This window comes from Haliotis rufescens, unplaced genomic scaffold (genome assembly GCF_023055435.1).
Source record: "Haliotis rufescens isolate VD_foot unplaced genomic scaffold, xgHalRufe1.0.p SCAF_38, whole genome shotgun sequence".
NCBI lineage: Eukaryota > Metazoa > Mollusca > Gastropoda > Lepetellida > Haliotidae > Haliotis > Haliotis rufescens.
Window position 1 is genome coordinate 1,974,291 of NW_025964090.1, and position 70,711 is coordinate 2,045,001.

The window sequence follows — 70,711 nt, forward strand, 5'->3', positions numbered from 1 at the left end:
TTCAATCGCAACATAATGCAGAGTATGTAAAATAATCAAACTATTTGCAATTTTATGACTCCTTGCTGAAATCGGATGCACATACAGCATCGTACATATCGAAATCTAAGTTTTGAAGCCGAAATCGGATATAGTCATGGATTCTACGCTCGATGATTTTCGAATTATTTTCTAAAATTGGGAGGCGGGGAGAGATATATAGCATATTGATGTGACATAATTGTAGCCAAATAATGGTGTTATTGGTCTATCATTGCAATAAGGACAATTAAGAATGTCTTTACAAACTTTTTCTAAAAATCTCCCGTTCTCAGAATGCATGGGTGGGTGGGTGAGTATGGTTCTTCGCCGGTTTATTCAATATTATTGCAATATCACGGTGGAGAACACCCGAAATTTGCTTCACATATTGTACCCATGTCGGGAATCTTCCCCGGGTCTTCGGCGTGACGAGCGAACGCTTTAACCACTATGCTATCCGATAGCCCCTCTCAGAACGGATGAAACAAGATACACGTGATGTTTGTGATGTACCGTAAAAATATTTTCTACCCCAAATGCTACGTGATTTTGTACCCATGAATATATAACAATCGATCTATATAAAAAAAATAATTTCTACATGTATATTGCAAACAATAGTAAATGAGCAGAACATGTAAAAAAACATATTATCAATTTCATGATATGACTCTATGATTATGACTGACTGTGATCCTTGAGTGAGGGCAATCAAATTGGCAAAACTCAAACTGAGTGTTTGGTTCTGATAGGACAGTGAAATTGATTATACCTTAGTTGATTGTAATGTTTTGATAGGAAAATGATTGTAAATTAACAAGTATAATGCTAATATTAACGTATATCTTTAAAACTAATGCAAACTTATTCTGGGTATACAATCAACAGAAATTATGGGTACAAAATCATTACATTTCAACTGGATTTCGTGGAGCAATGGGATAGTAAAAAGGAGATATATCGCCTGTAGGTTTCCTTTTCACATTTCAAAACGAGAATGTTTTTTTATTCCATGTTTCTGCTACCTTTTAACTGAGAGCGGCAACATGGATTCTTTCCAAATGTAAGAAACACATTCTATTCTAATAAAAAAGGTGCAGTCCAAATGTTGATTTTGATATGTGTATTTTATGAAACAATATTATTTTTTACAAGTTTTGAATGTTGTTTTTTTAATTCAACATTGTGCGACCTTTAACGTGTGAACTGCTACATGGGTTCTCTTCAAATTTAAGGAACACTTTTTTTATATTAATTGGAGAGATGCAGTGCAAAGGTTGATAGATATATGTATTTTATGAAACAATATGAAATTTTCCATGTTTTGAACTAATAATGTTTTAATTTTATGTTTGTGCTACCTTCTACTTGAGAATTGCTGCATGGATTCTTTCCAAATGGGAGAAACACTTTCTATACAAATAGAAGAGGTGCAGTGCAAATGTTGCTTTTGATATGTGTATTTTATGAAACAAAATGATTTTTTACATGTTTTGAAGTGAAAATGTTTTTGTTTTTTTAATTCAACATTGTGCGACCTTTAACTTAAGAACTACTTCGTTGATTCTTTCCAAATTTGAGGAACACTTTCTATATAAATAGAGTGGTGCAGTGCAAAGATTGTTTTGGATATGTGTATTTTATGAAACAATATGATTTTGTACATGTTTTGAACAAAGAATGTTTTGAACTTTGAAAAATGAATGGGTCGAGGTTACCCTTGTTCATTTTAGTGTTAAAAGCTTTTCTGCCTATGTATGATCCAAGAGCGTCATGATATTACCGTCCATGCCTCCTTCAAGACCATTTATGTCAAAAATATATCCCTTACCTTGGAATTTTATAATATTTGTGTCATTGTTTTACTCAGTTACCAAGGCAAAAGCAGTGACCATGGATAAGGTTGAAGATCATCCATGTGATAAGTTCGTCTGATTCCTCATTTGAGGACTGAAAGGGCTCCTCAACCACTCAGCCCAAGTTCTGACTTGTCCTTTAACAAATAAATAGAGGTTACCTAAACTAGAATTCGATTGTCATTTTGTTGCTGTTATCATATTTTTTAATGGATCAAGGCAATGAATCATAGGACATCCGATGCATGGACTATTTTGCCTGTCTCAGTGTTGCTCTCAATGCTGAATGTATAGGGTAAGGCCAAGGAAAATTAAATGTTTCAATTTGTGCCGGGCTTATTGTCGGATGGTTTTTAATTTGCAAACTCGTAGGAAATTCATATATCTTTTAATAGTGTTGAAACACTTGTGAACAATTTGCACATAGTCTTGAAAGTTGTTTTGGAAAGTAAATATTATATCACGAAATTGTGCATGTAATTAAAAACATTTTGAATTTTGTCTTGGCCGTATTTGAAACTATGTATGCCGAGGTACCCTGCCAGACACTGCCATGCTCTTTCATGGATAGAGTACAGAGTGAATTCAGCTTGCAGAATTTACTGCTTGTTACCTGATATTTTAACCAGATTGGTACAAACATTTCAAGCTGCCTGGGATGTATTGAGGAATAAAAAGGGCGTAATCTAACGTTGGGCCAAACGCTGTCTATCAACGTTGGGTCAACGTCTGACTTCTTTTTGGGATGTGTTATGTACCCTGTGATCTGCGTCGTGTAATATTTTTAGTAATATATGATGTGATTAATTGCACATTTGTGATGTGTGATGTGCCATGTACCATATGTGTCATGGAAGTTTTTGGTATCTTTTATTTTTTATATGCAATGTGATTTGTTTTTAATGTGTGATGTGTTATGTACAATATGTGTCATGTATCCAGTGATCTGTGTCATGTAATGTTTTTGTTTGTGATATGTGATGTGATTATTTGCATATGCGTGATTTGCCATGTGACATATGTGTCATGTATGCTGTGATATGTGTCATGGAATGTTTTTGGTATCTTTTACTTTTTATATGCAATGTGATTTTTTTTTTTAATGTGTGATGTGTTATGTACCAGATGTGTCATGTATCCAGTGATCTGTGTCATGTAATGTTTTTGTTTGTGATATGTGATGTGATTATTTGTATATGCGTGATTTGCAATGTGGCATATTTGTCATGTATCCTGTGATATGTGTCATGGAAATTTTCTTGTTGTTTTTTATATGCAATGTGATTAATTTTATTATGTGTGGTGTGCCATGAACCATGTGTGTCATGTATCCAGTGATCTGTGTCATGTAATGTTTTTGTTTGTGATATGTGATGTGATTATTTGTATATGCGTGATTTGCAATGTGACATATGTGTCATGTATCGTGAGATATGTGTCATGGAATATTTTTTTTTTTTTTTTTATATGCAATGTGATTAATTTTATATGCGTGATGTGTGATGTGTGGTGTGCCATGTACCATGTGTCATGTATCCAGTGATCTGTGTCATGTAATGTTTTTGTTTGTGATGTGCGATGTGATTGATTTTAAATGTGTGATGTGCAATGTACCATATGTGTCAAGTATCCAGTGATCTGTGTCATGTTACGTATTTTCGTGTTATGGGTTTAATTGTACATTTATGATGTGCCATGTGTCGTGTGTGTCGTGGATCCTGTGATCTGTGTCTCTATTTTTTGTGATATGTGATTAATTGTATATTTGTGATTGGCAATGTGCCATAAGTGTCATGTACCCTTTGGTCTGTGTCATGTAATGTGTTTTATGCGATATGTGATGTGATTAAGTGTTAATGTGTGATGTGCCCTGCAATAATATATACAAACATCTTCAATAATAAAAATTTAGATGTTTCTTTTTTAATGATATCCCAAATCTAAAAGGGCGGGTTGATAAAGCTATACCAAGGATATCCGTCTGTCCGTCCTTCCAAAGACATTTGTTTTGTGAATGCAGTGGAAATGTTGATTTTGATCTGCATATTTTATGAAACAATATGATTTTTTATTTGTTTTGAACTTAGAATGTGTTTTTCAATTCAACATTGTGCGACCTTAAACCGGAGAACTGCTCCATGGATTCTTTGTGTATTTTCGAAACAAATATTATCTGTTTCATGTTTTGAACTTGGAAAAATGAATGAGTCGAGGTTACCCTTGTTCATTTTAGTGTTAAAAACTTTTCTGCCATTGTATGATCCAAGAGCATCATGATATTTCTGTCCGTGCCACCTTCCCAGTTTTAGCCGTTTTGAACAGTTTATTGACTTGTACGGGTGAAGGTAGCACTGATGAGACTTTTTCAGACATCAAATTATTATTTGGGGGAAGGCAACTTTTTAATGTCAAAAATATGTCCCTTACCTTGGAATTTAATTATGTTTGTGTCATTGTTTTATTCAGTTACCAAGGCAAAAGCAGTGACCATGGATAAGGTTGAAGATAATCCATGTGATAAGTTCGTCTGAATCCTCATTTGAGGACTGAAAAGGCTCCTCAACCACTCAGCCCAAGTTCTGACTTGTCCTTTAACAAATAAATGGAGGTTACCTAAACTAGAATTCGATTGTCATTTTGTTGCTGTCATCATATTTTTAATGGATCAAGGCAATGAATCATAGGACATCCGATGCATGGACTATTTTGCCTGTCTCAGTGTTGCTCTCAATGCTGAATGTATAGGGTAAGGCCAAGGAAAATTGAATGTTTCAATTTGTGCCGGGCTTATTGTCGGATGGTTTTTAATTTGCAAACTCGTAGGAAATTCATATATCTTTTAATAGTGTTGAAACATTTGTGAACAATTTGCACATAGTCTTGAAAGTTGTTTTGGAAAGTAAATATTATATCACGAAATTGTGCATGTAATTAGAAACATTTTGAATTTTGTCTTGGCCGTATTTGAAACTATGAATGCCGAGGTACCCTGCCAGAAGACAGCGCATTTCATTGATATGCTCTTTTATGGATAGAGTACAGAGTGAATTCAGCTTGCGGAATGTAGTGCTTGTTACCTGATATTTAACCAGATTGGTACAAACATTTCAGGCTGCCTGGGATGTATTGAGGAATAAAACCGGCGTAATCTAACGTTGGGCCAACGTTGGCTATCAAGATGTCAGATTTTGATATGTACATTTTCTGAAAAAGATATGATTCTTTACATGTTTTTAACTTCGAATATTTCTTTTTGACCGACGGCCCAACGTCTGAGTTCTATGTGTCATGTATCTTGTGATGTGTGTCTTGGAATCATTTTTTGTATATGTGTGATATCATATGTGTCATGTACCCTTTGATCTGTGCCGTGTAATGTTTTTGTGGTGATACGTGATGTGATATTTGTATATGCGTGATGTGCCATGTGATATATGTGTCATGTATCCTGTGATATGTGTCATGGAATGTTGTTGTGTTTTTTTATGCGATGTGATTAATTTTACATGTGTGATGTGTCATGTGCCATGTACCATATGTATCATGTATCCAGTGATCTGTGTCCTGTAAGGTTTTTGTTGGGTGATATATGATGTGATTATTTGTACATGCGTGATGTGCCATGTGACATATGTGATTAATGTGTTATGTGCCCTGCAGTAATATGTACAAACATCTTCAATAGTAGAAAATGAGATGTCCTTCCTTCCAAAGTCATTTTTTTCTGTGAGTGCAGTGCAAAGTTTGATTATTGGTGTGTATATTTTCAGAAAAATATTATTCTTTAAGTGTTTTTAACTTCGAATAGTTCTTTTTATTTCAACTCTTTCATGGTCAGAGTTCAAAGTGAATTCATCTTGCAGAATGAAGTGCTTGTTACCTGATGTGTTAACTAGATTGGTACAAACATTTCAGGCTGCCTAGGGGGGTATTGAGGAATATAACAGGCGTCATCTTACGGTGAGCAAACGTTGGCTATCAACATTGGGCCAACGTTATTTTGATCGACGATACTACGTTGGGCCAACGTTGGTGCAAAGTTTGATTTTGATATGTACATTTTCTGAAAAACATATGATTCTTTACATGTTTTTAATTTCGAATATTTCTTTTTATTTCAACTCTTTCATGGTCAGAGTTCAAAGTGAATTCATCTTGCGGAATGAAGTGCTTGTTACCTGATGTCTTAATTAGATTGGTACAAACATTTCAGGGTGTCAGGAAGGTATTGAGGAATAAAACAGGCTTAATCTAACGTTGGACCAACGTTGGCTATCAACATTGGGCCAACGTTATTTTGATCGGCGGTCCTACGTTGGGCCAACGTTGGTGCAAAGTTTGATTTGATGTGTATATTTTCGGAAAAAATATGATTCTTTACATGTTTTTAACCTCGAATATTTCTTTTTATTTCAACTCTTTCATGGTCAGAGTTCAAAGTGAATTCATCTTGCAGAATGAAGTGCTTGTTACCTGATGTGTTAACTAGATTGGTACAAACATTTCAGGCTGCCTAGGGGGGTATTGAGGAATATAACAGGCGTCATCTTACGGTGAGCAAACGTTGGCTATCAACATTGGGCCAACGTTATTTTGATCGACGATACTACGTTGGGCCAACGTTGGTGCAAAGTTTGATTTTGATATGTACATTTTCTGAAAAACATATGATTCTTTACATGTTTTTAATTTCGAATATTTCTTTTTATTTCAACTCTTTCATGGTCAGAGTTCAAAGTGAATTCATCTTGCGGAATGAAGTGCTTGTTACCTGATGTCTTAATTAGATTGGTACAAACATTTCAGGGTGTCAGGAAGGTATAGAGGAATAAAACAGGCTTAATCTAACGTTGGACCAACGTTGGCTATCAACATTGGGCCAACGTTATTTTGATCGGCGGTCCTACGTTGGGCCAACTTTGGTGCAAAATTTGATTTTGATGTGTATATTTTCGGAAAAAATATGATTCTTTACATGTTTTTAACTTCGAATATTTCTTTTTATTTCAACTCTTTCATGGTCAGAGTTCAAAGTTAATTCATCTTGCGGAATGTAGTGCTTGTTACCTGATATTTAACCAGATTGGTACAAACATTTCAGGCGGGCCTGGGATGTATTGAGGAATAAAACCGGCGTAATCTAACGTTGGGCCAACGTTGGCTATCAAGATGTCAGATTTTGATATGTACATTTTCTGAAAAAGATATGATTCTTTACATGTTTTTAATTTCGAATATTTCTTTTTGACCGACGGCCCAACGTCTGAGTTCTATGTGTCATGTATCTTGTGATGTGTGTCATGGAATTATTTTTTTTATATGTGTGATATCATATGTGTCATGTACCCTTTGATCTGTGCCGTGTAATGTTTTTGTGGTGATACGTGATGTGATATTTGTATATGCGTGATGTGCCATGTGATATATGTGTCATGTATCCTGTGATATGTGTCATGGAATGTTGTTGTGTTTTTTAATGCGATGTGATTAATTTTACATATGTGATGTGTTATGTGCCATGTACCATATGTATCATGTATCCAGTGATCTGTGTCCTGTAAGGTTTTTGTTGGGTGATATATGATGTGATTATTTGTACATGCGTGATGTGCTATGTGACATATGTGATTAATGTGTTATGTGCCCTGCAGTAATATGTACAAACATCTTCAATAGTAGAAAATGAGATGTCCTTCCTTCCAAAGTCATTTTTTTCTGTGAGTGCAGTGCAAAGTTTGATTATTGGTGTGTATATTTTCAGAAAAATATTATTCTTTAAGTGTTTTTAACTTCGAATAGTTCTTTTTATTTCAACTCTTTCATGGTCAGAGTTCAAAGTGAATTCATCTTGCAGAATGAAGTGCTTGTTACCTGATGTGTTAACTAGATTGGTACAAACATTTCAGGCTGCCTAGGGGGGTATTGAGGAATATAACAGGCGTCATCTTACGGTGAGCCAACGTTGGCTATCAACATTGGGCCAACGTTATTTTGATCGACGATACTACTTTGGGCCAACGTTGGTGCAAAGTTTGATTTTGATATGTACATTTTCTGAAAAACATATGATTCTTTACATGTTTTTAATTTCGAATATTTCTTTTTATTTCAACTCTTTCATGGTCAGAGTTCAAAGTGAATTCATCTTGCGGAATGAAGTGCTTGTTACCTGATGTCTTAATTAGATTGGTACAAACATTTCAGGGTGTCAGGAAGGTATTGAGGAATAAAACAGGCTTAATCTAACGTTGGACCAACGTTGGCTATCAACATTGGGCCAACGTGATTTTGATCGGCGGTCCTACGTTGGGCCAACTTTGGTGCAAAGTTTGATTTTGATGTGTATATTTTCGGAAAAAATATGATTCTTTACATGTTTTTAATTTCGAATATTTCTTTTTATTTCAACTCTTTCATGGTCAGAGTTCAAAGTGAATTCATCTTGCGGAATGAAGTGCTTGTTACCTGATGTGTTAACTAGATTGGTACAAACATTTCAGGGTGTCAGGAAGGTATTGAGGAATAAAACAGGCGTAATCTAACGTTGGACCAACGTTGGCTATCAACATTGGGCCAACGTTATTTTGATCGGCGGTCCTACGTTGGGCCAACTTTGGTGCAAAGTTTGATTTTGATGTGTATATTTTCGGAAAAAATATGATTCTTAACATGTTTTTAATTTCGAATATTTCTTTTTATTTCAACTCTTTCATGGTCAGAGTTCAAAGTGAATTCATCTTGCGGAATGAAGTGCTTGTTACCTGATGTGTTAACTAGATTGGTACAAACATTTCAGGGTGTCAGGAAGGTATTGAGGAATAAAACAGGCTTAATCTAACGTTGGACCAACGTTGGCTATCAACATTGGGCCAACGTTATTTTGATCGGCGGTCCTACGTTGGGCCAACTTTGGTGCAAAGTTTGATTTTGATGTGTATATTTTCGGAAAAAATATGATTCTTTACATGTTTTTAACTTCGAATATTTCTTTTTATTTCAACTCTTTCATGGTCAGAGTTCAAAGTTAATTCATCTTGCGGAATGTAGTGCTTGTTACCTGATATTTAACCAGATTGGTACAAACATTTCAGGCGGGCCTGGGATGTATTGAGGAATAAAACCGGCGTAATCTAACGTTGGGCCAACGTTGGCTATCAAGATGTCAGATTTTGATATGTACATTTTCTGAAAAAGATATGATTCTTTACATGTTTTTAACTTCGAATATTTCTTTTTGACCGACGGCCCAACGTCTGAGTTCTATGTGTCATGTATCTTGTGATGTGTGTCTTGGAATTATTTTTTTTATATGTGTGATATCATATGTGTCATGTACCCTTTGATCTGTGCCGTGTAATGTTTTTGTGGTGATACGTGATGTGATTATTTGTATATGCGTGATGTGCCATGTGATATATGTGTCATGTATCCTGTGATATGTGTCATGGAATGTTGTTGTGTTCTTTTATGCGATGTGATTAATTTTACATGTGTGATGTGTCATGTGCCATGTACCATATGTATCATGTATCCAGTGATCTGTGTCCTGTAAGGTTTTTGTTGGGTGATATGTGATGTGATTATTTGTACATGCGTGATGTGCCATGTGACATATGTGATTAATGTGTTATGTGCCCTGCAGTAATATGTATAAACATCTTCAATAGTAGAAAATGAGATGTCTTTCCTTCCAAAGTCATTTTTTTCTGTGAGTGCAGTGCAAAGTTTGATTATTGGTGTGTATATTTTCAGAAAAATATTATTCTTTAAGTGTTTTTAACTTCGAATAGTTCTTTTTATTTCAACTCTTTCATGGTCAGAGTTCAAAGTGAATTCATCTTGCAGAATGAAGTGCTTGTTACCTGATGTCTTAATTAGATTGGTACAAACATTTCAGGGTGTCAGGAAGGTATTGAGGAATAAAACAGGCTTAATCTAACGTTGGACCAACGTTGGCTATCAACATTGGGCCAACGTGATTTTGATCGACGATCCTACGTTGGGCCAACGTTGGTGCAAAGTTTGATTTTGATATGTACATTTTCAGAAAATCATATGATTCTTTACATGTTTTTAATTTCGAATATTTCTTTTTATTTCAACTCTTTCATGGTCAGAGTTCAAAGTGAATTCATCTTGCAGAATGAAGTGCTTGTTACCTGATGTCTTAATTAGATTGGTACAAACATTTCAGGGTGTCAGGAAGGTATTGAAGAATAAAACAGGCTTAATCTAACGTTGGACCAACGTTGGCTATCAACATTGGGCCAACGTTATTTTGATCGACGATCCTACGTTGGGCCAACGTTGGTGCAAAGTTTGATTTTGATGTGTACATTTTCAGAAAATCATATGATTCTTTACATGTTTTTAATTTCGAATATTTCTTTTTATTTCAACTCTTTCATGGTCAGAGTTCAAAGTGAATTCTTCTTGCAGAATGAAGTGCTTGTTACCTGATGTCTTAATTAGATTGGTACAAACATTTCAGGGTGTCAGGAAGGTATTGAGGAATAAAACAGGCTTAATCTAACGTTGGACCAACGTTGGCTATCAACATTGGGCCAACGTTATTTTGATCGGCGGTCCTACGTTGGGCCAACGTTGGTGCAAAGTTTGATTTGATGTGTATATTTTCGGAAAAAATTTGATTCTTTACATGTTTTTAACCTCGAATATTTCTTTTTATTTCACCTCTTTCATGGTCAGAGTTCAAAGTGAATTCATCTTGCAGAATGAAGTGCTTGTTACCTGATGTGTTAACTAGATTGGTACAAACATTTCAGGCTGCCTAGGGGGGTATTGAGGAATATAACAGGCGTCATCTTACGGTGAGCAAACGTTGGTTATCAACATTGGGCCAACGTTATTTTGAATGACGATACTACTTTGGGCCAACGTTGGTGCAAAGTTTGATTTTGATATGTACATTTTCTGAAAATCATATGATTCTTTACATGTTTTTAATTTCGAATATTTCTTTTTATTTCAACTCTTTCATGGTCAGAGTTCAAAGTGAATTCATCTTGCAGAATGAAGTGCTTGTTACCTGATGTCTTAATTAGATTGGTACAAACATTTCAGGGTGTCAGGAAGGTATTGAGGAATAAAACAGGCTTAATCTAACGTTGGACCAACGTTGGCTATCAACATTGGGCCAACGTGATTTTGATCGGCGGTCCTACGTTGGGCCAACTTTGGTGCAAAGTTTGATTTTGATATGTACATTTTCTGAAAATCATATGATTCTTTACATGTTTTTAATTTCGAATATTTCTTTTTATTTCAACTCTTTCATGGTCAGAGTTCAAAGTGAATTCATCTTGCGGAATGAAGTGCATGTTAACTGATGTCTTAATTAGATTGGTACAAACATTTCAGGGTGTCAGGAAGGTATAGAGGAATAAAACAGGCTTAATCTAACGTTGGACCAACGTTGGCTATCAACATTGGGCCAACGTTATTTTGATCGGCGGTCCTACGTTGGGCCAACTTTGGTGCAAAGTTTGATTTTGATATGTACATTTTCTGAAAAACATGATTCTTTACATGTTTTTAATTTCGAATAGGTTTTTTTATTTCAACTCTTTCATGGTCAGAGTTCAAAGTGAATTCATCTTGCAGAATGAAGTGTTTGTTACCTGATGTGTTAACTAGATTGGTACAAACATTTCAGGGTGTCAGGAAGGTATTGAGGAATAAAACAGGCTTAATCTAACGTTGGACCAACGTTGGCTATCAACATTGGGCCAACGTTATTTTGATCGACGATACTACTTTGGGCCAACGTTGGTGCAAAGTTTGATTTTGATATGTACATTTTCTGAAAATCATATGATTCTTTACATGTTTTTAATTTCGAATATTTCTTTTTATTTCAACTCTTTCATGGTCAGAGTTCAAAGTGAATTCATCTTGCGGAATGAAGTGCTTGTTACCTGATGTCTTAATTAGATTGGTACAAACATTTCAGGGTGTCAGGAAGGTATTGAGGAATAAAACAGGCTTAATCTAACGTTGGACCAACGTTGGCTATCAACATTGGGCCAACGTGATTTTGATCGGCGGTCCTACGTTGGGCCAACTTTGGTGCAAAGTTTGATTTTGATGTATATATTTTCGGAAAAAATATGATTCTTTACATGTTTTTAATTTCGAATATTTCTTTTTATTTCAACTCTTTCATGGTCAGAGTTCAAAGTGAATTCATCTTGCAGAATGAAGTGCTTGTTACCTGATGTGTTAACTAGATTGGTACAAACATTTCAGGGTGTCAGGAAGGTATTGAGGAATAAAACAGGCTTAATCTAACGTTGGACCAACGTTGGCTATCAACATTGGGCCAACGTGATTTTGATCGGCGGTCCTACGTTGGGCCAACTTTGGTGCAAAGTTTGATTTTGATGTGTATATTTTCTGAAAATCATATGATTCTTTACATGTTTTTAATTTCGAATATTTCTTTTTATTTCAACTCTTTCATGGTCAGAGTTCAAAGTGAATTCATCTTGCGGAATGAAGTGCATGTTAACTGATGTCTTAATTAGATTGGTACAAACATTTCAGGGTGTCAGGAAGGTATAGAGGAATAAAACAGGCTTAATCTAACGTTGGACCAACGTTGGCTATCAACATTGGGCCAACGTTATTTTGATCGGCGGTCCTACGTTGGGCCAACGTTGGTGCAAAGTTTGATTTTGATATGTACATTTTCTGAAAAACATGATTCTTTACATGTTTTTAATTTCGAATAGTTTTTTTTATTTCAACTCTTTCATGGTCAGAGTTCAAAGTGAATTCATCTTGCAGAATGAAGTGTTTGTTACCTGATGTGTTAACTAGATTGGTACAAACATTTCAGGGTGTCAGGAAGGTATTGAGGAATAAAACAGGCTTAATCTAACGTTGGACCAACGTTGGCTATCAACATTGGGCCAACGTTATTTTGATCGACGATACTACTTTGGGCCAACGTTGGTGCAAAGTTTGATTTTGATATGTACATTTTCTGAAAATCATATGATTCTTTACATGTTTTTAATTTCGAATATTTCTTTTTATTTCAACTCTTTCATGGTCAGAGTTCAAAGTGAATTCATCTTGCGGAATGAAGTGCTTGTTACCTGATGTCTTAATTAGATTGGTACAAACATTTCAGGGTGTCAGGAAGGTATTGAGGAATAAAACAGGCTTAATCTAACGTTGGACCAACGTTGGCTATCAACATTGGGCCAACGTGATTTTGATCGGCGGTCCTACGTTGGGCCAACTTTGGTGCAAAGTTTGATTTTGATGTATATATTTTCGGAAAAAATATGATTCTTTACATGTTTTTAATTTCGAATATTTCTTTTTATTTCAACTCTTTCATGGTCAGAGTTCAAAGTGAATTCATCTTGCAGAATGAAGTGTTTGTTACCTGATGTGTTAACTAGATTGGTACAAACATTTCAGGGTGTCAGGAAGGTATTGAGGAATAAAACAGGCTTAATCTAACGTTGGACCAACGTTGGCTATCAACATTGGGCCAACGTGATTTTGATCGGCGGTCCTACGTTGGGCCAACTTTGGTGCAAAGTTTGATTTTGATGTGTATATTTTCTGAAAATCATATGATTCTTTACATGTTTTTAATTTCGAATATTTCTTTTTATTTCAACTCTTTCATGGTCAGAGTTCAAAGTGAATTCATCTTGCAGAATGAAGTGCTTGTTACCTGATGTCTTAATTAGATTGGTACAAACATTTCAGGGTGTAAGGAAGGTATTGAGGAATAAAACAGGCGTAATATAACGTTGGACCAACGTTGGCTATCAACATTGGGCCAACGTGATTTTGATCGGCGGTCCTACGTTGGGCCAACGTTGGTGCAAAGTTTGATTTGACGTGTATATTTTCGGAAAAAATATAATTCTTTACATGTTTTTAACCTCGAATATTTCTTTTTATTTCACCTCTTTCATGGTCAGAGTTCAAAGTGAATTCATCTTGCAGCATGAAGTGCTTGTTACCTGATGTGTTAACTAGATTGGTACAAACATTTCAGGCTGCCTAGGGGGGTATTGAGGAATATAACAGGCGTCATCTTACGGTGAGCCAACGTTGGCTATCAACATTGGGCCAACGTTATTTTGATGACGATACTACTTTGGGCCAACGTTGGTGCAAAGTTTGATTATGATGTGTATATTTTCTGAAAAAGATATGATTCTTTACATGTTTTTAACTTCGAATGTTTCTTTTTATTTCAATTCTTTCACGGCAAGAGTTTAAAGTGAATTCATCTTGCAGAAAGTTGGGCTTGTTACCTGATATTTTAACCACATTGGTACAAACATTTCTGGCTGCCAGGGAGGTATTGAGGAATAAAACAGGCGTAATCTAACGTTGGGCCCGGTGATCTGTGTCATGGAATGTTGTTTGTGTAAATGATAGGAGTAATTGTATATGTGTGATATGCCATATGCGTCATGTATCCTGTGATATATGTCATGTAATTTGTTGTTTCTTGTGACATGTAATATGTGTAACTGTATATATGTGATGTGTTATATATATCATGCATCATGTGATCTGTCATGCAATGTTGTTTGTGATATATCATGTGAGTCATTGTATATGTGTGATGTGGCATGTGCAATATCTGTCATGTATCCTGTGATCTGTAGCATGCAATGTTTTTTGTTGTAATATGTGATGTGATCAATTAATATTTGTGATGTGCCATATATGCCATGTATGCGTGCCATATGCGTCATATCATATGTGCTATATTTCATTTCATATATCATTTTTGTCATTTTATATGTGAGATGAGATATGTGTAATGCGATGTTATATGCAATGTGTCCTGTGTCTTGCGATAGATATCAGGAGATATGTTTCATGTGACGTTTGTCATGAGTTCGTTTATACGTGACCTGTGTCGTGCGTCATGTATTAAGTAATGTGCTATATATATCATGTATCCTGTGATATGTGTTCTGTAATGTGTTATGTGATATGAGATTAATTTTATATGCGTGATGTGTCTTGTGTCATGTGATATGCGATATGTTTATGATATGTATCATTTTACCTGTGATTTGTGTCATGTATTCTGTGTTATGAGCCACGAAAAGTATTTTCGTAATATGTGGCGTCCGGTATTTGTCATAAGGCATATGATGTGTGTAGTGTCATTCCTGTTTTGGCATGTGTCATATCATAGGTGATATATACGTCTCATGTGTCGTGTGTCGTATCATGTGAAATGTGATTTGTGTGATGTATCATGTGTTGCGTCACGCGAAATATATCATGGTATACATTGAATGTTATGTAGTGAGTGAGTGAGTGAATATAGTTTTACGCGGGTTTTAGCATTATTCCAGCAATATCACGGCGGTAGACACCAGAAATGGGCTTCACACATTGTGTCCATGTGGGGAATCGAACCTGGGTCTGAAGCGTGTCGAGCGAACGCTTTAACCACAAGGCTACTCCGTCGCCCCTTATGTTATATGTGTCATGTGATATTTGATATTTGATATTTGTCTTTTCTCGTGGATACATGTGACATGCGTTATGTGTCATGTCATGTGTGTCATGCGATAGATTACGGGTAGTATGTATGAAATGTAATATGTAATATGTGATGTGTGATGTGTGACGTGTAATTTCATATTTGATATTAAATATTTTTCATACCCCATTTCATCATGCATAATGTGATATTATGTCATGTATCACGTCATGTGTGATAGATGATGGGTAATTGGCGATATAGATGTGCCAGGTGTTAAGTGATATATGACATGTGTCATGTGATATGTGTCATGAAGAGTGTGATGTGTCAAGTTGAATGTGGTATGTGCCATGTGTCATGTGATATATCATATATGTGATATGTCATACGATATGTGTCGTGCGTCATATGGCATATGGCATTTGATATGTGTCATGCGCCATGTGATATGCGTTATATTTGACATGTTATATGTTGTATATGTCATGTGACATGTGATATGTCATAAATGTGATATGTGTCATATGTTATGTGTAGTGCGTCACGTGTCATGTGATATGGGAAATGTGTCATGCACCCTGTGATATGTGTCATCTAAAATCTAATAGGTGTGAAGTGATATGTGATATGCGTTGCGTGATGTGTCTTTGATAGTGTCATTTGATATGTGATATGTGTCATCTTATATGTATGTATGATATATGATATGTGTTGTGTTGTGTGATGTGTCATTTGATGGTATGTGGCAAGTGGTATATGATGTGAGATGTGTTATTTTGCCATATATCATGCGATATTTGATATTTTGAATTCATCAAGTGCAATGTGATATGTGTCATGTGTCATGCTATTTGTATAATGTGATAAACGGCTGGTAATAGGTGATATATATGTGTCATGTGTTATGTGTCATGTGGTATGTGACATGTGTCATGTGATATGTGTCATGATACGTTTAATGCGTCAAGTTAAATGTGGTATATGTCGTGCATGATGTGATATGTCATACATGTGATATGTGTCGTGCATCATGTGATATGTCATAAATGTGATATGTGTCATGTGTTATGTGTAGTGCGTCACGTGTCATGTGATATGGGAAATGTGTCATGCACCCTGTGATATGTGTCATCTAAAATCTAATAGGTGTGAAGTGATATGTGATATGCGTTGCGTGATGTGTCTTTGATAGTGTCATTTGATATGTGATATGTGTCATCTTATATGTATGTATGATATATGATATGTGTTGTGTTGTGTGATGTGTCATTTGATGGTATGTGGCAAGTGGTATACGATGTGAGATGTGTTATTTTGCCATATATCATGCGATATTTGATATTTTGAATTCATCACGTGCAATGTGATATGTGTCATGTGTCATGCTATTTGTATAATGTGATAAACGGCTGGTAATAGGTGATATATATGTGTCATGTGTTATGTGTTATGTGGTATGTGACATGTGTCATGTGATATGTGTCATGATACGTTTAATGCGTCAAGTTAAATGTGGTATATGTCGTGCATGATGTGATATGTCATACATGTGATATGTGTCGTGCATCATGTGATATGTCATACATGTGATATGTGTTATGAGATATGTTTCGTGCATCATGTGATGTCATATATGCGATATGTGTTATGAGATATGTTCCGTGTGTCATGTGCTATGTCATACATGGGATATGTGTTATGAGATATGTGTCGTGCATCATGTGCTATGTCATACATGTGATATGTGTTATGAGATATATTTCGTGCATCATGTGATATGTCATAAATGTGATATGTTATGAGATATGTGTCGTCCATCATGTGATATGTGTCTTACATAGTGTGTCAGTTGATATGTTATATGTGATGTGTGATGTGTGATGTGATATGTGTGATGTGTGTCATGTGTCATGTGTCATGTGTCATGAGATGTGTGATATGCGGCATGTGGCAAGAGAGTAGAGTAAAGTAACATGTTTTTTAAAGTATCATCTTAACATCTAATAAAAAAGTATACAAGATGAAATGCATTAAACAATTTAGCCGTTCCATACGGAACTACGAAATAGTATTTTGTATAAAATATAATCAAAGTAAAATTACGCTTAAGTAAAAATACAGAAACAATGTTACTGAATGGGCTTACTCAGTATTCGCATGATAGAGTAACCCTGAAACATCGCTACAAACATTAAAGTTGCTTTCCATAACCGTTTTATGTCCCCATGTTCCTACAACTTCTGAATGGCTAACAAAGAGTACTTTACAATTAAATGAGCATTAGACCGGTGTATACAAAGTAGTAATTTGATGTTAAAAAGAGGAATACTGGCTTGACAGTCAACTCATCTCAGTCCAATGTTATGCAACAAACGGACACCGAGTTATGTTCCGGTTAGTGAGTTTAATGTGTCGACCATATCCGACACTTCTCGCGAAAACACCACAGATTATGTCATAGAGTTCACAGAGTAATAGTTCATTACTTCCTGTTCACGAGGTCACGGCAAGACCTTTTTGTCTCCAGCATTAAGACTTTAAATTACGTATAAATTACTCTGGCGTTATATGACAGCTTCTTTATCAGTAAACATTCAATATTTGTAGAGACATCGTATTTAGAAACTGCAGACATATTGCATTGCGGCGCATGCGCATGTTGTAAAGTGCATCTGGTTTTGCGGTAATGTCCGAACTCCCTACCCTTATTCTGGTAAAGTGACACACCAATCAATCACTAACAGGTGAGGTGACCCTCCTAACACAAGTATCCCACCCCTACCCTCATTGTTTTTACCAACGGCACATCTGACTGATCATAAATATCCAACGGTAGTGCGCAGGTTTTATCACACGGTTGTTTTACAACATGTATTTTTTGTGAAATCACAGTGTCTATTATATTATATTTAATAAAAGCATAACTTACGTTTGGTGATATTTGTATTTACACGGTTGTGTTTCTTCAAAACAAAGAAATGATTTTTGAGTGAAGGAACACGCGCTGGTTCAAGGGACAAATGTTTTCATGACGCTAAACATTGAATTATATTAGACATCGGTTGAGTTATATGTCTTGACTGCAAAAATATCAGTCTTGTGCAAAGGAAAATTGGTCACCACGTGGTTTTTCGACAGCATATTGCTGCGCTTTTCATACCTTAGGATGTCTCCGTCGAAACAACACGATCAACTGTGTAAAACCGGCCACAATGCTTAGAGTTTCTGAACAACAGATTTTTAAAGAATGAAAATTGGACGTGGTATAGATAAGGGTAGAAAAATCTTTACCTCGTTGTTTGTCCATTGAACTGTCTCCACGTGTGTCGGGCTGGGGTCGGGCTTGCAATTGCTGAGTGCTTGTTTTTTTCCAGTATGTGGGAGGCGGTTGTGTTTGTAAAAAAGTCATATAAGGCAATATACACCAGACGCACATTTCTCAATCACCGACTTCCTGGAATGCTCTCTTTGAACACGTTTTGGTGGACGTCCATTTTGGGGATCACGTCGACTATTCTTGTCTACTCTTCCTCTCTTCGTCCCGTTTTCATTATCATCAGTGTATGTTGCAAAAAGTTCATTTTCAAAATAAATTCCATCACGTTGTCCAAGCCGTCTGTGTATTGCTTTGAAAATGTCAATGCGTGTATCCTCCACACTTTGGATATCGTAGGCCATCTTCCTTGCTGTGAGAACTGGTCAGTGCATCAATGACCCTGCTGGGGCTGCCCATTGTTTGTTGATTGCCTGGACGCTGGGTCAGTCAGCCGTGACAGTACTTGTGTAAATTCGCCTTCACATTTGTATATATTTAGGACACTTGATTTAATAATGTTCATGATTCACTCACATATACCCATTCCGGGATGCTTCAAAGTCACATCACATTATTTTTGCACAACATCATCTCATAATTAACGCGATTGTGACGGAGCATTCTTTTCAGCGACATACTATTCAGGCGCATGCGCATCCTGCTATGATCTACACTAACACCCAATGTGAATACGTACCAATATACGTGTTGCACTAATTGTGTTAAATCTGATTCATTTAGGCAATTTCTAAAATGTCTAAACATTTTAGTCATTTTACAAATTAAGTGACAAATCTGTTCATTGTCCATTGACACGCTGACTGATTTTACACATTGTCTGAAACATAATATTCTGTGTTGACAACCGGGCTGTGCACATGTAGCACTTTATATAGCTACGATGTTTACTGGCATCCTGGTTGTACATGAACCACCGTATAAAGCTCCGTTGTATACTGATATCCTGGATGTACATGTAACACTTTAAATAGCTATGATGTATACTGACATCCAGGGTGTACATGTGTCTTAATATATAGCTACGTTGTATCGTTGTACATGTGTCACTATAAACAGCTACATTATATACTCTAACATCATGGGTGTGCATGCGTCACTATATATAGCTACCTTATATACTAACATCCTGGTGTTGCAGGTGTCACCAGGTAAACCTATTTCATATACTGACATACTTGGCGTGCACGTGTCACTACATATAGCTACGTTGTACACTGACATCCTCTGTGTACATGTGTCACTTTATATACCTACGTTGTATACCAACATCCCGTGTATACATGTGTCGTTAATATATAGCTACGTTGTATAATGACATCCTGGGTGTACATGTGTCACCATAAACAGCTACATTATATACTCTAACATCATGGGTGTGCATGCGTCACTATATATAGCTACATTATATACTCACCTCCTGGTGTTGCAGGTGTCACCAGGTAAACCTATTTCATATACTGACATACTTGGCGTGCACGTGTCACTACATATAGCTACGTTGTACACTGACATCCTCAGTGTACATGTGTCACTTTATATACCTACGTTGTATACCAACATCCCGTGTATACATGTGTCACTATATATACCTACGTTGTATACTAACATCCTGGGTGTGCATGCGTCACTATATATACCTACGTTGTAAACTGAAATCCTGTGTATACATGCGTCACTATATATACCTACGTTGTATACTAACATCCCGTGTATAATGTGTCACTATATATACCTACGTTGTATACTAACATCCTGGGTGTGCATGTGTCACTATATATACCTACGTTGTATACTAACATCCCGTGTATACATGTGTCACTATATATACCTACGTTGTATACTAACATCCTGGGTGTGCATGTGTCACTATATATACCTACGTTGTATACTAACATCCCGTGTATACATGTGTCACTATATATACCTACGTTGTATACTAACGCTGTATACATGTGTCACTATATATAGCTACGTTGCATAATGACATCCTGTGTGTACATGTGTCACTTTATATACCTACGTTGTAAACTGACATCCTAGGTGTACATGTGTCACTATATATAGCTACGTTGTATACTGACATCCTGGGTGTAAATGTGTCACTATGTATCGCTACGTTGTATACTGACATCCTGGATGTACATGTATCACTATGTATAGCTACGTTGTATACTGACATATTGGGTGTACATGTGTCACTATGTATCGCTACGTTGTATACTGACATCCTGGGTGTACATGTGTCACTCTATATAACTACGTTGTATACTGACATCCTGGATGTACATGTATCACTATGTATAGCTACGTTGTATACTGACATATTGGGTGTACATGTGTCACTATGTATAACTACGTTGTATACTGACATCCTGGATGTACATGTGTCACTATGTATAGCTACGTTGTATACTGACATATTGGGTATACATGTGTCACTATGTATCGCTACGTTGTATACTGACATCCTGGGTGTACATGTGTCACTATGTATCGCTACGTTGTATACTGACATCCTGGGTGTACATGTGTCACTCTATATAACTACGTTGTATACTGACATCCTGGGTGTACATGTGTCACTATATATAGGTACGTTGTATACTAACATCCTGGGTGTACATGTGTCACTCTATATAACTACGTTGTAAACTGACATCCTGGGTGTACATGTGTCACTATGTATCGCTACGTTGTATACTGACATATTGGGTGTACATGTGTCACTATATATAGCTACGTTGTAAACTGACATCCTGAGTGTACATGTGTCACTATATATAGCTACGTTGTAAACTGACATCCTGGGTGTACATGTGTCACTATGTATCGCTACGTTGTATACTGACATCCTGGGTGTACATGTGTCACTATATATAGCTACGTTGTAAACTGACATCCTGGGTGTACATGTGTCACTATGTATCGCTACGTTGTATACTGACATCCTGGGTGTACATGTGTCACTATATATAGCTACGTTGTAAACTGACATCCAGGGTGTACATGTGTCACTATATATAGCTGCGTTGCATACTTACATATTGGATGTACATGTACAATTATATATAGCTACCTTTTATAGTAACATCCTTGGCTTGCATGTGTCATTGTATATAGCTACGTTGTATACTGACATCCAGGGTGTACATGTGTCACTATATATAGCTACGTGGTCTACTGACATCCTGGGTGTACATGTGTCACTATATATAGCTACGTTCTATACTAACTCCTTCGGTGTGCATGTATCACTACATATAGCTACGTTGTATACTGACATCTTCGGTGTGCATATGTCATTATTTATAGCTACGTTGTGTACTGACATTTTGGGTGTGCATGTATTACTATATATAACTACGTTGTATACTAACATCTGGTTGTGCATGTATCACTATGTATAGCTACATGTAGGTTAAGAAGAGATGTTTCCAATGTGTACCACTTAATGTCAAAACTAACAATCAGTCAAGTGTTACCACAGAGTGTCTTTATTCTTATCACGATATGTTGCACATGATTTCCAAACTTTACACAAATGATGCAGCTCGAGTCATGGATCTATGACATCACTTGTGATGCGTTCTTGCGTCAGTTCACACAACATACCAGTATGCTCGTTTGTGCATCCACCCAAACTAATCTCTTTTGAATATGAGTAATTCTTCATATATTAACTAACATGTATGGTATTCGCGTTTCTTTTGTCTGTGAGTATATATACTAACAACAGATTACTTTGGGATTCAGGTAGAATAGGTCTTAAGCAACCCAAGCTTGCTGTGGAAGGCAACTAACGGACCGAGTGGGTCTGGCTCGCTGACTTGGTTGATGCATGTCATCGTATCCTAATTGTGTGGATCGATGCTCATGTCAATCACTGGATTGTCTGATCCAGACTCGATTATTTACAGACCGCTCATATAGCTGGAATATTGCTGAGTGTGGCGTTAAACAACAAACAAACAAACTTCGGGTTTTTTTCCTGTTTTTTGTTATCAAGGCGTGTCAGCCTGATGTGGGAAGATAACTGGAAATGATGCAGGTCTCAGACATTTACCACTTTGTTGGAACCCAAGGGGGCATGGGTATGCGGCTGCCATCCAAGGATCTTCATTGGACGAATCTGGGATTCGAACCCAATGCAGCTATAGCGGGACAAGGACATGACTTAGCTCCGTGGATGCAAAACACTACATGCCAGTAAGTTGGATTTGGCTCTGCTTGAACTGGTTCTGTTTCAGTTATCATAAGGTATCAGCTTAATTTTGAAGGAAGGAAAGCGATGCAGACTTTTATCATTTTTTGATTTCACAAACACGGGTTTGGTACTGACAAAACAAGGATCAAAGTCCGATCTTATATCGAACCCACGACATGCGAATCCTGTCACGGCTAGAGGAGGCAACTCTGCACAATGAATTGCAGAATTGAGACGAGTTGGGTTTAATGCTGCTTTGAACAGTATTCCAGTTATATTACGTACGTCAGCCATACACTGGGAGGAAAGCCCGAAGTGATGTTGGACGTCTTAAGGGCTGTGTTACAAACAATTGAATCATACATCTACAGGTAATAGGATAGTTTAGATGATTTCCATTAATTAATTTTGACCAGAGTGGCGAGGGTAAGATTCCAGCCCCCATTGAATCAGGTTTGTTTTATAACCATCAACCAACAGCTAACATGATTGGAGGGCATTTTTAACAAGCTTTCATTTGATACCCATCAAGCAAGGGTTCAAATTCTTTGTATTGACAATCTGACCTTGACCTTTAAAAGTCTTTGATCAAGAATCATGCTATCCAATAATACCAGCCAAAGACTTGGTCAATTCCAGCACTTAAATGGAAGGTATCGCTTGGGATTATTGGAACTATCATGGGTCTATTCCATGGATCTCATTATTGCTCTGTGTTAAATGACAGCACCTATCAACATATAGGCATACAGTCAAGTCCCGTTAATCCGACATTGTTGGTTGCATATGATTATGTCGGATTAACGAGTATGTCGCATAAACGAAATTAGGTAGTATAAACGTTCGTGATCGAAAATTGGACAACTACACGATAGATAACGATACGAACACGTAGGAAAAGGAAAAATTAATTATTTATGTTGTTGCGTTACATTGTCAGCCGAATATGTTTTCTAATCATGCAAGCACTAAAGTTTAAAGTGTATATAGGTAGGTGCTGTCAATACCATAGTGACATTAGACCATGGCTATATATGGGCAGCTGATGTCATTGCCACAGAACATTGGGATTGCTGAAGGTCATTGTTACCACAACAAATATGCAGGTATATTATCACCATGTCACCATGTTTTGTAAAGTAGTTACAAAAGGATGCAAGATATAATATATTGTTAAATATTTACTGTGGGGAGTTGATAGTATCAAATGTTTATTTACACCTGCTGCCAATGTAATAGCAATGTGATGGCGGCTTTGGGTCTGGGAATTTTTTCACAAAAATAATTTGTCCCAGGATATCATTGGATATATACTGGAAAGATAATTTTACCTTCTGGCTCTTAAATTTTTTTTTATTTTGACTGGTTAGACTTAACAAAACATACTGTTCAACACAGAAAAATAATTCAGTGACCAAACAAATCTGTATGAAACAAGACCTCTCTCCTTCCAGGAACATAAGTTGGTCATGTTTTCATAATAACATTTGGAGAGAAGAAGCCAATCCACAAAAAGGTACAGAAGCTCACCTTTGTTAGGTGATATACATCTCCCCTCCCCCCACCCCCCCCCAGAATTTTTTTATAGAAAACAGTTTTATTTGAATGAAGTTAGGGACAAGTGATACTTGTACAAATATTTGCCCCCCCTGTCAAAAAAAGTTTACGGCCTTGACCATGTGTAAATTACTACCACTCATGATCAAAAGAAAAACAAATTGAACAGCATTGCATGTATTTTATTGATATGGGAAATACAATCGAAACTATCGATATTCATTACTGAAATTGATACTATTGATCAGAAACTGATTTAACAATCGATATATTGACTTTAAGTGCTAACCAATAGCAATATATCGATATTTCAATTTATCGTGACACCCCTACCTAAATGTACACTTCACCTTTATGATCTTCTTTCAAGAACTGCCTCTGTGGTCTAGTGGTAGAGCGTCCGCCCGGAGAGCAGAAGGTTCGGGTTTCGATCCCCGGCCGCGTCATACCAAAAGACGTTAAAAGATGGTACTTGTTGTTACCCTGTCTGGCGCTCGGCATTAAGTGGCTAAAGCAAGGACTGGTCGGCACGGAGTCACTTTGCTGTGTCTGAGTGGGGTATTCATGTTAAACTGCGGCATGGTATCTCAGTGAGCTAGCACTATAAATTGGCATCAGTCCGGACTAGTACAAGCAGCCACACAAACACACACACGTACATGCACGTCGCTATATAAGTGCAATAATCTTGGACGCGACGTTAAACCCCATTTCACCTCACCTTTCCAGAGCAAACTATTTAACCTGACAATTCTAAATAATAATACTAGAGATTCATGAGACATATTGAGTTGTTTCAGGGTCATGATTGAGAAGCAGGGTCATGATTGAGAAGCAGGGTCATGATTGAGAAGCAGGGTCTGGCACTGACAGCCCTCATGTTCATAAAGTTTGTTTTTACGCTGCTTTTAGCAATATTCCAGCATTATCATGGCGGGGGACACCAGAAATGGGCTTCACACATTGTAACCCTGTTGGAAATCAAACCCAGGTCTTCAGCTTGACGAGCGAACACTTTAAGCACTATGCCACCCAACCGGCCCTATTAACAAGGTAAATGAATGAATGTTATTTAAAACTGTTTCACAGTGTTCCTAGTGTATCAATGCCTCAAGTACATTATCCAGGCTGGATCAGACAAAAACAGAGGTTGATATTATGAGCACCATCCCATACCATCAAGTACGATGACACACAATCAACAATGTCACCAAGCCTGACCAACCAATTCACATGAGTAGATTGTTACGAGCGATAGTGTGCTGAGGCCCAATGGGACAAAACTGGCCTGTTGGCAGACTTGGGGGTGAGGTGAAATTGGGTTTAACGTCGCGTCCAAGATTATTGCACTTATATAGCGACGTGCATGCACGTGTATGTGTGTGTGTGGCTGCTTGTACTAGTCCGGACTGATGCCGATTTATAGTGCTAGCTCACTGAGATACCATGCCGCAGTTTAACATGAATACCCCACTCAGACACAGTATACTGACTCCGAGCCGACCAGTCCTTGTTTTAGCCCCTTAATGCCGAGCGCCAGACAGGGTAACAACAAGTACAATCTTTTAACGTCTTTTTGTATGACGCAGCCCGGGATCGAACCCTGGACCTTCCGCTCTCCGGGCGGACGCTCTACCACTAGACCACGTAGGCGGTCTTTTGGCAGACTTGAGGTGGCAAACTCAACTCAGATTCAAAACAGATTAATGTATCTAGGTTTGGATCAAGCTTATGTCCAGATTACCATAATCTCAGGATGTGGGAGATCCATAGTTATTTTTATATACATTTAAGCATAGACTGAAGGATATATTTCTCAACAGTAGCACCAAAGTATTTCTGAATCACTTTATCTGAGCAATTACAGCCAAGTAAAATCATTGTTACAAACTGAAAGATATTTAACTTGTTTAAATGATAAAAGTTTAATCAGAGCTAATTGTAAACTTAGAATTTCATTGCATAATTTTAATGTAAATATATGTCGCAGGTCCAAAGACGGTGATATTGTGAACCCTATTTGTAAAAACTGTTCATCCGGAGAAGTAGAGGATGAATACCATGTTTTACTTATATGTGAAACGTATTCCCATTTAAGGTATAAATTTCTCCCCATGTTGCAAGGTATTTTTAAAGACCGTCAGTTAATGATAAATCTGCTAAACTCTGAAAATCCTGATATAATCCATGCTGTTTCTGTATTCTTAAAACATGTCTGTATAATGAGGAATGTGTAACTAGATTTAAAATCTAACCATGTACGGTACGTGACAAATGTTAATATCCAATCTGCATTGTACTATGGGCCTTGATGCCTAAATTACTGAATAAACTGTCGGTCACAATTGATGCGGGTATTTGACATTTATTTTACAGGCAGCCACATTCCATTGATGCTATTATAATCTGTAAGAACAGCACCAGTACTAGTGTATAGCAGTGATGTCATAATTAAGACAGTAGTTACACAATACACATTAATTAGTCAACAGAATAATACAATCTCATTAAAATCAGATCTTTGTACTCGCTACCGCTAAACAAAGATCTGAGGACATCCCATTAGGGGTCACGTCAGAACGACCTTTCATCCGACCAATCAGAGCGTCGCTTACCAGATCATGAAAGTGACAGTCTGAATCTGTTTTCTAATCATGCAACCACGAAATATTTAACACGGGGTATTCCGAATGACAGTTACAGGTTTTATGATTATATCCATACAATCAATGCTATCTATAAGCCATTCCAGAGTGTTCTTCTTATCAGTTTTAATTTTTTTAATCGAGAATACGTCAAAATATGTTTCGAAGAGTAGTCGCCATTTTGAAACTAGTGTCGTAAAGCTCGAGAAAGCTGCCTTCTGATTGGCTAATGTAGATTTCTTGCCAGTCATTTCATTGTTTGGTCAAAATTTGTGAAAGGTCGTTCTGACGTGACCGTAATGGGATGTCCTCAGATCTTTGTTTAGCGGTAGAGAGAAATAAGATCTGATGTTAATGAGATTGCAGAATAATATATATAATATGCTGTTAGAGCGCATCCATACCCTACCATGCCAACAGCTCAAGTTGTGAAGGATAATCATGACTTAAACACTTTAACATTGGAAGCAATTGAAAAAGAACTACAAACTCTTTAACAGTTATAAAATATTTATGAATTAAAATTTAACAATTTGGTCAAGTCAGTCTACTCTTACCTTGTTCTTGTTTTCATATAGCCGTTTTCATCAATAAAAATATTTTTAAAAATCGATAATACTCATGTATAATCAATACAATACTAGGGCTGGGATGAGTCCAAATTTACTACCCTGGTACCAACCCCCCTATTACCCACCCCTACCGGGGTACCCAATGTTGGTCTCCGGAGATGTCTCAAAATGTCCGAATGGGATCATTTTTAGCATAGCCCTGGCAAAACGTATTAAGATACATGTATTAAACAATCTGGCCATTCATACACTGAAGTTGAATTAAGTTATATCTTTATTCAACCATATGAAAAATCAGAAGGAATGGGTGCATAGTCAGAAAGAAATGCGAACATTAGTGACTTGTAGTGTAACCATAGAGATTCTAAATAATTTTGGTCATTAAACAATATATCACGTGGCTAACCACGGGTCCGGGTAGTCCTGTGGGTACCTGGGTCCTACTCAGTACCCACCTGACCTGGGTACCTGAGTTACCCGTCCCAGTCCTATACAATACAGTCAAATACAGTTACAAACAATACAGTAAGTGATACAATGCAGTAAAAATTTCTTTTTTAGAAATCTGTCTTTTTTTTTTTATGTTTTCCCTCCCGCCTTCTGGTAGACTGGGAATAAAAGTCTGTGAAAGAAGTCGTCCAATTGGTCAGGCCAATCAGTTGGTTGGTTGGGTGGTTGGTTTGTTGTTTAACGCCGCACTCAGCAATATTCCAGCTATATGGCGGCGGTCTGTAAATAATCGAGTCTGGACCAGACAATCCAGTAATTAATATCATGAGCATCGATCCACGCAATTGGGATCGATGACATGCATCAACCAAGTCAGTGAGCCTGACCACCTGATCCCTTTAGTGAGTTTAGTCGCCTTTTACGACAAGCAGAGTCACCTTTTAGGGCAAGCATGGGTTGCTGAGGACCTATCCTACCCCGGAATCTTCACGGGTCTAGGCCAATCAGTAACATCACATGATCACATTCCTTGTACCGGGTAAGTGAATCTCTATGAAGCTGTGCACACATCAACCACAGGCTCCTCTCTGGTAAAACCATCCCCAAAGCCCACAGCCTCCACCAAATCTGGTTCATCATCACACATTGGACATCTCTGGTTCCGAACCCGCGAGGACCGCATCCAAATGATCAAGTTATACCTTTCCCCATCCTCGATAGGCATTGCTCCATGAAGATGCTGCCCCCTATGAAGAAGTCCAAACAGAGGCTCATGGTCGTACCGACTGTATGTCTCTGTACGTCTCTCCGTTCTCATATCACCAAAATACAGAGTCCCTCCATCAAACACTTTCCCGAGAGCTACATTCAATGTAATTTCTGCGTTGTCATAGTGATAGCTGAGGTCAAGGTCATCCCCTAGTTTGTAGGTCACAATGAAGGCCTTGTGGGAGTCAAGGTCGTTACCGCCCCAGTCTGGGAATAGGATGGATGTGATTGGGGTCAGATAGTTTTCTCTCAAGGGATTGATGAAGTCCTCGTCAAAACCCAACTCATTCAGTAAAATCTGAAAGTGACAAGCATGGTCTTCATCTTATCCAGTGGAATACAAGTTCATCATGTTCATCATGTTCATTCGGTTATGTTGAATATCCTGGACCCATTAATCATCATTTTAGACCCTGATTAGAATGGAAAGGAGCTAAAAATAGCCGTCCAATCAATTACTCTGTGCTAAGTTAGTGATATGGGAGATTGAGAAGGTCACTTCTGCAAACAAAGCTGTGGAGTTGAATGGGCCAAGGGTACTTGTCATAAAAGAGTGAGTGAGTGAGCGAGTTCGGTTTAAAGCCGCTTTTAACAGTATTCCAGTTATATTGCGGCGTGTCAGCTTAATGTGGGAGGAAAGCCCCAAGTGATGCAGGTCTCAGACGTTTACCACTTCGGTGAAACCCACTAGCACGGGTATGGTGCTGACAAACCTAGAAACATAATCGGGGCAAACCAGGATTCGAACCCACAATCATAGGTTTCTGGCGTGCCCGAGGGACGCAACTCTGCACAGCGAATCGCGGAGCCTTAGACAACTGGGCCACCCGTGCCCCTTGTCATAAAAGAATTAAGAGATATAATACCCTGTATAATCGCAGATGAATGGTTGAAGATGGGAAAAAATATTTTTGTCGAACAATTAAAATGGGAAACTGAGATTCTTAGATTGTCATAAGTACTCAATAAACTTTCTGACAAGTCCATGTTTTATGCATAAATTTGTACATGTCAGTTCACAAATATTTGTTATTCAAATAAATGTATCAGAGTAATATGCCATTTACCCCGTATTTGTTCATGGTGTTTGGCCGACCTTTAGGACAGTCACTGTTCTCAAAGTGTTCCAGTTCCTCCAAGAACAGATCACAGAAGCCCTGTTGGAACACTTGGAACATGTACATCCGATTCCCTGGAACATACAGACAATACCAGAACATGTACCTCAGTGTTCCTGGAACATTCAGACAATAACAGAAAATATGCTACAGTGTTTCCGGAATATACAGTCAATAACATAACATTTACCTTTATGTTCCTGGAACATACAGACAATAACAGAACATGTACCACAGTGTTCCTGGAAGATACAGACAATAACAGGACATGTACCGAAGTGTTCCTGGAACATTCAGACAATAACAGACCATGTATCCCAATGTTCCTGGAACATACAGACAATAACAGAACATGTACCACAGTGTTCCTGGAACATACAGACAATAACAGAACATGTACCACAGTGTTCCTGGAAGATACAGACAATAACAGGACATGTACCACAGTGTTCCTGGAACATTCAGACAATAACAGACCATGTATCCCAATGTTCCTGGAAGATGCAGACAATAACAGGACATGTACCCCAATATTCCTGGAACATTCAGACAATAACAGAACATATGCCACAGTGTTCCTGGACGATACAGACAATCACAGAACATGTACCACAGTGTTCCTGGAACATTCATTCAATAACAGAACAGATGCCACAGTGTTCCTGGAAGATACAGACAATCACAGAACATGTACCACAGTGTTCCTGGAACATTCATTCAATAACAGAACAGATGCCACAGTGTTCCTGGACGATACAGACAATCACAAAACATGTACCACAGTGTTCCTGGAACATTCATTCAATAACAGAACATATGCCACAGTGTTCCTGGACGATACAGACAATCACAGAACATGTACCACAGTGTTCCTGGAACATTCATTCAATAACAGAACAGATGCCACAGTGTTCCTGGAAGATACAGACAATAACAGAACATATGCCACAGTGATCCAGGAAGATACAGACAATAACAGAACAAGTACCACAGTGTTCCTGGAAGATGCAGACAATAACAGGACATGTACCACAGTATTCCTGGACGATACAGACAATAACAGAACAAGTACCACAGTGTTCCTGGAAGATGCAGACAATAACAGGACATGTACCGAAGTGTTCCTGGAAGATACAGACAATAACAGAACATATGCCACAGTGATCCAGGAAGATACAGACAATAACAGAACATGTACCACAGTGATCCAGGAAGATACAGACAATACCAGAACATATACCTCAGTGTCCCTGGAACATACAGACAATACCAGAATATGAACTTCAGTGTTCCTGGAACATACAGACAATACAAGAATATGTACAATGATGTTCCAGTCTCACCGGGGACCTGTTCAACTATGTGATCTTAGTGGTAACAGACCTTTTGGAGGAACGGGACCCAGGTCCTTGGGAACTGAAATAAGAAGGGCAACTCACCATCCTGAGTGTGCAGCCTCTTCCTAACAACATCTGCTGTGACACCCTTAGTCTTGCACAGCGCCACAAGATCCAGGAACTCTGGTGCCAGGTACTCCTCCTGTGGTAACCAAGGCAACTCCTTGTTAAATACCCAACATTTGGATGCAAAGTCAGGGTGAGTGAGTTAGTATGGCAGTGCAAACCTGTGGCAGAGGGGCGTTATGTTGCAATTGGCAATATTCCAGCCAAGAATGGACTTCACACATTGTACCCATGAAGGATACTAGCTCTCTTCACTGGAGCCATGATACAGCTTGAAAAAATACTGCAATATTCCAGCCATAGCACTGCAGAGGACACCAAAAATGAGCTTCACACATTGTCCTCATGTGGGAAATTGAATGCATGTCTTTGGTGCTATGATTCTCTAACATACACTGGCACATCGCTCAACAACCAGCAAGCAAACCTTCAGTTTGTATATATCTGCATGAAGAGGTCGGTATGTTGCAGATATCACTGTCCGTCTTGCCAGCGAGGCTCTTCCCAGGCCTCTCCTCCTGTCAATCTCCTCTTGGATCTAAAACATGGAGGAAGGTTTATATTTCTGAAACTTGCATTAATAACCTAAACTACACTAAGTAAATTTCTCTTTATTGTGTGATGCTAGATACAACCTCATTAAAATCAGATCAGAGTGCAAACGCTATACAAAGACCTGAGGACATTCCATTACAGGTCATGTCAGAACAACCTCTAGCGAACTTTGACCGACCAATGAAATGGCTAACAAGAAATTGACATTAGCCAATCAGAAAGCAGTTTTCCCAAACATTATGTCACTATGTAACAAATGTTATATTTGGGATAACACTTTCTTAGTAAAGTACAGAGTCCTGTCGGGGGTTCGAACCCACACATGCCCTCCAGCCACCATCAGGATTTTGGTAATAATGGTAGGCTTATACCATCCAGTGACTGACTGGTCATCTGACAGGAATCGGCCGATAATCTCCCAATACCCGGACAGTGCCCGTCCGATGTAAGCCAAATCGTGTGGTGCCCGGATGAATACCTCCGTTTTCTGCTCGCTATAAAAGGAGCCCGCATTTCAGTTGATTTTGTAAATTCGGGGAGTCTGATCCATTACCACTTGGCTTGTGGCCCACCAGTCGCCGCAAGAAAATAACTCTGAAGTTATTTTCTTCCGACATGTCCACCGGGGTCTTCCCGATGTCAAAAAGATGGCCAATGCTCACAGATGATCGTCCAGCGCCCCCTCGGGTATCTCTCAATTTTGCCGATTTTCAGCCTTTTTAGGCATCGTAAACTAATCCTTCCCGGCATCGATGGTATGTGACTGAGGTATAAGTTTAGTAACTCTGGATTAGAATGAGTGCCAAGCAGCCTGTGTTTGTTGCATGAGGTGACCTACTTAATCAGCCACTAATTGGGGGTGCCTTCTCACAGACACATTACCTCCTCTGTTTATGAATCGGACTGACAGGCCCAGTGATTTGGTTAATTGTGTGTAATGGACTATTGCTCATAATATCAATCACTGGATTGCCTTGATTATTTATACACCATCATATAGCTAGAATATAAATGGGTGAAGCATTGAACAACAACAAAAAAACATTATACAAATCTGGTACTTATTTTAATGGGGGGCGGTCGGGTAGCCTCGTGGTTAAAGCGTTCACGCCAAAGAACCGGGTTCGATTCCCCACATAGGTACAATGTGTGAAGCCCATTTCTGGTGTCCCCCGCTGTAATATTGCTGGAATATTACTAAATGTGGCGTAAAACCAACTCACTCACCCATTTTAATGCAAATAGGAGTATGCACATACTGTAAGCCATGCAGGCAGTGTACAAACAAACTTGACAATCTAGTCGCTCAGACTGACACACCACATCAGTTTGTTAAACTTTCTACATCAATACCTGTGTGACGACATCCTCAAGCTGCTGCTCAGTGTCGCAACCTTTATCTCTAAGAACCTGAAAAAAACACCCAATTTATTTATTATTAATTATTCATTTTAAGTGGCGTTTAGAAGTTGGCATGATGAACGAGGGAGATAGTTCTAGTGACACTTGTAACTTCGTTATTATAGTAAATGTGACGTATCAGTGTAGATACCATCTTCCCCAGGCAAGAGAGTTAACTGACTTTAAAAGTCCAGTTTCCACCCTTGCCGAACTTGGCTGGAATTACTGGGCTCAATCGTAGCGCAACCAGTGGCTATTACCAGTTATGTCCCTTCTAAGCCTCTCCTATGGACCATATCACTTGCGTTTGCTTCACACAAAATGGTGGGACCCAGTCAGGATGATCTTATCGATAATCGAGATCTATATGGTGATAAAACGGGTCTTACATCACGAAATGCATCAAATCACATGCGCACCTTGACTAAAAACATGAAAAAATTTGGAAAATATCTGCTGACAACGAGTTGGCAGTGCACATGTTTTGCAAATCCTGCAATCGACCGAAATCTGCATGACAGTTTACGAACCGGATTTCGATTTTGGTGCACGATTTTGATTGGACTATGCATAGACTCGTTAGTCCAGCCAAAATGCAACTCAATAATACCAGCCTAGTTCGGCAAGGGTGGAAACTGGACTTTTATAGTCAGTTAACTCTCTTGCCTCGGGAAGATGTGTAGATACTGACACCATTATCAAGAAAGCAATGGACAGAAATGTGAAGTAGGAAGGTTATATATATATGGATAAGAGATGTTAATACAAGGCTGAATGATGATAGATTGCACCAATGGACAACATAGACCTCTCAATACCAATCCCAGGACACATCAACTCTTTACCTGTTTAAGGTAAGATTCTGACCCTGGCATACCCATTGCGCAGCGTGTGTAGACCCATATACAACAGAACTTCATTGAGTTGTGTGAGAAAGGTACGATTTAAGGAGATTTGTCTTAAAAATGAATTAGGAGATAAACATACTGTGTTTTCAATGTAGAGCTAGGTTACCTGTTGATTTAACCGCGCTAAATTGAATTTTGAACCGAACGCGCAGCGTGAGGTTTCAAATGTTAAATTTGTTCCAGTTCAGCAAAAACTCCCTGATCCACCAACCCATCAAACTCAGCCAGTAGTTCATTCATGGCTGCACAACTGTAATACATGAGGTGTCTCTTTTGTTGTGGAGGTAGTGTAGTGCAATCAACTTTTGGTGCATTTCCGATCCAAGGATGCTGTTAGGATCCAGTGATATATCCTGAGAGAATGGTTTGACAAGGTTGGCTAAATCTTTGGCGCACTTGTAACACTTCCATGACTGACATAGGAATTTTTTAGTGCAATACCCGAGATACTAAAACATGAAATGTGTAAAACTAAAGTGATGCATATGATCATGTGGAATGTGCTTTTAAGACGGGTGCAGGCTAAAATGGCACCTCAGCAAAACGTCACCGATTTCTCTGGCGAAAACGGCACCGCATTTGGCGAAAACAGCTACTATGTGTCGGGCGAAAACGGCACCTCTATTTTTAATAACGATTAGTTCCGTTTTTATTAAGAATACGCCTAAGGCCTTGAAGTTTCCTAGTTTATTTTGTGGGTTTAGTATTGCTTCTAGAGTTAGAGCCTTGTTTAGATTGAGGGTGGTTTGTAATGCGGTTCGATGTGTTAGGTAGTGTGTGCAGTGGATGAGTGCCTGTTCTGGGGTTTCTGGTTGTTTGCAGTGTGGGCAGTTACCTGTAGTGTGTTTTTTTAAAAACATTAGGTGGTTATTTAGGTTGGTGTGTCCTGTTTGGAGTTTAGTGATTACTCTGTCGATTTTTTGGTATGGATGGAGAATTTTTGGTTTGGTTAGTGGTTTGCTGAGCACTTTTTTGATTTGGCTATTTGAGTTTAGATATAGGTTATGCCATTTTTTTGTGATTTTTTTGCTTGTTTACACTTTTAATTTCTGATTTTGAGATGGGTAAGTTTAAGCTTATTTCTGGGATTTTGAGGGATAGTTTAGCTGCTTTATCGGCGTTTTCATTACCGTATATTCCTACGTGGGCGGGTATCCACAAGAAGGTTATTTGTTTGCCTGCCTTAGTTAGGTCGTTGGCGCTTGCAAGTTACAATGTAAGTTTAATATCATTTATTTGACCAAGGTAAAACAAAAAATAAGGTGCCGTTTTCGCTCGAGTCAAGGTGCCGTTTTCGCCAATCAGTGCCGTTTTCGCCCGGTGACGTTTTGCTGAGGTGCGGTTTTCGCTATAACCCTTTTAAGACAATGGCGATGACCGGTACCGTAAGTCAAGGGAAAAGTTCTATTTCCACTGTTTTGATTCCCTATCGTAGCGTTATGACAGAAATCAAATGAATCTTATTCCATGGACAGAAATAAGCGCATTTGCTCATAGTTTCACAAAAAAAGGGTTATTCTAACAGTCAACTCTGTACACGGAATATGTCAGGGTCAAGAGCTAGATCGAGTTTGAATCGATAATTACTGAATCTGGTACGCATGACATTACTTAAAACAGACCTTTTCAAACTGAGAAATGAACTGTTTCTTGTTTTCATATTGAATGTGGATACCAAACTGTTTCAGAAAAATATTCTTCGTGTAGAAACACCGACAAGAGTAAAACGTCTTCATGAAGTCGCTCTCAAAAACAAATGAGAGTTACCTCCTCTTTCAAGTTGATCAAAAGTAATAATTTGTAAACGAAACTGACTTTGTGTGTGTAAATTGCGTTCCAAAGTAATATTTCAAAATATGTTGTCTAAGATAAAAAATGTACTTATATGGTTAGGTAAATAAAATATTTGACAACAAATTTGTATTTTATTACGTTATTTCACATATCCGTGAGAAAGAGTAAAACAGATTTCGGTTGCGTTTCAATACACAACTTTGTTAAACAAAATGTCAGCTCCCAAGGAAGGCACGGATTTCTGGGATAAACCGTTGCCAAAAGATATATGGCTGGTATGTTCACGTTGCAAGATGTATTTTTAAATATTGCGTTTACTGCGCCCCTGTCGCCTGTCATCGTTGTCATGTTTGGAAATTTGGTGAAAGAAGTCCGACATGACCTACCAGTACCACCGGCTCCGTTAATCACTAGTAAAACCTTCTGATTTTCTACATTGATGCGTAAGGGCCATGTGTAAGGACGTCATATGCTATGGAATGAAATATATATTCTCCAGCTGGGGTTACCGTATCACCTAAATCCAACAGCGCACCTTGTCAGACCTAGCTAGTTTATATAGTGTTTTACTGTGCATAATATGAATTATGATGTTGACCGATTGACAGTGCTGAACACAAGTAAATGCAGTCGAGTTAATAGTCCATAATAAGCCAATTTTGAATCCTCGAAAAAAAATGTGATCCATATTTCAATACTTTCAAACTTGGGGAGTTGCACATGTTTCCCTTTAAGAGACGATCAGTATTCAGCATAAGATGAAGGGGTCGTTGTCAGCACGTGTACAATCGATATGTACATTAGCCTAAATCGGAATACAGAAGGTACCTGGTACCCTAAACGACAGATGAGTCCATATTCCTCAAACTGAAACCGGTTCATGTTGTAGTTCCAGTTCGCCTGATCACAAGTGCATGCAAGATAATCCTGTATATTGCGGAATATTAGAGTAACATACATACCGTATTCGACGTAATAAGCGCCCCGCTCTAATAAGCGCCCATGGCGATATTTGCTAATATGTTGGCTAGTAAGCAATCCCAATTAGCACCCCTTCCAATTGATCAATGTACACAAGACTTATTTATTCGCGTATAATACACACTCGTGTGTTATATGCACCCTTAATTATGGGGAATGTAATTCTGGAAAAATATATCTGTTGTACATAAACATTTCAGGCTGTCAGCATAATCCACGAAATTTATCTTTCAACTGTTTTTTTCCACCAAAATAATATTCGAATAAGAGCCCCCTATTCCTAATTTTGAGAGCACCCTGGGCGCTTATTACGTCGAATACGGTACCCTCACTGAGTATGCTCATTTTGTATATTGCATGCCCGAATGCATCTCATACAACAGTGTAACAGTTCCAATTCATTTCTAGAAAAGGAAATACGGAGAGAAAATATATAATGTGTACTGCCATGTTGAATTTTCCACGGTTTGGCATTACGTTTTGTATACATAAACATTCAAGGAACCGGTTTAGTGAATTGCGCAATGTGGCCTGCTGCAGGATGGATGCATCCTAGGGTACCTTTCTGTATTTTGATTTGGTTAGGGTACATTTCTGTATATTGACATGTATCTGGGGTACATATCGGTAGTACCCTGCCAACAGCAACCCATTCAGCAGTAGTGAGATGAAGAAAACAGGAATGGATGAGGGGTAACTACAACTACTATATTCTCTTGTTTCGTTTTAGTATTACCTATTTTCAACCCCCTAAACTGTGAAATCATGTCATTTCCCTCAAAACATACTTGTTGCTTACATATATCATTTTGTATCTACATTTATTGTTTAGATAGACGGGGTAGGTTGATTAGATCTTATGCTTATGTCTATTTTTTCTCAATAAGATTTACAGCTTTGCGCTAACCTGTTTATTATGATTATTTCAGATTTTTTCAATTTGTTTTTCAGCTGAGACCTTGTGAACTCTACAAAGAAGAATATTCCGACTGTGAAAGTAAGTCAGTATAGCCTCGATCACTAGTCCGAAACTGCTAAATTGTGCTGCTGACAAGTACAAATCCAGAGATGGTAGTGTCATTGATCAATGGCATTTGAAGACATTAACCTGAACCAGTTCTCAATGCTTCAATTTTGCTACAAATTAGAACTGTGTTACCTGATAGAAAAAGGAAACATAGTTTCTGCTGCAGTGACCACGCTGGGTATGCGCTTATCAGGTTATCATGTGACTAGACTTTTCTCTTCTTTGTACATGTTGTAAACAAACACACTTATTCAGACATTAGGACAGAAATTGAAATGAGGTTTACACTAGTCCTCTCGACTAGTCTCTAAAAAACTAATTTCGAAGGCTGGGTTGATCGTGTGATTTTAGATGTCATGCTTATCATGCTGGTAGCAATGGTTTGTGATTTGGCTTGTATGGTCTTCATCTTATAAAAGTATTCGCCTCAGCAAGTACACACAATGTTATTAAATACCCTATTCGACGTAATAAGCGCCCAGAGCGCTCTCAAAATTAGAAATAGGGGGCTCTTATTAGATTACTATTTTGGTGGAAAAAAACAGTTGAAAGATAAATTTCGTGGATTATGCTGACAGCCTGAAATGTTTATGTACGACACATATATTTTTCTAGAATTTAATTGCCCATAATTAAAGGTGCATATAACACACGAGTGCGTATTGTACGCGATTAAATAAGTCTTGTGAACATTGATCAATCGGAAGGGGTGTTAATTGGGATTGTTCACTAGCCAATATATTAGCAAATACCGTCGTAGGCACTTATTAGAGCGGGGCGCTTATTACGTCGAATAGGGTATGTTAAAATCAGATCTTTAACTCTGATGCAATACATGTCACCATGAATGTCTGACAGCCCCTCCATCATGTCCATAGGAGGTCATGTCAGGTGAACTTTCTAATCAGCCAGTCAGTGCTGAGGTTTCTTATTTCGCACCACGAGTGAGCAAAACATTCTGAGCAGCATATCTTATTTCTCTTTCTTGAAAACGAACTGAAACAACCAGATTCAAATGTAAATGATAAAGGCCATGCCAATATTTTTATGTCATTATTTTATACATCCTGTTGTTTCTGCGCAGCTTTACATCTACTCAAAACAGGGAGTACCATCTTTATTATTCTCCATTCAGAACTGCATGCCCATTTATTTGTTTTTGAGATACAGAAATCTGTCAAGCTGGTGCTTTGCTCAATCATACTGAGAATTTTGAAGTCTCCACCCTGATCAGCTGATTAGAAAGTGCACCAGGGCCCACTTGCACAAAACGATTTTAGCGCTAAGACTTTTGTAAGCCTATGTTTAAGTATGGGAGTTAAGATCATCTTAGCGCTAAGATTGCTTTGTGCAAGTGGGCCCTGAAGCGTCCTCCTAAGGAGTCCTCAGATCTTCACACACAATGCTATTGTATCAGGGTAAACACGGTAAAAGATTTGGATTGTTATGAGATTGATATCTGAGCAGAGTTTTGTGTCAATCTCTCTGTGTGTATTGCAGGTCTAGGGGGACGATTCCACCAGTACTACATACACGGCAAGAAGCAGGACTGTCAAAGATGGAAGCAGGACTATGAGAACTGTATGGCGTTTCGGCGGTCTCCATCGGAAGAAGTTGTGGTGAGGGCTGTTGTTGGTCACCCATGGGGATTCCGGGTTAAAATTGATCCCCAAGAACCCATGCTTGTCGTAAGAGGTGACAAAATGGATCGGGTGATCAGGCCTGGTGACTTTTTGATTGTTTGTCATTGTATCCGAATAATGTTGATCGTTGCTCATAATATCAATCACTGGATTGTCCCGTCCAGACTCAGTTATTTACAGGCTGACTTCATATAGTTAGAATTCCACTCATTTGTGTCAAATAGCAAACACAGACGAGCAATATTTTTGCTTTAAGGCAACTCCAAATAGTGGGATATGAAACCTAAGGACATGATGGCATGCAGAAAAACAGAGCTATTAGTAGTGATCATCATACTTATTAGAACTCGGAGGAGTCCAAATTTACTACCCAGGAACCCATCCCCCCTATTACCCGATCCTACCCGGGTACCCACTGTAGGTCTCAAGAGATAGGTACAAAATGTACGATTGGGAATTTTTTTTACCATAGCCCTGGCAAAACGTATTTCGATACACATATTTAACAACCTGGTCATGCATACACTGAAGTTGATTTAAGTTATATCTTTATTGAACCATATGAAAAGTCAGAAGGAATGGGTGCATAATTTTTGTCATTAAACAATATAATACGTGACTAACCACGGGTCCGGGTAGTCCTGTGGGTACCCAGGTCCTACTCAGTACCCACCTGACCCAGGTACCCAAGTTACCCATCCCAGCCCTAATGCTTATATGACAGTAGGTCGCAATGAATTAAATATTTATGAAATTGAGAGGCAGGAGGCATTTTATATTTTTCATGTTTATTCACTTTAACATTTAACATGAACTTTATGAATATTTGGTAGGACAATGTTTTTGGTGTATGTCATCAAGTATACATGGTAAAGAAAGGATACATAGTGACACTATAGAGATTATTATAAGAACATGTGTGTCATACCGATTTTACAAAACGAGTGTCAGAATTCTTGTATTTCCCGAGCAAGCATGATTCGTAAAATCAGTGTGATACGCATAAGAGCGTACTAATTTCTTTGTTACCCAATTGTCTTCATCCTTTTGAGCTCCCCTTTAGAAAAATGCACTGATCACCACCACTGTCCTAGAAAACTACAATTTGTTGGACGACGGCAACAATCTTCAGCTATGACGTCATTTCTCGTGTGACGTCATTCCGACCTTACGTCACAATGAGCTTCGAATGATGTCAGGGGCGGTCAGGTAGCCTAGTGGTTATTGCATTCGCTCGTCACGCCGAAGACCCGGGTTTGATTCCCGACATGGGTACAATGTGTGAAGCCCTTTTTTGGTGTCCCCCGCGGGGATATTGCTGGAATATTGCTAAAAGCAGCGTAAAACCATACTCACTCACTCACTCAGTCACTCACTCAGTCGAATGATGTCAACAATGCTGTCCAAATGACGGAAACAATACACTGGTGCATGTGAAGTGATATTTACACTGGTGCACATACAGTTTTATGAACTCGGTTATTTCTAACCCTATGGGTAATAAAATAGGATATGAGCTCCCAAAAGTCTGCAGAGATGAGAATCCACGCAAATTTCTGCGAATTTTAGTGACCACAAATTTCATAAAATCTAATGACTTCCCCCCTAAACATCCCCAAATTATGGACCACGCTCCATTGCAAAGAAGTTTCAGCTGAAAAGGAAAATATCCATTCTCATCCCTGGGTCTGTAACCATGGTAGCAGAAACTAGGATTTACAGTGAATTTCAGTATGATTTGCGATTGTCTCTATCTGCTAATTTGTTTTATGTTTTTGAAATGGTAGTACAGTAAAGTACGTTTATAACAACCATGCTTATAATGAACTGACGGATATAACGAACTGATTTTTTTGTCCCGACTATTTGCTATTGTTATACTGTATGTATGCTTATAACAAACTACGGTTATAACAAACTAAAGTTAGTGGTCCCTTTGAGTTCGTTATAACCGTAGTTTACTGTATTTTTTAATAACTTGTCAAGGCTGAAATACAAACAAAATAACATGATGGCTTAGAGTAATCTTTAGGGCAGCAACGATACAGGAAGGTCACGATACGATACGCATCTTGATATTCTGGTCACGATACGATACGTGTCTCGATACGCAATGATAAAAAAAACAAGACTTAAAGCATGTCAAGATTGAACCTTTCATGATTTTGGAACAGTCAAAATTATTTTATAATAACAAGACTACTGAAGTTGTTCAGCTTCAAAGTGGAACTTTCTCTAACTTTCCTTAAAAACAATTCAAAGTTCAAATACCAGATAATAATTAATGTGCTCCACCAGTGATACAATGTCAAAGAATTTTGATGCAATGGTCGAAGAAATTGTATCTGAATTTTTTGTTTTATCAGGAATAATATATTCCAATATCGTGTTACCTTAGTTGCAGCTTTTACTATATATATATTTAAAATTATAAGAACCACAAGTGTAGCATTTTGATACTGGTGATTGCTGTTGCAGGATATTTTTACGTATAGAACAATTTGACCAGTCACCCTAGGGACTTCCCGTGCTACATGTATTTCGATTGCGAAAACGTTATGTTGACATATATTAGCCAAATTGCCACAAATATAAGTTCGTTTCAATGCGCCAAAAGCGGTAATCTGACCGTGGTTGCTGTATCTCTTCACACACAATTTCACCTAACTTAATGAAAACAATATTAAATGAAATTTTGAGTAAAATTAATAAAATATATTACAAACACAAGTCCAGATATATAATGAACACGTTTTAATAACAAGATAGTATAATAATGGTATTGAATTGCGTACTTCAGTTCGGACTTGCTGACTTGTATTTCCATTGTTATGTGCTTGCGGGGATCAGCTGATAATGTTTTATGAGATGGGGAATAAACATCTGTCGGTGTAAAACCTGAGCTTATTAAAAATGTAAGTACGTTTTTGGGAGCCATGCGTTACCGCGCGCTATAACCAAGTTAGCGGTTTATTGAAAGGCACAATAGCGAGGAAACGCTGTACTTGAGATTTGCGTTCCGTATCGTGGCGTATCTATAAATGGGCCCACGTTTATCGTATCGTATCGTGGGTCAAGTATCGCGATGCATCGGAATATCGGTGTATCGTTTCACCCTTAGTAATCTTCTTATTGCCAGTTGTGTTGAATGCCAATAGCTAAAATTGCTTGCCTGACTCCTAAGCTTGTGCTCATGACTGTCAACTCCATGGTGATTCTGGGTTAGAATAGGTCCCCAGCAACCTAAGATGCTGGTAGGAAGCAAGCTGGCCAAGCTATGTGACTTGGTTGACTACCGGATAGCGTGGAACATTGCTCAGAATATCAATCACTGGCTTGTCTGGTCAAGATGAGATAATTTATAGGCCATGATCATATAGCTGGAATATTGCTGAGTACAGTATGGAACAAACAAACAAACAAACAAACAAACATGACTCTCAGGTATGCAGTGGTTCTTGAAGTTCTGGGTAGAGTGAGACTGGTCTTAGGACTGAATCATATTTTTCAGGAACCCTATGATAGTGAGTGAGTACGGTTTTACGCCGCTTTTAGCAATATTCCAGCAATATCACGGCGGGGGACACCAGAAATGGGCTTCACACATTGTACCCATGTCGGGAATCGAACCCGGGTCTTCGGCCTGACGAGCGAACGCTTTAACCACTAGGCTACCCGACCGCCCCGAACCCTATGATAAACCAGTTCCTTAGTGTCTGTCCATCATGATGCACTGTTGGTGGAATATGAGACTGCTATAAAGGTAACACTATTTTTCAGGGCATTATTATATGCAGAAGTCCGAGGTCTTCCATTAACTGCCCCTCGAAGGAGGACTTCTGCAAATGATAATGCCAATGCCCTTAAAATGATAATGACCTGAAAAATAGCGTTACCGTTATTATAGCTAAAATGGATAGAATTTTTTAGCAAATAAAAGGAAACAACAATATCAGTTTTGAAACATTTACTGCAATCAACACGAATGTCACTGACCCACTTTTACAAATATGAAAACGTCATAGATCAAACCAGATGACGTCACTATTAAACGTTACGTCACCTATCCCTATCCTATGACGTCACCTAACAACGGGCGTGATAATGGTCCGTCAATCTGAGGGCATTATCATGTTACAGTGGCCCGCTCATTTCTGATAACATGCGGGCGGTTAAGTGATAATTCTATCCATCTTAGCTATAATACTCCATGAGACACTCTCTCTCTCTCGCACGCACGCACACACACACACACACACACAGACACACACGAGTGACTTGTACTTGTATATAGATAGACCCAAGTAAATCCCTGGTTTTATTCATTCTCTATTTTCAGGAGAAGATTCTGCAGCATGAGCGCGAGAGGCGGGAGGAGAGACTGTCGGACGCCCGTGGCAATGATGTGTGGGAATACAGGAAGGAGGCGCCGCAGGATTGGAACTCTCCAGTCATCAGGACTCCACAGCCTGGCCAGACCACCATTCTAGGGAAAATACAAGAAACAAAGACATCACAAGGAACATTATCACAAGCTGAGAAACAGAGCATGTGTGTTGTGTCCTGACGCTGGAGCAGAAATTAGTCAGTTACCATTGCAGCCCTCCCAGTTATGGTAACCATGGCAACCCTCACAGTAATGATTAACATGGTAACCGGAGCCAGATAGTTACCATTTCAACATGAAGATTGTTGTCATGACTACAGCTGTTGGCTATTAAAGCTCATACAGGTAACCATAGCAAATGATGGTGGAGATGGAACCATAACCATGGTAACCAAGATAAACAATATTACATTATATGTTTCTTGATGGATGTGAGTGAAGATGTAGCACGTGATTAGGATGTGTGTGTTGTGTGGCCTTAACCCAGGAAAATATTCAATAAAACATTTGTATTATCACGGATTATCTTTTCTCTCTTACATTCTACCGCTTCCTTGGACCCGTGAAGATTCCTTGGTAGAATAGGTCTTCAGCAACCCATGCTTGCCGTGAAAGGTGACTATGCTTGTCGTAAAAGGCGACTAACGGGATCGGGTGGTCAGGCTCGCTGACTTGGTTAATGCATGTCATCGATCCCAATTGCGTGGATCGATGCTCATGATATTAATAACTGGATTGTCTGGACTCAATTATTTACAGACCGCCATCATATAGCTGGAATATTGTTTAGTGCGGCGTTAAACAACCAACCAACCAATCCTTGGTCTAGTGGATAGAGCGTCTGCTTGGAGAGCAGAACGTCGGTAGTTCGATCCCAGGCCACATCATACCAAAGTTGGTTAAAAGATGGTATTTGTTGTTACCCTGCCTTGTGCTCGGCATTAAGGGGATAAAATGGCCCCGAGTCCGTATACTGTGTCTGAGTGGGGTATCCATGTTAAATTGTTATCTAAGTGGAGTAGCATATAAAACCAGCACTAGTCAGGCTAGTACAGCAGTCACACACCCACCCATGAACCCCCACAGGCGCAGGTGCATGCACATCGCTATATAGGTGCAATAATCTCTGATATAAAAACCCATTTCAGGTCATGTCGCCTCTCTAACATTCTTTGCATATCCCAATTCACAATTCACTTGATGGTTACTTCATACTCGCCTCTTATTGGAGGCTGGTACCTCTCCGAGATCCTGTGCCTGATGTGTTGTACGCTGCTTCATACCCGTCCCTTAGTGGAGACAGGCGCTTATCAGATCCATCACTTATTAGAAGCAATACAGTATCCAGGTAACGGAATAAGCTGAGTGAGTGCTTATCCTGGCAAGTTGTCTCCTTTGGTTGGCTTCATTAGGCATGCATTGTTAAACAAGTATGATACAGGGAAGGGGGAGGATTTTTCCCTCATGTGAACACACCCTAATTACTCAGTGCTAAATTTCCCCGGCCGCGTCATACCAAAAGACGTTTAAAGATGGTACTTGTTGTTACCCTGTCTGTCGCTCGGCATTAAGGGGCTAAAACAAGGACTTGTCGGCTCGGAGTCTGAGTGTGGTATTCATGTTAAACTGCGGCATGGTATCTCAGTGAGCTAGCACTATAAATCGGCATCAGTCCGGACTAGTACAAGCAGCCACACAAACACAAACACACACACACGTACATGCACATCGCTATATAAATACAATAATCTTGGACGCGACATTAAACCCCATTTCACCTCACCACCTCAGTGCTAAATAACCAAAACATCTTTGATGACTGCAAGAGGTACACAATGGTGACCATGTTTATTTCATCTGATGATGTTGAGTACAGATACAGACAAGAGTCTCGGCTGTGCATATTTAGTGTACTTTTCTTGCTTGTTCTTCAACTGAAAAATAAAGTTTTACGAATATTTTAAAACAAAGGTTAATGTTATGTAATTCTTTTTCCTGAAGAAGGGACGATAAAACAAAACTATCAATAAACACAACCAATCACTATTACATCCAATTGTAACGCATCTACCCACAACCACAACCTCCCCATCAACCTACAACCACCCATCTACCAACTACCACAACCTCCCCATCTACCCACTACCACAACCTCCCCATCTACCCACTATCACCACCTCCCCATCTACCCACTTCCACAACCTCCCCTTCTGGATACATCTACCCTCCACAATATCCCCACATATCTGCATCTACCCACTATCACAACTTCCAAATCTTCCCACTACCACAGCCTTCCCATCTACCTACATCTACCCACTACCACAGTCTCCCCATCTACATACATCTACCCACTACAAACTCAACATCTACCTACATCTACCCACTACCACATTCACCCCCTCTACCTACATCTACCCACTATCACAACCTCCCCATCTACCCACAACCACAACCTCCCCATCTGCCCACAACCACAACCTCTCCATCTACCTACATCTACCCACTACCACAACCTCCTCCAACAGCCTACATCTACCCACTAGCACAACCTCCTCCAACAGCCTACATCTGCCAACGACCACAACCTCCTCCAACAGCCTACATCTACCCACTACCACAACCTCCTCCACCAGCCTACATCTGCCCACTACCACAACCTCCTCCAACAGCCTACATCTACCCACTACCACAACCTCCTCCAACAGCCTACATCTGCCAACGACCACAACCTCCTCCAACAGCCTACATTTACCCACTAACACAACCTCCTCCACCAGCCTACATCTGCCCACAACCTCCCCCAACAGCCTACATCCGCCAACGACCACAACCTCCTACACCAGCCTACATCTACCCACTACCACAACCTCCTCCACCAGCCTACATCTGCCCACTACCACAACCTCCTCCAACAGCCTACATCTACCCACTACCACAACCTCCTCCAACAGCCTACATCTGCAAACGACCACAACCTCCTCCAACAGCCTACATTTACCCACTACCACAACCTCCTCCACCAGCCTACATCTGCCCACAACCTCCCCCAACAGCCTACATCTGCCAACGACCACAACCTCCTCCACCAGCCTACATCTACCCACTACCACAACCTCCCCAAACAGCCTACATCTGCCCACAACCTCCTCCAACAGCCTCCATCTACCCACTACCACAACCTCCTCCAACAGCCTACATCTACCCACTACCACAACCTCCTCCAACAGCCTACATCTACCCACTACCACAACCTCCTCCAACAGCCTACATCTACCCACTACTACAACCTCCTCCACCAGCCTACATCTGCCCACAACCCCCTCCAACAGCCTACATCTGCCAACGACCACAACCTCCTCCAACAGCCTACATCTACCCACTACCACAACCTCCTCCACCAGCCTACATCTGCCCACGACCTCCTCCAACAGCCTACATCTACCCACTACCACAACCTTCTCCAACAGCCTACATCTGCCCACTACCACAACCTCCTCCAACAGCCTACATCTGCCCACTACCACGACCTCCTCCAACAGCCTACATCTGCCCACTACCACAACCTCCCCCAACAGCCTACATCTGCCCACGACCTCCTCCAACAGCCTACATCTGCCCACTACCACAACCTCCCCCAACAGCCTACATCTGCCCACGACCTCCTCCAACAGCCTACATCTGCCCACGACCTCCTCCAACAGCCTACATCTGCCCACGACCTCCTCCAACAGCCTACATCTGCCCACGACCTCCTCCAACAGCCTACATCTACCCACTACCACAACCTTCTCCAACAGCCTACATCTGCCCACTACCACAACCTCCTCCAACAGCCTACATCTGCCCACTACCACGACCTCCTCCAACAGCCTACATCTGCCCACTACCACAACCTCCCCCAACAGCCTACATCTGCCCACGACCTCCTCCAACAGCCTACATCTGCCCACTACCACAACCTCCCCCAACAGCCTACATCTGCCCACGACCTCCTCCAACAGCCTACATCTGCCCACGACCTCCTCCAACAGCCTACATCTGCCCACGACCACAACCTCCTCCAACACCCAAAGTGCCTTGTTGGAAGTATTCGAGAAGGAATTCTCCACATTGGCGTTCATTGTGACATTTAAGGGAGGTTCCACCTGGATGATACTTACGGAGTTCTACTGGGCACTGGATGCAACATGGCTCTGGCCCACAAATGATACAGTAGTAGCAAGGACGGGATCTTGCTGGCCTCATTGCTGTTATAGGAGGAAGAAGATGGTAGAACGAGAACCTTAAATTGTCTGCCAAAATCCTGTGCATACATTAAAAAAGAAATTGCCATGGATTTTTCAGAATTATGCATGATAATTATTGTATATGTACAAACAATTTGTCATGATGACCCTGAAATTACACGTGCATCCCGCTTATTACAGACATAACATGCCTTTAGTATGAAATTAGTCACACTTTCACAGTATATAGGGACAAAGTCAATTCAAACAAATTGTAAATTATTAAGGTGTTTTGACTGTGAAAAACAAACTGTTGACGGCCAAACCTCGTAAATGTTATGTCACACCTATCTGGAAAAGAGCGGTTATGTGCAATTGGAATGCATTAAACCGTACATACGCAAAACGTTGTTGCTAGGCGTTTTGGTGTTCATCGTAATACCATGCAGTCACTCTGGGGTCGGCACCAACAGACCGGCAACACCAGGGACTGATCACTTTCTGGACGTCCACGAGCACAGCAAAAAAAGTGGAGGTTACCGTCTTCCGGAAACCTTTTAAGATACCTTCAGCAACCTTCAAATTTCTTGGTATTTTCAAGATAATTTTTTTATGTGTTTCACACCAAGGTGAACCAAATGCACCCCCCAAATTTTAAATTTTTTTTTGTAAGGTTTCCGGGCCGGATCCAAAATGGGAAGGTATCCGGAAGGTTTCCGACTTGTTTTGCTGTGGAGTATAGCCACGTTGGCAAGATAATCCTATCTGTCTGGTTAACCTGTTTAATCGGTTTCAGATTGTAACCTTGACAGCCCGCAACATCCATGGCATACAGCCGATGAGTGCAAGGACTGTTAGCAGTCGATTATGAAAGCATGACATCCGACCACGGCGTCCAGTTGTACGTCATCGAACTGCACGTCCTGCGTGGTCAAGACATCTAAGGTTAAGGTTACATGACTGGAGGTGAGCCGCTTCACAGATGAGTCCAGGTTTCACCTTGACAGCAGGGGGGCACCGCGATTCGCTGTGCAGAGTTGCGTCCCTTGGGCACGCCAGAAACCTATGATTGTGGGTTCGAATCCCGTTTCGCCCCGATTTTGTTTCTAGGTTTGTCAGCACCATACCCGTGCTCGTGGGTTTCATCGAAGTGGTAAACGTCTGAGACCTGCATCACTTCGGGGTTTCCTCCCACATTAAGCTGACCCGCCGCGATATAACTGGAATACTGTTAAAAGCGGCGTTAAACCCAACTCACTCACTCACTTGACAGCAGGGATGGCTGTGTGTTGTTCAACGTACTGCATTCGCTGGTGCGGGTCTAACGGTGTGGGGAGGCATCGCTGCATATCACAGGGGCACTCTTGTGGTAACCGATAGCAATTTAAAATGTGTAGGGTACCATGACAGGGTTACTGGTCCTTACCTCCCTTTGACGTCCCATCACTTCACAGAAGGACAGTGCACAACAATGTGCAACATGTATTCAACACTGGCACAACACTGATCTGACACTGACACTGTTTTAAGAGTGATCCGATATTGGTTCAATAGTTGTCTAACACTAGAGCGACACATGCCCAACACTGGTAAAACAATTGTAAAACACTGATCCAATACTGGTAAAACAACTGTAAAACACTGATCCAACACTGGTAAAACAATTGTAAAACACTGATCCAATACTGGTAAAACAACTGTAAAACACTGATCCAACACTGGTAAAACAATTGTAAAACACGGATCCAACATTGGTAAAACAATTGTAAAACACTGATCCAACAATGGTAAACAATTGTAAAACACTGATCCAGCATTGGTAAACAATTGTAAAACACTGATCCAACATTGGTAAAACAATTGTAAAACACTGATCCAACACTGGCAAAACAATTGTAAAACACTGATCCAACATTGGTAAAACAATTGTAAAACACTGATCCAACATTGGTAAAACAATTGTTAAACACTGATCAAACACTGGTTAGCAATTGTAAAACACTGATCCAACAATGGTAAACAATTGTAAAACACTGATCCAACATTGGTAAAACAATTGTAAAACACTGATCCAACATTGGTAAAACAATTGTAAAACACTGATCCAACATTGGTAAAACAATTGTTAAACACTGATCAAACACTGGTTAGCAATTGTAAAACACTGATCCAACAATGGTAAACAATTGTAAAACACTGATCCAGCATTGGTAAACAATTGTAAAACACACTATCCAACATTGGTAAAACAATTGTAAAACACTGATCCAACATTGGTAAAACAATTGTAAAACACTGATCCAACATTGGTAAAACAATTGTAAAACACTGATCCAACATTGGTAAAACAATTGTAAAACACTGATCCAACATTGGTAAACAATTGTGAAACACTGATCCAACATTGGTAAACAATTGTGAAACACTGATCCAACATTGGTAAACAATTGTAAAACACTGATCCAACATTGGTAAACAATCGTAAAACACTGATCCAACACTGGTAAAACAATTGTTGAACACTGATCCAACATTGGTAAACAATTGTTAAACACTGATCCAACATTGGCAAAACAATTGTAAAACACTGATCCAACATTGGTAAAACAAAGGCCAAAAACAGTCCTAATAGTTATAGGCGCTAGCGGAGGCTGTCACTTCAGATGGTTGGGTAGGCAAAGTTATATGAGGAACTGATTAGTCATCATCAAGATGTATTGATTAACCCAACTCTCTTTTGGGGCTTAGGAAATCGTTGGTGGGCAAGTCATACTGGTCGTTTATTTCGGCTATATCTTCAACATGTGCTTACATAAACATTTATATCATCATGCCATGCCACACCAGAAGAAACATGTGTTAACTAAATGGATTGTTTGTTCCATTCTCAGATGGACTACAGCAGCTATGTTATGATTTAACCTCAAAACTTGGTTTAACCACAGTATTTTGACCTCAGTGTTCAACATGTAACACTTACTATTGACCGTGTAGATCCGGGGTAGAATCATCTTCCCGAGGCAAGAGAGTTAACTGACTATAAAAGTCCAGTTTCCACCCTTGCCGAACTAGGCTGGTATTATGGAGTTACATTTTGGCTGGACTAACGAGTCTTTGCATAGGCCAATCAAAATCGTGCAACGAAATCGAAATCCGGTTCGTAAACTGTCGTGTAGATTTCGGTCAATTGCAGGATTTGCAAAACATGTACACCGCCAACTCGTTGTCAACAAGTATTTTCCAGATCTTTTCATGTTTTTAAGGAAGGTCCTCACGCAATTTGATGCACTTCCCGTTGTAAGACCCGTGTTATCACAATATAGAACGTGATTGTCGATCAGATCGTCTTGACTGGGCGCCGCTGTTTTGTTTGAAGCAAATGCAAGTGATACGAGAGATGGAATGTGGTTGGTCCATAGGAGAGGCATAGAAGGGACATAACTCGTAATAGCCACTGGTGGCGCTACAATCGAGCCCAGGAATTCCAGCCTGGTTCGGCAAGGGTGGAAACAGGACTTTTAAAGTCAGTTAACTCTCTTGCCTCGGGAAGATGGCTGAATTCCATTCAGGTTAGGTCTTCCTAAGTCCTATGTATGTATTTAATGTATGAATCTGAATTTATTTTGGAGTGTATGTATCTATATACGTATGTATGTATGTGGTAGTAAACCCAACATCCAAGCTCACCTGGTAGTTTATCTGACGCTCATCCGAATAACATCAAGGCCATGATGTACAGGAGCGGTTTTGATTGGACTATGCAAAGACTCGTTAGACCAGCCTAGTTCGGCAAGTGTGGAAACTGGACTTTTATAGTCAGTTAACTCTCTTGCCTCGGGAAGATGAATTCAACATGCGATTGCAGCCTTAGAGCAAATGAATCTTTGGAAGTGGAGGGATGCTTTTCGTGATAAGATTAATGCAAAATAAACAGAAACAATCTTTGTTCTGTAGTCGTGTTATTTGTGTTGAAAACATATCACTAAATGAGTTAGTTATTGTAACATGTTTTTAATACAACCCATAATATATGTTTAGTCTGCTACCAAAATAGGAGTGACCGTCCCTCAGCAATTGTGTTACGCGAGAATCACATGGAGGAAACTAGTTTCAAAATAGACGTTGAGTACACTTACTTGCATCTGGATGGGCTCGTGTTATTCCTTCTGAAACCAATGAACATTAAAGATGATATACAGTTGGGGAAGGGGGTGTTATGCAGAGATTTCTATTGGATATGGAAAGGGTTTTATCGTTTTATTTATATATTGTCCACCCAGGGTCAATCCTGGCTGAAAATCCCTTTCCATAAATGAGTGAGTGAGTATGGTTTTACGCCACGTTTAGCAATATTCCAGCAATATCACGGCGGGGGACACCAGAAATGGGCTTCACACAATGTACCCATGTCGGGAATCGAACCCGGGTCTTCGGCGTGACGAGCGAACGCTTTAACCACTAGGCTACCCGACCGCCCCCTTTCCATAAATGAAAATGACAGAGACAAAGAAGTTCTGATATGGTGAAGCTTGCAATAACGAGCCAGGTGAAGCCCTGGTAGAGACAATGGATCCAAGTTTAGACGACATGTTGCAGCTATTGGTCCTGCAGTGATCCGGAACATGTCTGCAGGGGTGTATCAACTACCATTTGATTTGAAAACAGAACAAACCGCATTTGCCAGTTCACAGAATCACAAAACTGATGCAGGTCCCAGACGTTTACCACTTCGGTGAAACCCACGAGCACGGGTATGGTGCTGACAAACCTAGAAACATAATCGGGGCGAACCGGGATTCGAACCCACAATCATAGGATTCTGGCGTGCCCCAGGGACGCAACTCTGCATAGCGAATCGCGGGTATACTGTATAAAAGGAGATATTGCTGACATTGTGGGTGGCAGGTCCGCTCTTTTGTCTAAGCAGCAACAATTAAGTCTTCTGTTTCCTGCACAAGGCGGTGAGCTTAGAAAAGACTGTTGACATTCACGATGCTTATGAATTACACTTAAAACATTCAATTTTTTACATTGTCTAATCTGATGACAAACGTATTGTTCATACTCTGAACTGTAAACTCTAATACCGTATTCGACGTAATAAGCGCCCAGGGCGCTCTCAAAAATAGAAATAGGGGGCTCTTATTAGAATATTATTTTGGTGGAAAAAACAGAGTTGAAAGATAAATTTCGTGGTTTATGCTGACGGCCTGAACTGTTCATATACGACAGATATATTTTTCTAGAATTGAATTGCCAATAATTAAGGGTGTATATAACATACGAGTGCGTATTATACACGAATAAATAACTCTTGTGTACATTGATCAATCGGAAGGGGTGGTAATTTGGATTGTCCACTTTATTGGATTGTCCGCGTTTATTACGTCGAATACGGTATTAACTTTTCTTCAAAATTCGTGAACCTCGTACGGTGTACATGCTTACAACAGGATACGATCACGAAATCGTCCACTAATGTTGCCTGAAACTAAGGCGAATTTTCTAAGATGCAATCGTTTCTGATCTGAAATGTGTGTAATATTAGCCAGGAAAGCTGCAGAAACAGCCATCCAGTTTTGTTGTTGTTGTTGTTGTTATCATATTTCCATATTTTGACTTTTGGAATATTGCTGATGTTATCATGCTATGTACACATCGCGAGTATGCAGTAACTGCTCGAGTTGTTCAGCGTCTGCAACCACAATGAAACACTGCAGGTACAAGCCCTCTATGTATAGGCAGGCTGAGGAGGCACTACGGGTAGCTCAAAGGAGGCAGAAAAGAGGCAGAAGCATTGCCATGGTGTCTCAAGTGTTGTCGTGGTCGCCGAAAGGAGGCACGGCGATCGCCATACTCATGGTTCAATGCACCTGTGGGTCGCCCAAAGAAGGCACAAGGGAGGCAGAAGCATCGCCCAGATTTACGACAATATTTCAGCAGAACGCATCTATTACCTGGCGACCATTGGGCGACCACTGTGCCTTCATTCTGCAACAACGGCAATGCTTGTGCCTCCCTTCTGCCTCCTTTGAGCCACCTTTGAGCAACCAACCTCCTCGGCGACCTTTGTGCGACTGTTTTGAACATGTTCAAAAAATCACGGCGACCATGGCGTCCATGGCGATGTCTGAACCTCCTGTGTACCGCCTTGGAACGACCTAGGCAACCATTCCTTTGAGCCTCCAACGACGACCTGGCAAATTCTATGGTCGCACACGGGAGGCACAAAGGTCGCTATCCTGTGTAAAGGCCCCATTACATAGAAACATAATTTTCTGGGTTTAGGCGACCATTTAGCGTCCTAGCCAGTTTTTGAACACTCAAAGGTGGCACAAAGGTCGCTGTCATGTGTAAAGGGGGCTTTAGGTCAAAGTTTGCCATGGCCAGTTCGCCAAGTGAACACATCAGAGACCAACTTTACCGTCAGATTAGAACACGATCTTACCTAACAGTAAACAGACGTGAAAAATGGAATGACACACCTAATACCGAAGAGAGTCTGATGAACACTGCAAGACGTCGTGTGAGGGCATGGCTTGAAGCCAATGCGGTAAACGCGCGACATCGGCTGTGCCAAAATCAACTTCTTTACAGTTATTCGTGACCAACTCGTGTTATTCCGGGACAAGCCGAATTACTTCTTGCAGGTTACGGAAAGAGGCGAGTGGTGACGAATGCTTTACAGCTTGACTTTAATATCCACCATATTGTATTATACTGCGACTCCAAAATACACCCCTAGTCCTTGTTGGCCTCGTGGGTCCTGTGTCTTTACTGTCACTGGATTTAAATTCTGGATCGTTGTTGTCTATTTGCTTATGTCATAATGAGTGAGTGAGTGAGTGATTTGGATTTAACGCCGCTTTTAACAGTATTCCAGTTATATCGCGGCGTGTCAGCTTAATGTGGGAGGAAAGCTCGAAGTGATGCGGGTCTTAGACGTTTACCACTTCGGTGAAACCCACGAGCACGGGTATGGTGCTGACAAACCTAGAAACATAACCGGGACGAACCAGGATTCGAACCCACAATCCTAGGTTTCTGGCGTGCCCAACTCTGCACAGCGAATCGCGGCGCCTTAGACGACTGGGCCACCCGTGCCCCCTTATGTCATAATGACAGTGTACAGTTTATAAAAATTTTTTGGTGAAGACGTTCATGTAGTTTGGTATAGCTTTTTTACTTGTCAGTCTCTGTTAACGTTTTTAGGTACCATCATTTTCATTGGGTGCATTTGTTTATTTGACACGTGATTTTCTGTTTTCTGGTGTGATTGATAATCTCTGGTCACGACGAAAACATTTCAATATATCTTTTAGGAATGTAAAATTTCCCGTCGTATTTATTTTTTGTTTTATGATAAATAAATGTATATTAGAAGATGTAAATTCTAAAAACAATTTGTGGACTTTTTTAACCTTATTAAGACGATATTTTGGAAAGGTTATAAAATCGACAACTGCACAATATTGTAAAATATAGGTAAATTTTGAATATGTATTATACATAAATCCAATTCGATTAGGTTTTGGAAAAAAATGGAATTACAAAGAATATTTAAGAAAACTTCAACAGTGAGGAGAAAATGTCATTCTGTTGAACTGTTCATTCATGACGCTCTTCAAATTAATTCAGTTGTCAAAAGCTTGTGAAAGTGAACAACTTGTTATGCGTCGTTGATCTGCCTTTACTTACCTGCTATAGGAACAATGCAGGCGAGCAGCAGCATCAACAACGTAGCCGTCTTCATCTTGATTTGGGGCTCATCGACGATCTTACTGATTATTTATCACTGAGGCCTCGTCCGGGTCGATTCGTCATAAGCGCTAAGTGTTTTATTGATGATAATGTCGCATAACAACTTAGTTTAATAATTCAGTGACAGATGTGTATTTCCTGATTTATTATCAGTCAACCAGTCCTAGCTTCAGAGCCATTTGGCTCAATTTTATTTCATTTCATGCAGCTGTTACACATTTTAAAAACTTACTTTCACACTTAGGCCATCCATACTTGTGTTTCAGGTAACCAGACCGACCAATTGTTGTACTTATGACCCAATCGTCAACAAATCCACATTTTACAAGTAGCAAAAGAATTGGATATTTCCACATATTATCTTTATTGTCTAAGCTGTAGCTATTTTGATGGCGATCTGCATTAAACATTATCAATGCAAAATATTAAATAAAAATACAACCTATCTACCGATCCAAATCTGTCGGGGCCATAATACCTGAAACATAAAATTTCTTTCTGTTGGCCTGAAACATAAAACGATATAGATTTGACATGCACTTTAACAAGTGAAATTTTATTACTGTTGTTGTGCCGGGAATTACGAAATTTCGTCGGAAATATATGCATAAAAGGTATCAGGACAATCTACAACATGTTGCAACTATTCCAAACAACCAATTAATGTTTCTCCTATCACGTCATAGTTCGAGCTGACTCGTCAAATCCTGCTCCATTATGTAGCTGCACAGAACAGATCCAACATGTGCGGGACCAGAGACTGTTCCGTGGACGAACATTAAACATGGGGTGTCATCGAAAGTAATTAAATATCAGCATGATTAGCGTGATTAGGTTCTCCTGTCTTTATCAGCTGGTCTACATATTGTTTTTATCAAAATCATTGGTCGCTGGTCAAAATAAATTATTGAATAAATGGACTATTGTTTAGGTTTTAAGAATATAGGTACTGTACGATGAGAAGAAGTGAAATGTCAAATTCACTATTTCCCTATTGGTGCATATTTGTGAAGTGTGCGAGGAAACAGTATTTATAGTGTTTATATGGGAACAAAACTACAAACTGTTTGGAGTGCCAGTGAAGCTATGAATAGTATTTGAACAAAAGTTTAATATATACAAGTCATTGAGCACTTGTTCATGTTTGTCCCAGTCGGACATTGAACGAATTTGTGATTTATTTCACTTCCATGATTATCAGACTCAGCATTAATCATGTGAATAAAAGAACCTTTGAACTGGAATTTTTATGTTTTTTCACTTTCCTGAATTTAATGGTGGCCAGTGATAAGATTAAAATTATGAACATAAAAAACTTCCAGATAGTAAACACATTGCCCAGCTGTCAAACATACAACCATTTTGCTGACCTTTATATCATGTATACATTTAGCAGTTGGCTTACTTCTACGAATTCCAAGCTTTGGATTCCAGCTTCTAGAGCCACAATCCACAATCAGAAAATGAAATTAAAAAATATTTATTTTATTGCCAAACTGCTCTTTCTTTGATGGACAACAAAATTTCAATTTACAACTACAAAATGTAATTAACGATTAACTTCATGAATAACGATTCATTCAATACATTTAATGTCGTCTCTGAACTCTGCAAACCTCTTTCGAAGAGACAGAATCCGTCATGAATGTAAAGACAGATACATGAGATAAATGATCAATACTGTAACAATATTTAACATCGTGCTCTTTAAACAGTCCTGCAAGCATTTTTTTCAACTAAAGGAACCGACTTTAGCGACTTCATGCCAAAAATAATGCACGCATATTGAACGACACATCTGATTTTTATTTATTCGCACACTGACGTACGTACGGTGGCCCATACCCGCCCTGGTGAGATCATTTTTCACTGTATGCCTCTATATTTTATCTGGCGGCCTCCAAATACTTTTCTGTCGGCCGCCAGATACTTCCACTGGTGAGATCATTTTTCACTGTATGCCTCTATATTTTGCCAGAATTACTTCCAGATCAGTGCCCTGGCAATCGTCAGGTTGGAGATTGTATCCGAAAGATTGAGCTTTGATTCTAAAGTAGGTATCACCTGCTTGATGAGCCATCAGCAGAGAATTAGATCTCACCAGTTGAAGTAATATAGAGGCATACAGTGAAAAATGATCTCACCAGTGGAAGTATCTGGCGGCCGACAGATAAAATATAGAGGTATACAGGGAAAAATGATCTCACCAGTGGAAGTATCTGGCGGCCGACAGATAAAATATAGAGGTATACAGGGAAAAATGATCTCACCAGTGGAAGTATCTGGCGGCCGACAGATAAAATATAGAGGTATACAGGGAAAAATGATCTCACCAGTGGCGGGTATGGGCCACCGTACGCAATCTTATTGGCTAGAATAAGTCTGTAAGCCATACAACATAAAATGTGTCCTTATTGTCGCACGCCGCTGATAATATATGAGTTTGTGATATATCTTGCGTAAATCTTCAACATATTGTTTATTTTGATCTTGAGCGCCAGCCCATGTCACCTCTGTCAGTAATATTTGGAAACTTACCGATAAACATGGTAACGCCTATAACTAACGCCTAAAGAAACCTTTATATTTTGGTTTCAGACAGCATGTTTACCGTGTTTCTTCTGAACAACAAGGGGGCACGGGTGGCCCAGTCGTCTAAGGCGCCGCGATTTGCTGTGCAGAGTTGCGTCCCTTAGGCACGCCAGAAACCAATGATTGTGGGTTCGAATCCCGGTTCGCCCCGATTATGTTTCTAGGTTTGTCAGCACCATACCCGTGCTCGTGGGTTTCACCAAAGTGGTAAACGTCTGAGACCTGCATCACTTCGGGCTTTCCTCCCACATTAAGCTGACACGCCGTGATATAACTGGAATACTGTTAAAAGCGGCGTTAAACCCAACTCACTCACTCACTCACTCTAAACAACATGAACAATTCTAAAAGTAGCGTCTGCCATCATGTTCAACTTTTTCAAGTGTGGGCTGATATTTTGACGTATTTGCTCAGCAATAAGGGGATAAAACAAGGATTGGTCGGCTCGCAGTCAGTATCTGAGTGGGATGTCTTTGTTAAACTGCGGTGTGGTATCTCAGTAGACTAGCACTAACAAAACAGCATTAGTCCGGGCTTGTCCAAGCACACACACGCGCATGCATGTCGCTATAAACGGTCAATAGTCTTTAATATGGCGTTAAAACCCATTTCACCTCACCTTACCTCGCTTACATTCTTTGCATATCCTACACATTTATATCCCCTTTGATATCCACTTGATAAAATGTTGTTCTTTAATCTGTTACTTTGTGAACCCAGTTATATTACTTTAAGCGATATGTTCAATAGTTCAATGTTTGAGAACTACTGGCTGGAATCCATATTGCAACTAGTTCAATGTTTGACAACTGATGTCAGCCACTACTGGCTGGAATCCATATTGCAACTAGTTCAATGTTTGAGAACTGATGTCAGCCACTACTTGCAGGAATCCATATTGCAACTAGTTCAATGTTTGAGAACTGATGTCATCCACTACTTGCAGGAATCCACATTGCAACTAGTTCAACGTTTGAGAACTGATGTCAGCCACTACTGGCAGGAATCCATATTGAAACTGGTTTCAAGTACATGACTGTCACATGGCCAACAGTTGATGATACATAACAGTTCAAATATTTTTAATTTCAAGTTTACACGATATATCTCTTTTCCATTGGACGAGAGGTCGATCACATGACAGCGAAACTGAAGTTTATAAGTGTATTTATTACCTACGAGGGCACACAAATCCGGGTTCATAAAAATCATATGTGCCCTAGGGTCATATCACATCACGAGACAACAGTGTATTGTTTCCGTCATCCGGACGGCATTTTTGACGTCATTCGAATCTTATTATGACGTGAGGTCGGAATGACGTCGCACTAGAAACGACATCATAGCTGAAGACTGTTGACATCATTCGACAAATTGTGGTTCCTCTGCTGTTGCGACTTGCTGTCCTTATAGTAAACACTAAAATTCTAAAAACACTAAATGTCTCTGTATGTAGACATCTTCTTCGGTAATAAATATACCATTATATTCGCGTTCATGTCATACTATGTTTACGACACTGGTGCCTAAATTCCGGTATTTTCCTCGCTTTACCTCGGGATATACCTCGCGTCGTAAACATAGTATGACATGAACACTCATAATATCCTCTATGAACGACATATTTTGACGTTCATACGTATTTCACGAGACTGTATTCTTGAAATGACGTAAACACTGACGGATTACTTCCACATTCCTGGGGAATCCCATGGGGAGTCCTTAGTTCGAAAAAATACAAAAGCGTTGTTTCTCACTTTAGACCTTTTAATCTTGAACTTAGCCTTTTAGCATACATTGGGGTAAGTCATTGAGTTTGACTGCATGCTTGTTCAAGGATAATCTCGTCACAACCTAAAACAAAACGATGAAAAGCACATCGAAACTATCGTAGTATCGACTCGATCCGTGTCTAGGCTATAGCGGCAGTCTTCGGCAATCTATAAATTTACCTTAGTATTTATGAGACACATCTTTACAATCAATGGTCGGCCAATTGATCAGTGTTGACTAACACTTGTAATAGCCACAGGTTCATTAACAACTTCGGAAATCCTTGCATCACGTTTACCGTGTCGGCCATGTTGACTTCTTGTATTTGATGTAAATGTATTTAGACGCGCTGTCATTGTGACAGACATACTGAGGTATGAACGTACGTTCATACAGTTTGACCCTCACTCTATGAAGGTTCATACTCCAATGAACACACACAAAGTGAAAGTCAATTCTTAAATGTACGCCTAATTTCTGGTTAGCACAGAACAACATGTCTTTGTGCGCAGGATGTGTCGTTACATTGTTTATAGTGAAATAATGCAGTATCACTACTCAGTTGCTGCGAGAGGTATCACCGTATTTCCTCTAATAAGCGCCATTCTTTGAACAAGTTCCCAACCAGGTCTGTAATTAAGACCCTGTGATTGCCTAATTTGTTTTTTTACAACACACATAAATAAGTATGAAAATATTTTTTAAAACATTCCTAACTGTAAAATATTACACTAAACATGTTATTCGGCAACAATCATGAGAGGAAGGCACCCCTGTTCTAGACTGGTTTACCTGCCTTAGAGCGTTTGCGCTCCTCGCCTGCAGCCGCTGGGAGGCGAAGTGCAGGGTATCAGTCTAACTCTATCCGACCTATTTCCCCATACAGCATTTCGCCGCGGTGAACCATTGACCTATTTCCGTGAAACGGGTCTGTCTGTCAAGAGGGACGGAGACAAGCCTTCAATATATCACTATGCGGATACGTTGACCCATTACCGTGGCGCGTATGTGACTGTCGAGAGGGACGGGGACAGACCTAAAGTATATCGCTATGTGGGACACACTTGTTGATAAAAGTGGCAAAAATCCTCGGAATTTTTCCACTTTTATCAACTCGTGTTGATATATTTGATATCAAAAGACACTCGTGTGAGATTCTCTATTAATTAGATTCACGGTGTTTATTAGAGACAATACGCTGTGTATGGGACGGAGTAAGACGCGTGGGCCCCATTGAATTCGGGTCCTGCAAGGTTGTCTCCTTTGGTTGGCTGCAGAGGGCGGGTTTGGTGTTATAGAGAGGGGAGGAGGGGGAGAATGTCCTCCCTTACGTGAACACACCCCTAAAGTACATCCTTATAAATGGAGCTCACGCATTCATTCAGAGGTAAATAAATAAAACGCCTTTCATGATCGCAAGAGGTACACGATATGGACCATGTTTATTTCTTCTTCTGATGTTGAGTACAGATACAGCCAAACCCCAAGGGAGTGAATGTTTAGTGTACGTTTCTTGCAAGATCTCGATCTGAAAACAATATATTGTTTTACAAATGTAAAGAAGTAAACATTAATGAAAAGTTATTCTTATATGTAAAGGAGTGCAACATAAATATCAATACAAAAACACCAATTCCCTTTTACATCCAATCAAAACCATCATCTACCACATCCTCCTCGCCAACCTACATCCACCAACTGCCACAGTCTCCCCATCTACCCACTACCACAACCTCCCCATCTACCCACTACCACAAACATCCTTAATCTACCCACTACCACAGCCAATCCCAACCTATCGACATCTACCCACTTCCTCCCCATCTATCGACATCTACCCACTACCACAGCCAATCCCAATCTATCGACATCTACCCACTACCACAGCCAATCCCAATATATTGACATCTACCCACTTCCTCCCCATCTATCGACATCTAACCACTACCACAACCTCCTCATGTATCGACATCTACCCACTGCCACCCCCACCCCCCATCATCCCACCCCACCCATATATATATATATATATATATATATATATATATATACATCTACCCACTTCGACAAACCTCCCCATCTACCCACTACCACAAACATCCTTCATCTACCCACTACCACAGCCAATCCAAATATATCGACATCTACCCACTACCAAAGCCAATCCCAATCTATCGACATCTACCCACTACCACAGCCAATCCCAATCTATCGACATCTACCCACTTCCTCCCCATCTATCGACATCTACCCACTACCACAGCCAATCACAATCTAGCGAAATCTACCCACTTCCTCCCCCATCTATCTACATCTACCCACTACCACAGCCAATCCCAATCTATCGACATCTACCCACTACCACAGCCAATCCCAATCTATCGACATCTACCCTCTTCCACAACTTCCCTATCTATCGACATCTACCCACTTCCTCCCCATCTATCGACATCTACCCACTACCACAACCTCCCCATCTCTCGACATCTACCTACTTCCACAACCTCCCCATCTATCTACATCTACCCACTACCACAACCTCCCCATCTATCGACATCTACCCACTACCACAACCTCCCCATCTACCTACATCTACCCACTACCACAACCTCCCCATTTATCTACATCTACCCACTACCACAACCTCCCCATCTATCTACATCTACCCACTACCACAACCTCCCCATCTATCTACATCTACCCACTACCACAACCTCCCCATCTACCTACATCTACCCACTACCACAACCTCCCCATCTATCTACATCTACCCACTACCACAACCTCCCGATCTATCAACATCTACCCACTACCACAACCTCCCCATCTATCTACACCTACCCACCTCCGCAACCTCCCCATCTATCTACATCTACCCACTACCACAACCTCCCGATCTATCAACATCTACCCACTACCACAACCTCCCCATCTATCTACACCTACCCACCTCCGCAACCTCCCCATCTATCGACATCTACCCACTACCACAACCTCCCCATCTATCGACATCTACCCACTACCACAAGCTCCCCATCTATCTACATCTACCCACTTCCACAACCTCCCAATCTCTCGACATCTACCTTCTTCCACAACCTCTCCATCTACCCACTACCACAAACATACTTCATCTACCCACTATCACAGCCAATCCCAATCTATCCACATCTACCCACTGTCACAACGTTCTCGTCTACCCACTAGTACATCCTACCCCATCTCCCCGAGGCAAGAGAGTTAACTGACTTTATAAACCTATTCATTGGGATCTCTATTAAGTAAGAGAGTTCTTTCTATAGGCATTACAACCTATTGTGAGGTTTTACTTTCAAAGTAAAACCTATTAAGAGGTTTTACTTTCAAAGTGAAACCTATTATGAGGTTTTGTTTTCGTTCTGGAGGTTTTACTTTGAATGTAAAACCTCAAATCCCAGGTTTAACCAAGTAACTGAAAAAATGACTACAAGTAGCAATTCAAAATTTTAATTCAATTAAAATTGAATGTCATGTGACTGGGTAACAAAATGAAAGTCGTCGTCGCTCATCTTTCCACTTTTACGACTCTGGTGAAAGGAGACCGCCTCTGTGGTCTAGTGGTAGAGCGTGCGCCCGGAGAGCGGAAGGTTCGGGGTTCGATGCTCGGCCGCGTCATACCAAAAGACGTTAAAAGATTGTACTTGTTGTTACCCTGTCTGGCGCTCGGCATTAAGGGGCTAAAACAAGGACTGGTCGGCTCGGAGTCAGTATACTGTGTCTGAGTGGGGTATTCATGTTAAACTGCGGCATGGTATCTCAGTGAGCTAGCACTATAAATCGGCATCAGTCCGGGCTAGTACAAGCAGCCACACACACACATACATGTGCATGCACGTCGCTATATAAGTGCAATAATCTTGGACGCGACGTTAAACCCCATTTCACCTCACCTCACCTCTGGTGAAAGGACAGCGAGGTTTCAAAACACCTGCTTTTAAACAAGTGCTTATCAATGCTGCACAATTTGCACGTGAAGAAACTGCTAGCCGTTACGTCACAACTACCTCTGTGTAACAGTTGGATTGTTTAAAGTCGTAAATCTTGTAAAGCGAAAGACACCTTTTAAATTTGCGAATTTTCGTTTTGAAAAGTTTAAAAGAAGTGGAATATTGCAACACAAACATTTAGAGACCGAAGATTTCACTTTCATTTAAAAGTAAGTATTTTAGTTGTGTTTTGTTGTTGACACATCCATGTGCTCTTGACCGCCTGGCAAGTCAGCGAATTTCACGTGCAAGTTATGATATCACGTCTTCAAGGAAGCGCTATAATGAAGCGCCTCATTTATAGATGCTCGTTATAACATTTAATCAATGTAGACGGTTTATAAGTATGGAAAAACACTTTCCCTCGGTTTTGGTTGACAGAGCATGCCCTGGGGGTCGGGAAAAACCGCGGGGCTTCGCCCCCTTGGACTTTCCCTCTCCCCAGGGCATGCTCTGTCTACCAAAACCTCGTGAGCATGTTTTCTCCAATCCATAAAAGTCCAGTTTCCACTTTTAAAGTCAGTTAGCCCTCTTGCCTCGGGAAGATGATCCTACCCTAGCCGCCAATAAGGAACTGTTGACCATTGTTGAGTGATACATTGTGATAGTCAGCACAAGTGGATTTTGAAAAGATACAGGCAATACCAACATAGGCGCTCATTGTAATATTTAAGATAGGTACCAGCTGGGTGACACTTACGGTGTCTCCTTGAGCATGGACAGCATGGTTTGTGCCCGCACGCAAAACATGTGATGCACCCACCGTTCGGCCGATGCCAGAATGACCTCTGCTTCAGGCGAACCTCCCTCGTGTCGGAACTGCTTCTTTCTGTCTCTAATGCCGCTGTAGGTAGAAAAGGGATGAACTAGAACATTGTACTGTGAAATGCTGCCCCAAACGTGTTGGTAAATTTGAAAATGTTCGTATTTAAGGACCTATTCTAACACGCAATTCCCAAACGAGGAGTGGTTACTGAATGCATTCTCTTCATTTAGGAAATTTGTCAGGATGTTTGGCAAAGTCCTTACTATACGTTATGCAGTTGTTTTCTCTGAAAACTTTGAGAGAAAATCGAGTGAACAATAAATTTTAAACAGCTTAACACTGCAAATTACGGTTGCCTAGGTGACAAGACAATGTGAATTAAATGTCCTCAAGAGAGAAGATAAAAACTACAATAAGATACCCGTTTTTGAGTGGATGTTTTGTGGAAATATCGTTGTGTTTTTGTTCATTTTCTGAGTAGTGTTACTTTTGTCAGTGGCAGCTAGTTGAAACCTTCGTGAAAGAGGCATTCCTAAAATGTTAAGTGGTCTGATGGCCTATGGCGATCCTCCAACGACAGTCCCATGATTAGAGTGATCTTGAACTTGTAGTTATTTAAAGTCTTAACGCTTGAAACCAAAGCGCTTGGCATCTTCTTTGAACTCCCTGGTATAGAAAGCTTTGCCGTTCGGAGGTTGTTTACAGTTACCAACGTCAGGGACAAACAACAAGATTCCAGACGCTAATGGGTAGCAGTTCGTAGGAAGCAGGATGTGCCTATATCAGAGTGAAACGATGGCCTCCTTCTACAAACTGACTTGCGTCATATCTGCTTGCCCTTTGTGGACGGGATACCTATAGGAAAACACGGAGTTTTCTGCCTCCAGTTCAGTCTCCAAGTGAGGAGCAAATCAAGATTTGGAAGAGGACTTGGGGAAGACCTTCCGTTAGTGAAAAATTTGATGTCATGAATGGAATTCCCCATGTGATAAAACATGCCAAGCGTTGAAAATAGCCAAAGTGCTAATTAATCTTTGAAAAGGAGGAATGATACTTGTGATAAGAATGATGCCAAATTCACACAAACAATTCTCGTTCGGTAGTCGTGTTATTTGTGTTGGAAGCGTGTCACGAAATTAGTTAATTATTGTAACATGTTTATAATACTTCCTAATAAATAAATGTTCCCACCCCTCGTGTACCATTACAGCGTATATACAGAGTTAGTGAGTGAGTTGGGTTTAACGCCGCTTTTAACATTATTCCAGTTATATCACGGCTGGTCAGCTAAATGTCGGAGGAAATCCCGAAGTGATGCAGGTCTCAGTCGTTTACCACTTCGGGGAAACCCACGAGCACGGGTATGGTGCTGACAAACCTAGAAACATAATCGTGGCGAGCGGGATTCGAACCAACAATCATAGGTTTCTGGCGTGCCCAAGGGACGTAACTCTGTACATCAAATCGCGGCGTGTTAGACTTGGCCACCCGTTGATGCCAGTGCATTTCACAAATACAAATTAAACGTTATTTTATATACATATTATCTTGTCAAGCCGTATATGTAGTGTGGTATAGTTTCTTTTACTTGCCAGTCGGTTTACGTTTTAAGGTACCATCATTTTCATTGGATGCGGTCGGGAAGCCTAGTGGTTCAAGCGTTCGCTCGTAACGCCGAAGACCCGGGTTCGATTTCCGACATGGGTACAATGTGTGAAGCCCATTTCTGGTGTCCCCCGCTGTGATATTGCTGGAATATTGCTAAAAGCGGCGTAAAAAACATACTCACTTACTTCATTAGACGCATTTGTTTATGTGACACGTGATTTTCTGGTGTGGTTGATAGTCTCTGGTCACGACGAAAATAATTCATTTTATCTTTTTGAGATGTAAAACTCCCGTCGTATGTATATTTTGTTTATTGATAAATATATGTATATTAGATGGTGTAACTTCAAAAGAACAATTTATGGACTTTTTTAACCTATTTTTAAACTTTTTAAGATGAATGGAAATGTATTTTCAAATTAATAACGTTATTCAGAAAGGCTACAAAAGGTTGTCCATTTAATACAAATTTGTAAAATTCAGATATACAAAAACATATACAATTATACAGGTCCATACAAAACATAATAAATTTAATAATTGCAAAAAAATATTTTTGATAACGCTTCAAATTAATTCAACAGTATAAGGCTAAAGAAAGATAGCATCTTGTTAAGCTCTGCTGCTGAACATTTACCTACCTGCTATAAAAAATATGCAGGTGAACAGCAGTATCAACAGCGTAGCCGTCTTCATCTTGCTTCTGAGCGAATCACAGATCTTAATGACTGTTTATCACTGAGGCCTCGTCCGGGTCAGTTCGTCATAAGTAGCGAGTGTGTTGTGGCTGGTTATGCCACATAACAACTTAGTTTAATTACTCAGTGACAGATGTGTATTTCGGTATTAATGATCAGCCCACCAGTTCTAGCTTCAGAGCCTTTTGGCTCAATTTTATTTCATTTCTTGCAGCTGTTACCGATTTTAAAAACTTACTTTTACACTAATGCCAACCATACGAGAGGGGGTCAAATCAAACAGAACCAACAATTGTCAAAATGTTTTGTTTTGTTTTTTTCAACATAATCTCCCTGCGTTTCAAAACACTTCTCATATCGATAGTGAAGCTTTTCAATTCCAGTCAATGAGAAGTTTTCTGAAGCCACCCTGAGAAACCATTCACGGCAGCTTTGAGGTCATAGTTGTAGCCATAGCGCTTTCCACGAAGGTGTTCTTTCAGTTTAGGAAACAGGTGGAAATCACCTGATGCCAGGTCTGGCGGGTTTGGAGGTAGGGGAATCTCCTTGAACCCGCATTGTCGCACAACAGCTTTTGCAAGTCGAGAGGTGTGAGAAGAGGCATTGTCATGAAATAGTAGAACTCCAGCAGTCATCATTCCTCGCCGCTTTTCTTTTGATAGAATATTTCAGTCGTTGAAGCAAATCAGCATAGTAGGCTTGGGAAATCGTCTTTTGACTTTCTAAGAAATCAACAAGGATCACATCCTTGCATCCCTGAATACAGTTGACATAACTTTCTTCACTGACCTTTATGACCTAGTGTCATCATCAAGGCTGGTTCTCCCAGGCTTAAACATATCTGCCCAACGTTTAACAGTGGAATAGCTAGGGCACTTATCCCCATACACTTGTGACATGCGGTCATGAATTTCTTGGGGAGTACCTTTATTTAAAGCTTGATGACTGCTCGGTACTCGTTCTTTTCCATTTCTGTGTCAATTTGAACCCCTATCACTTTCAACTGGCTGTCACTAATATACAAAAGTCCTCAACAGACCAAATACACCTGCAATGAACTACTCAAACAATGTACTATATTGACTAGTTCACTTTGTTTATGGCCCATAGTTGAAAGCTTAGAACCTTTTGATCAGCCCTCGTACTTGTGTTTCAGGTAACCAGACCGACCCATTATTACCCGTGACATGTGAACCAGCCGTCAATAAACCCATATTTTAAATTAGTAAAGGAATTGGATATTTCCGCATATTATCATAATTATGCAAATAATATCAGTTCTAATCAAGCCATCTGCGTTCAATATTATTAATATAACTGTTAAATAAAACAACAACCTACCAAGTGACCAGAACCATATCTGTTAGGGCTGTGTCTTCTGAAACACACGAATTGTTTTGTTAACTTTAAACACAAAACTATTAAATTTAATATGCATTTAACTACTGTTATATGACCTTCACATTTAATTGTTATGTCGAGAATAGTGAGTGAGTGAGTGAGTATGGTTTTACGCCGCTTTTAGCAATATTCCAGCAATATCACGGCAGGGGACACCACAAATGGGCTTCACAAATTGTACGCATGTCGCGAATCGAACCCGGGTCTTCGGCGTGACGAGCGAACGCTTTAACCACTAGGCTACCTGACCGCCCCTCGAGAATAATGAAACTCCTAACTCGGGGATATGTGAATAAAAGGTATCAGAACAATCTACAGCTCATTTTAACTGTTCCCAACATAAGCTTAATGGTTATCCTATCACTTCATATTGAGAGCTTACCCATCAATGCCTGCAACACTCTGTAGCTGTGAAGAATGAATGGGACATTTCAGGACCAGAGACTGTTTCATGGATAAGCATTAAACAGGGGTGGTACGGAAGCGTAGTAGGGCCACGGTGAATTTTGTTGTTGTCTAAGTATCTCCTACGTAGAACTTAGTATCTCCTACGTAGGACTAAGTATCTTCTACGTAGGACTTAGTATCTCCTACGTAGGACTTAGTATGGCCTAGAATTACTATCTCCAACGTACATGTAGGACTTAATATCTCCTACGTAGGACTTATTATCTCCTACGGAGGACTTAGTATCTCCTACGGTGGGACTTAGTATCTCCTACGTATATGAGGAGGGGGGGGGGGGGGGGGGGGAGGGGGCAATTGTGATTTTTTGATTTGTGATTTTTGTTCAATTGCGTGATTGTTAGGCTCAACTTTATTCATGTTAACATAAACGCCCATTGAATTGGATGTTTTTTTTCCATTTCTTTATTTTTAGAGCCGTCAGAATCCGTAATAAAAATAAAATGCATTATTAACATAAAATATTTAAGAGTGCACAGCAAACATGATATCATATTGCCTCGCATTCACACACAGCTACAGCCATTCAGCTGACACATATCATGTTATATCTGTGGCTTGCTAATGGCCAATTTTAAGGTATGGATCCGACCTTCTAGAGCCACAATCCACAATCAGATAATATAATAAAAATATTTGTACTTGTCCAACTGCCCCATGTACGATGGATAACAAAATTTAATTTCACCATTACAAAACTCTAACAAAAATTAAATTAACAATACATTTAAGGTCGTCTTTGGATTCTGCAAACCTCTTACAAAGAGAAAGAAACCGTCTTGGAAGTAAAGTAAATATTTTTAGGTTTTATATTTTTCAACTAAACCACCCGACTTAAGCGACTTCATGCCCAAAATAAACAAATATTGAACAACACAATTGATTTGTTATATATTTTTACACTGACAAAACCATGCAAACTAATTGGTTGGAAAACAATCGGTAAAAAACAAACTACAAAATGTGAACATTTTCGCACACTGCTGATTACACATGAGTTTGTTATATATGTTCAATATTGACCAGAGTTGTAAATCATCATCATCATCATCATCATCATCATCATCACGGAGATATATATATATATATATATATATATATATATATATAACCACTCCATTGCTGCCAGAGGTATTACCTTATTTCCTGACCCGTGAAGATCCGGGGTAGAATAGGTCTTCAGAAACCCATGCTTTCCG

At 39.7% G+C, this 70,711-nt stretch overlaps 3 protein-coding genes across 3 annotated transcripts; 2 read left to right on the top strand and 1 right to left on the bottom strand.

The window, feature by feature from the left end:
* Window positions 1-28,561: 28,561 nt before the first annotated feature.
* Window positions 28,562-36,122, bottom strand: LOC124118499 (2-oxoglutarate and iron-dependent oxygenase domain-containing protein 2-like). The gene is made up of 6 exons (XM_048381402.1): window positions 35,985-36,122; window positions 33,407-33,463; window positions 31,926-32,036; window positions 31,475-31,574; window positions 29,985-30,109; window positions 28,562-29,215 (listed from the first exon to the last, which is right to left on the bottom strand). The coding sequence occupies exons 1-6, from the start codon at window positions 36,096-36,098 to the stop codon at window positions 28,700-28,702; spliced, it is 1,023 nt and encodes a 340-aa protein (XP_048237359.1). The 5' UTR covers window positions 36,099-36,122; the 3' UTR covers window positions 28,562-28,699.
* A 210-nt stretch (window positions 36,123-36,332) lies between these two features.
* LOC124118503 (UPF0545 protein C22orf39 homolog) lies at window positions 36,333-44,716 on the top strand. Its single transcript, XM_046480620.2, has 4 exons — window positions 36,333-36,431; window positions 38,089-38,134; window positions 39,665-39,783; window positions 44,147-44,716. Exons 1-4 carry the CDS (start codon window positions 36,369-36,371, stop codon window positions 44,372-44,374), a joined length of 456 nt encoding a protein of 151 aa, XP_046336576.1. The 5' UTR covers window positions 36,333-36,368; the 3' UTR covers window positions 44,375-44,716.
* Window positions 44,429-58,297, top strand: LOC125372179 (extensin-2-like). The gene is made up of 3 exons (XM_048381349.1): window positions 44,429-44,443; window positions 46,488-48,269; window positions 58,163-58,297. Exons 1-3 carry the CDS (start codon window positions 44,429-44,431, stop codon window positions 58,295-58,297), a joined length of 1,932 nt encoding a protein of 643 aa, XP_048237306.1.
* Window positions 58,298-70,711: the final 12,414 nt, after the last annotated feature.

Coding starts and splice junctions, on each gene's coding strand:
- LOC124118503 (XM_046480620.2), top strand. CDS start 36,369: ATGTCAGCTCCCAAGGAAGGCACGGATTTCTGGGATAAACCGTTGCCA. Junction 36,432..38,088: donor TGCCAAAAGATATATGGCTG/GTATGTTCACGT, acceptor TTTGTTTTTCAG/CTGAGACCTTGTGAACTCTA. Junction 39,784..44,146: donor CTCCATCGGAAGAAGTTGTG/GTGAGGGCTGTT, acceptor CTCTATTTTCAG/GAGAAGATTCTGCAGCATGA.
- LOC125372179 (XM_048381349.1), top strand. Junction 48,270..58,162: donor AACCTCCTCCAACACCCAAA/GTGCCTTGTTGG, acceptor ATATTTTGCCAG/AATTACTTCCAGATCAGTGC.
- LOC124118499 (XM_048381402.1), bottom strand. CDS start 36,098: ATGAAGACGTTTTACTCTTGTCGGTGTTTCTACACGAAGAATATTTTT. Junction 32,037..33,406: donor TTGAGGATGTCGTCACACAG/GTATTGATGTAG, acceptor TCCATGTTTTAG/ATCCAAGAGGAGATTGACAG. Junction 30,110..31,474: donor GAGGCTGCACACTCAGGATG/GTGAGTTGCCCT, acceptor TGTATGTTCCAG/GGAATCGGATGTACATGTTC.